This window comes from Tigriopus californicus, chromosome 5 (genome assembly GCF_007210705.1).
Source record: "Tigriopus californicus strain San Diego chromosome 5, Tcal_SD_v2.1, whole genome shotgun sequence".
In the NCBI taxonomy this organism is placed as follows: Eukaryota; Metazoa; Arthropoda; class Copepoda; order Harpacticoida; family Harpacticidae; genus Tigriopus; species Tigriopus californicus.
In genome coordinates, this window is record NC_081444.1 from 13518694 (window position 1) to 13589831 (window position 71138).

Here is a 71138-nt window from a genome sequence, read left to right on the forward strand (position 1 = left end):
GAAGAAGAAAGAAGACGAGAAGTAGGAGGACGAGGAGGAGGACAGAACAGCGAGAAGTCTGTTCTCCTCATTTGTAGTTCCACAGCCGCCTCTCCCAAGGACCAAAGAACCAAAGAACCAAAGGACTCAAAGAGCGAAGGAGCGAAGGAGCGAAGGCTAAGTGGACGCCAAGGCTCCAAGGGTAATTTTGTCCGGGCAAACAAGGGCAAACAAAAGGCTTTCAGGAGACGAAGATTGGACGCTCGAATTGTGACGACGTGAAGTAAGCAAGCAAGCAGGCAAGCAAGCAGAGAGAAAAAGGTGCTTCGATTCGAGCAGACGATCCCTACCCTCATCATCCATGATCATCTCAGTTCGCTTGGCTCATTCAGGCAAAGTTAGATCCGTGCTTCCGAGGACGAGCCTTTTTTCGGGAGGTTCCTCCACCTCCAGCCATTGGAGTCTTTTTCTTGTTCATTTTCTTGGTCCAAAAGGAGTGAGCTGTTTTGAGGCTGGCAAACGAGTCTTGCGAGACTCATATCTCTGAATAGGTCTTCACAGATAGGATAACTGAGATAATCGTGAGGAAGACACACTGGGAAAGGCACCTCTCTCTTTGGTCTGTGTAGGAACGTGAGAGAGAGAGAAAAAAGAAGAAAGACATCAGGGAGGAAAAATTGATCGAGTGAAAGGCACACACCCAAACATCACATACGACACGAAACTCTACTCGAAAAGAAGATCAACGAGAAGCACCTAAAGCGAGACTGACGACGACGTGAGTTGATAAGGAAGCCAAGTGATCACCAAACTTGGGTGCCGAGGACGATTGCGAAAGACCATGATGTTGCTCTGTCTTGGATGAGCTTGGTCCATTTTGAAGTGTCTCGAAGAGCGTGCCGAGAAATGTAAGCCCGACATTCTATTAGGATGGCCCGGACAAGTGTGGCAGCAAGAAATACGAACTGGAGACCGGCACAATGAGTCTGGTTCCAGTTGGCAGCGGCGGAGGAGGCGGGAAGGGAGGAGGGGGCGGAGGAGGAGGAGGAGGAGGAGGCGGATCTGCCAGGGGCGGAGGCACCGGTCCTGGCGGCCTCAACGAATTCGAGACCTACCAAGGTCAAGGTCAGAGAAGTGCCTTTCGTATGGCCTCCAACCGGGGTCTGCCCCAGGAAGTGGAGACTAGCTTGGAGAGTGGCGCGGCCGAGATGAGCATATCCTCCACAGCCATGACCGTTCTGGGCAACGAGACCCTCGATTTAGGCACGATTCCATCCACGAGAGAGAGCGGGGTCTGGGTCCATGGAGATCATCACCATTACACCATGCCACCCACCTTCCCCAATGGCTCTCTAGACCTGAATTGGACCTTTCAGCATGAGGGAGGCACGGGGGCCCCGTACGACCCCACCATGGACATCATGCACGGCGTCAAGTCCACCATTCTCATTCTCATCATTGTGTTGGCCATTTTCAGTAACCTGTTGGTGGTGATCAGCGTGTTCCGCTACCACAAGCTTCGGCATATCAACAATTACTTCCTCGTGTCCTTAGCAGTGGCCGATCTGTTTGTGGCTTGTTTCGCCATGACCTTCAATGCCTCGGTGGAAATTACGGGTCGTTGGAACTTTGGCTACCGGATATGTGATCTCTGGAACTCGCTGGATGTGCACTTCTCCACGGTGTCCACCTTGCATCTTTGTTGTATCAGTGTGGATCGATACTACGCCATTGTCAAGCCTCTCAAGTATACCTCGCACATGACGGTGAAGGTCGCCTCCATCATGATCGGCATCGCCTGGATCGCCCCCACGCTCATCTCATTTCTGCCCATCTTCTTGGGGTGGTACACGACCAGTCAGCACCAGGAGTGGCGAAAGACCAACCCCCACGAGTGCATATTCCGGGTGAACAAGCCCTACGCTCTTCTCTCGTCGGCCCTGACGTTCTGGGTCCCGGTGGTGGTGATGTTGTTCATGTATCACCGTATCTACAAGGAGGCCTTGCGACAAAAAGAGGCCATTCGACGCTCCTCCGTACCTAGTCAGCAACATCTTATTGTGGATTCCGACCAGATTCGCAACAGATTCCAAGAGCTTCAGGCCAATGGCTTCAAGGCAAGGAATGGCATCGCGAGTATGCTTTCAGCCACGGCCAATAAACTCGCCGTGCCTCATAGTGCTTCGAGATTGTCAGTCAGTAGTCAGGCCGGCGGCGGGGGCGGCGGGGGAGGAGCAGGAGGTGGTGGAGGCGGAGGCGGAGGCGGGGGAGCTGGCGACGGAACAGGGAACGGGGCCAGTGCCGGGGGCCACGGGGCCAATGGCAGTAACACTCCCGCCTCACCCCTCATGGGGGAGACTCGAACAACTTTGGCACCGCCCAAGATCGTGCCCCCCACCACAGTGATAACCAGTGAGGACGAAGAGAGTGCTCAACCTCTGCGTTCCAACGAATGTGAAACACAATTTGGCAGTGATACCGTGACACGCGGCAGTCCCCATCCGGTCAGAGGCATGGGTGCGCCACGGGCAGCCTCCTCCGGGTCAAATTCGTTGACCCCTCCATCCCTGGCTGCACCTCTGAATCCCAATGGCCGCCGGAGGGTGTCCATGGCCAATAGCACCGCTTCGGAAGGTAAGACCCCATCAGTATCCCTATGTTTGTTTCCATTTGTACCTAGGCCTCAAGTCCATAATGAAATCATTCAATTTCTTTTCCAATTCTCCATTCGAGAAGATGAAGCCTTTTGATGAACCAACACTTTTGTTGTTCCTGTTTATGTTGTTTCCCTCCTTCCCAGTTTGTTTGAAATCACCATATCGATTTTTCTACTCAACACAAACACACAATGCGTCTCTTTTTGGTTTTCATCACAGATCAGCTTTCATGAACACAGAGACAAATCCGTTTTGGTTTCCTAATATTTAAAAAAGACTCGTCGATTTTTATCCGTCTTCTACACTCTCCGTATGCTTGTTTTGTGGCTTTGACCTCACCTTGGGATTCTTTTCCATTAGATGGAGAACTTCCAGACAGTTTTGAATTTGCTACTTCGACCACCGAATCCAGGGTCACGAACCACGCTCCCGCATTCCACATCTTGCATCACCTGCCTCCCTCCCAACCTTCCAGCTCGCATTTGACCCTCCTTTATACCACTTTCCAGCATCTCAAATCGACTCCAACAATGTTCCACTATCTCTCCATCCACCTTAGAAGCTCAAGTTTCTTTCCATAAAACCATCTGGATAGAAATCTTGATGGTTGGAGAAAGAAGTAGTCAAACTCCCATTAGTTGTTCTTCTTCCCACTTCTCTCTTCTTCTATGGTGTTCATCTTTCCTTCTTTGTACTTGAGATCCCACCGTTATTACCACTCGACCACAACCAGTTCAACCGAGATCCTTGCCCAGCCGGCCCGACGGCCCTGGGATCTAACCTCATTAGAACAACAAGACCCCTCGATCCACCACGACGATTACTGACTTGGCCTCTTTCAATCCTCAATCCGACGGCAGCGCCAGAGTTCATGAGGATGCGCACCATGTTCATGTGTTCCTTCTCAAACTGATCCCCCCCCTCTCCACGAATCCCTAACTCTCACACTCGCCCGTGAATGAATCCAGAAGGAGTGCCCTTGTTGATAAAAGCATTTTGGTTCCCTGCCACGGCTCGCCCGCCTCACTTCACCTTTTCTCCATTCCTTGTGAATAATGATCCAGGAAAGACATCATCGACTGCTTGTTATGAATTATGATACTGAAGCTGGCGCTGTTGCTCGCTCCCCAAAGGCTGCTCTATGGCCACCCTCGTTAATGAACCCCACACCGTTAAGCACATGCTCAGGGCGACGACCATTTTGAGTGTGAATTGTGAATTGTGATTGTGAAATCAATGAGGGTTTGAAGTTAAACACAGTCAGTGTAATTCTTCCAAAACAAAGTCCAGTGGATTCTGCCACACTTGTTGTACTGGGCATCTTTGAATGTAGATGTTTTGTTCAAGATTGCCGTTCTTCTATGTCATGGGAAAAACATTTTCTTTTCTTCGCCAAGCCTACATTCATGAAGCATCGGCCTCCACTTGATCTTGCAATCATATTTCACCTTCTAAATGCATCCCCAACTAGTAAACAAATGGCCATTATTTTCCCGCCTCTTTGGAACACGTACCTAATGAATCGACCCCTGACTTAGTAAAGACACTAGAACCTGCAAGCATACCATCCTCCCGTCTGACTCGTTTCAAAATGCTACTCCCCTTCTTGAAATGTCAAATTTCGGCCTCGTCTAATCTCCTAGTTTGGCTCTGCATCGAATTCTCGAATGACCCTCCCAAGCCTGCTTGATTCGATTTCGTCTAAACACTCCGACACATGACAACGGACCTTCTCTACCCCGTCGCACATCAGCTTAGTAATTATAGGATTGTGACATTGAGGCACCTCAATCAAAATGTTTGGCCTTTGTAAAGGCCGTGTGCCATGTTCCCTTTGGTTTGAATGAGATCAACCTTTGTTGATTGAAACAAAGAGCTACGAGCCTCGACGACAATCCCACACATCATTCATGTCAGTCAGTCCTGAAGTGTATTTTCTTTATGACATTCATTGTGTTTGGCAAATCTAATATGTTTGGAGGCGTACTGAAGATTGGGATTAATCTTGAAAATTTGAATGGAATCTTCCATCTTGCTCTTTCTCTCTCATATCCAAGAAGAAGAAGAAGAAGAAGAAGCAGAAGAAGAAGAAGAAGAAGAAGAAGAAGAGGAAGTAGAAGTCGAGTCAAATATTCATAAGTGGATGGAACCTCGAGGTTAAAGAATTGAATCCGTGCCTTCCAGATCGCTTTCAATATGAAGGGGAGCTCGGGAAAAAAATGGAGCGGAAAATTTCACACGAAGAGGGCTCGAGGAAACTTTTCTCAAGTCACACTCACTCGTCTTTGAAGGAACACCTAAAAAATTCATTCCGAATGAATCCCAAAAAGGATCAACGCAAGGCATCCTCATTTGCATCCTGGCAGTTCTTTTTAGTGGAAACCACGCGAACCTGGCGGAATTGGGGCTAGAATCGTCCTTTGATCCATCCTTGGCAAACGGAGCCGCAGACTCTGTTGTTTGTCTCCAACTACTTTCTCGAGACGGCGCAGAAACACATGATTTATCCTCTCGAGTTGGAAAACGAGAACGAGGCAAATACCCTCGGGGTAGAAGAGGACGAGGAACTGGCTCCTGAATTGAGATTCGAAATCGAGCTACGGCAACACTACTATTGACACTACTGCTACTCTCTTTCCTTGACCCGAAATCTCTTCCATTCACTCGACAGCGTACACTACCCATCGATACTCGTTTTGGCGCTTTGTGCTCTAAAATTTACCCGTCATGTCTGACTTTTAAAGCTCTTGACGCATCATAGTACGATTTCCATGAAAAAATGCATAATCAATCAATATTTACTAAAAATAAGCTTATCACTTATGAAGCAAGAGAGCTGATGAGAGTGAGATGTCTCAATTCAAGCAAGCATGCTCAGTCATAATTTCCGTGCACCCTTTTATGATACAAAACAAAGACACCATAGATTGAGCATACCATGTATGACGGACTGCATTAAATGGATTTGCCTCTCAAGCATTTCTCGCACTAAAAGAGCCACAGCTTAGCCAAACATAAAGATCTTTTCCTTGGACAGCTCATGAGCACATGCTCATTGCCACCGCATTCACTGCATGACTCGCTCACTAATGGACGGACAGACTCACAGACTAGCTCTTTCCCGCAATATCAACAGATCAAGAGCTCTTGAGGACACCAACATGTGTGCCTGGAGCGATGTGTGTTGATTGGAATGTGCAAGAAAGCTCCTTAAATGCACTCAAGCGCAGACCTGCTTACCGGTGCCTCAAATATGGGTGTTATTGAAACCTGACCTCAGAAGTTGCCTCTTTGGACATTTCAATTGATGAATGGAACAACACAAGAGTTCTTTTAAACTGGTTTTGGATTTTCTTTGGGACTTCTCACTGTGCCCGTTTGCTAGCCATATTTCTGTTATCAAGCCACTAATACTTTCCCATGCCACCCTGTTCCATTGAACAGCACAAGGTGCTAACTTGGTCAGATTCAAAAAGCATCTTGAAACACCACAGATTCATCTTGTCAGGTATCTCACTCACTCTCTTGCTCTTTCACACTTAAGCACCAACACACCTTTGATCTAGCCGTGTCTCTGTCACTCAAAAGCAAATATCAGTGCAATCTCATCAAACAAGGGCTTCGTCTGTTCATTGGGGTTTCGGTTTCTCATCCCAAGTCAGTCCATGATCCGGGCTCCTTTAGAGCATACTAGTCCAGTTCCAAATGCGCTTACCCCTCTTGAAAGACAATATTTACAATCTTCATATGATTTAGCATTCATTTATCTCACTCTCATGCACTCAATCACTCCCTCCGTCTCATTTTTTTTCTCTTTCTCTCGCTCTCCTTCGCCAATTTGGGTCTCATTTTGTTACAGAAACAGATATTGGGATCGACCGAGGCAGCCCTTATGGCCTCTTGAACCCAGCCTACCCTCCCGGCGCCATGTCGGTCGTGGGGGTATGGACCTTGGGCCTTGGCCTTCTAGGAGACAGTGAGTTCCCCAATCAAACCACACAATTCTCACCTTCACTTTCTGCTAGCAGCAGCCTTTTGCTCTTGATTTATTTTCCAACGCTTGGCTTGGGAAATAGAAAAAGATAGAAGGGTTTTCACATCAGCAAATATCGCATTATCAGACACTCCAGAAAAAAAACAAATGATAACAGACATTGTTGTTGATGTCACTGTTGCTGTTCTCGTTCTTGTTATTTTGAGTCTTTCATTAATTTTTGATGTCATGCCATTCATCTCTGGCCGTTTTGTCATTCCTCCGTGCCAACTTCATCATCACGCAAGCTGTAAAGTGAGATTGGATTGTGTCTTTGTATATGGGAATTGTATTATTCTGAATGGGAACAAGAAGAACCAACTTCAACTTGTATACCAAAGTTGTCTTCCCATTTTCTTTGGAAGAAGAGGAATCTTGTACAGTTGTATATATTGTCAAGTCTCTAGCTCTGGAAAACATATTTCTCACATGTTATTGCAATCATTGATATATGTATATATATCTAGAGGCAACCACGCCAAACCAGCCCTGTGCACTTGTTTGACGGCTAGGCAAAGAGGCATTCACTCCAATTACAGGGTGAGCTGTTTTGGAATTGTCAAAGTTAGGGCGAACATCAACACCAAAATGGTGATATTCTACTACACACAATTGTTTTCTGTTCACTTTCACTAAGTGTTTCAAACGACCAGTCTCCAGGCCCTCATGGGAACATGGCATTCCAACGAGAGGCTGTTTGGAGGAGTGCATCAACAACAATTCCTCATTGTTTTCATTACACTAGTTTGTTTCTCTTTTATGATCATCAAGTTGATGATGATCAGCTTCATCATGGTCAGATCTGCTCATGGGTGAGTGAGCTACTTGCCCACCAACTGCTCTAATTGATATTTCCAAAACGAGTCTCTCCTCCGTTTCTGTTGTTCCGCCTGTGCGCCCATGCAGCTTCTGTGCATTCATTGGTGCATTGGTGCATTGAGGCTCCTATTATACATATATTTCTTTACACACCACAAACAAAGAAGCAGCATTTGTGTATTGTATTCTCCTGTCTCTCGTCTTTCGAACTTGTTGGGTCTTGTTATTTATTTATCATTCACTCGTTCATTCGTCATTTAAACATCTAATAAGGCGAGAAATGATCTCTATGTGAACCCAGACCCATGAAACTCTCTCGCGCTCTCTCTCTCTCTCTATATATATATATACATATAAAAAGTCCACATGAATATATGAATATATACGTATACCGTAAGCCGTCTAATATTGTCACATGCCAAACTTTGCCACGGGAACACCATCCACAACCACCACACTGAGGCTCCTTGACTCAAACAAACGAACCTAGCTTATCCCCTCAAGTTCCCCACTGAGCCATCCACCAAAACAATTAAATACCATTCAAAGAAATGAGGACACCAAAGAGAAAGCGTGCTTTGGCTCTTGGGTTAGTAACCTTGAAAGCCGTTTCTGGTCCCGAGGGTTGAATCCCAAGGGGAGGAGCAACAACAGCAACAACTACGTACTACCACTACTACTACTATTACTACATTCATACCTGTTTGTGTTCGCGTTGCTTGGACAGATACCCTTGACATCATCGTTGCTAAAATATCTGTCCCAATATTCCGTGGCATGCTCATGTTTCCGCATGAATATCTACGATCTTATCCTCATCTCTAATCTGATTACTCTCGAGTTCTGTGTATGTGTGTGTACGTTCGAGTTCGAATTGCTGTGTACGTGCATATGTTGGTCCGATGATGAGTTCTTAGTGTCGTTTTAAATTTTCAGGTCCATTTCAGCTACTCTCTCTTGTTGTCTCTTTCTCTCTCCAAACTACATCTCCTAATGGGACATGGGGTCCCGGAATTAGCTTAGGCAAAAGGAAACTTCGTTCAACATACCGTATAGGTACTATCTACATACATCCTGTGTATCAGGGTTTCAAAATCTTGGATCGAGAGCCATCGTTTCTCAACGACATGAATGAATACTTGAACAAGAGGAGGCAATGATGTGCTTGCCCTCAAACATGTCCCCCGGTTGAAGGTCATTCGTTTCAGGACAGTTATTCGATCTTGGGTGTGTCCTCGTGAAGGCTTTCACCTGGAAAATTCGATTCATTTCAGGCGACTAGGATTGTGTTTATCGAAGAAGCTCATTCAAAAAGTGAATGACGCGTTTCAATTTCCCATTTTATTTCAAAATGACTTTGAGAGTCACACCGTGAAGTTTGAACGCCTGAATGCTTCACGGAGTGTCTAAGTGATAACTTTTACAAAATACTTAAGTGAATGTGGAAACTTTCAGCATGGGCTTCACATTCTGACAAGTGTTAGACTTGTACAGTATCCTTCTTTTTGTATTTCTGAAAGAGAGTAGATATGTGTTCAACAGTCTCTCTGGGCTATGCCACAACTTCTAAGTCTTCTCCATCAATGTTGACATTGTGTCACACCGACGGCGGTTCTGTTGTGGTTAAGAGGCTTTCAAAAATTGGCAGCCATTCAGCCGCAACCTGTCAGTGGATCATTGATGCAAACGAGCCTCAAATTTCCTTGGCAACCCATGCATTATTCCACACCCACAACATAGGATCTCTGGCGTCTCCGTCAGCAGATTTGGCCACCGACCATTAGATATTTGGCCCACACCGGATACACAAAACAAAACAAAGAGGAGGGAGGAAGCAAGAGAGGGAGGGAGGGAAGGATGCGGCCAAGAATTTGATGGCCTTTTGTTCTGGGTGTCAAAACGTGTCAATTCCCCCGTGAATTTCTCGAGACATTTGAGACACGGGAAAGTCATCAACCCATCCCGACTTTTTCGGACTCTTCCAACCTGCTGTGATCGGGATTGATGAAGCGATACTTTGCCTTTAATTTCGTTCATCGATAGCCTTATTGGGAGCTCAAGGAGGGATACACACTCACACGTTCAGTACATATTTGTACCGGAGATATGGACTACTAGCATCTCCATAGCAGTCAGCCAGTCATTGCCTTATTCAGAGACCGCTCTTTGGCATTATTTGGCAATTCTTACTCGCGTCTTGTATACACAGACAAACACAGGATTTGTCAACATGTGCACCACGTATGTACGTTCAGTATGTATGTACAATACCCTCCACCATTCAGTTTTTCTGGCTGACTTTGGTTTCTGCCTCAGCGGAGAACCAAACGCATGCTGATTACGTAACCGAATCGACGCTATTCGCGGATGGGTTTGAGCTCATCCATCTCGTCACTAGCCAGGATCTTGGAGAAGTTCTCGGATGATTCCAGCACCTGATCTTTAATTACGAAAAAAACGGGTTTGTTCACGGACAGAGTTTCATATTTCATAGACTAAGTACTACTATACCCGTTTATGTAGTTAGGACAGTCTGCCCATGAATGGCCTGGAAGCCTATAGGAGTAGTAGTGGGTACAGGGGGTTTGGCCGGATTATGCAGTGGACATTGGGTAATTTGTCATGTCTCTGGGCATAATTGCTCGTCTGACTTCTGACAACACCCAACGAGAGCGAGGAGGAGGGGGAGGTATTCCTCGTGTGCGCGTGTTCTGGTTGTGCATGAAGTAGTAGTGATGTATGGAGATTGTTCGTAGTGGCTCACTTGGGCCTGGTTTGGGCAGGGGCCAGACTCGATAATTTCTCCCAGTGCCGCGAGATCTGATGACAAATAGATTAGCTCAGAGGGACGGGAGGATATTGGCCTTTCATCTCATCACAAATGCACCATGTGTACGTTCGGTGAGCATCCCAACGACCTTCTCACCCTCGTCATCTCGTCGTCTTTGGGTCTTCATTGGCCCATGTGTTGCCATCCTGTATCTGATGTTCTTATGCACTGTACTGTACATAGTACGTAGAGTAAGCGAGGCTATTGATCGAGGCCATGAAGCAACATTGGGAGGAGGTTCGGATTGGTAGTCGCAATAGTTCCTGGGCGTGGAAAGGCCGCGAGTGAAGGAAGGGTGACCAGCAGGTCTTGTGAGCAAGCATACTAATCAATCCATGAATAGGATAACAATCATGGACAAAAGCTATCCTGGAATGGAAATCGTCCATTCTTTGTCGGGGACCCAGGGAAGGTGAGTTGATAGAAGCCAAGTTCATATCAGTCATTTCCTGCCGGATAATGATGTTTTCGGCGAAACCAATCGATATCGTCAGTCGGCTACTGTTTTGTCTGGTAGATCCGGTGACCTGAATCATTTCTCGTACGTCGGAAAGTTGCACAAAATCCAATAGACTAGGAGGCTCTCGGGATCTCATGTGGTACCTTGTGTTTGAAACAAGCTCATTTCTGTCTCATCCAAGCTTGATTCTCATCCAGGGAGGATGGGAAGAGAAGGTCAAAGCGAATAGGAAGTGGAGGCAAAGTGATCATTCGATTTCGAGAGTCAATTCAAATAAGGGGACTTGAGGCATCCTCTGAACATGCCGAAGCTTCGAGCAAGCACTCCATCTCTTGATCTGTCGCCTGGCCTTCGGTCTAACTGGGTTCTCTAACCCGTCGGTCTCCATTAGAAAACCTTGTCAAGCCTCTCCTAAATTTAATATACGATAGGCAGATGTCCGCGACAACATTCTTGACATTCTCCAAAGTGCTGTTTGTACATCGTGGTCCACTGGAACTTGACAACAAACAACATTGTCATATGCTTCTCAGGCTTTTGAGCTAGTTTTTCCTTCAGTGTTCAGCTCGTCTTTTGACGAGCTCTAAAATGCCATATGGGGCAGACCAATTGCTGGTTTTCTAACGTGACGGCATTTAGTCACCCTGTTGTTCAATTTGGAGCTCGTTCGTGTCAAACACAATTTGGAATGGACATTAATGAAAGGTACTTTTGAAGTCTCTCGATGTTTGGAGATGGCTTTAATTTATGCGTGTTGGAAAGCAGATCGATTGATCGATCGATGTCGTCTATCGATGGTCTCACGCAATTCAACAGAGGCAGATGTTTTGTGTTCGATCCTAATGGTGGTGCCTTCGAATGCCAATTGGCTTCTTGGAAGGGCCCTTAATCTTGTTCGCCCAGATCTTGGTTCGGCAGCTAAATTCAATGTCGAGTCCTCAAAAGCCGCCCGGCCCATTTGTCAACGGCAACCCCTGTCTGCATAACGTAAATATCGGCTCAGAAGCCAGTCCAGCTCAATGGATGGGCGAAAGAGCCCCGATTGTTGTGAGTGGATGGGAAAAGCCTGTGGTGACAGAACTAATTAATGTCAGATCACCTCATTGACGGCGGGCTGCTGCTCTTGCCCGTGTTCTTGTTCTTGCTCTACGTATTGCTGCTGCTCCTGCTGCTGCTGCTGCTGCTGCATTTGTTGTCTTCCATAATAATGCTCAATTCTCGAGAGGTAACGAAGAGCCTAATGCATTTATTTCTTGACAGACAGTGCTCCCTTGGAAGTGAGTAAGAAACAACTCGGAGAAAACTGAGTTTAAGGAGGAGAAAGTAGGCCTTCTTTTTGTTCGTTCCAGATTGTGCCCGGCTCCTCGGTGTTATTGAATTAAGTGGCGGGAGGCATCTCGTCCGAAGGGTCCTTGTTCGGCACTAACAAAAACAAGGCTCAAGGAGCTGGCAGATCATGTACTTTGAGACAAGAAGTCTACTTACTGGCACAGGGAGGGGCTCTCCTCCACTTTCCCCCGAGAGCCTCCACGCCCCTGTCTATCCGTTGGTAGATCTCTGTTGAGAGGGCACTGAAATGAAGGCAATGGATAAGAGACCACAAAGCAAAACATAGTACTCCACAGTCTCGGTACCGTATGAACCCATACTAAATGGAGACCGGTCGCTGCTCGACTCAATTGGCTGACTTGACAGTCAACGAGATCTTTGCTGACTCGACACCTTCAGTCCTTTGAGGTTCCAAGACTCTCTGTTCTCCTTTTACTTATGGAAAAGAAGAAGAAAGGGAACGGAACGGAAGAAAACGAAAACGAAAACGAAAACGAAGCAGACGAAAAAGTGACTTTAGTACAAGGGTATGTCTTCTTGGACCAGAGTTGTGTACTGTCCTATTACACGTTGTGTGACTCTTGGACTGGAGAGTGTTTCTCGAGACGTGTGTTTACTTCTCTCGAGTTGACCAGAAATGAGAGAGTACTACGTTACGAACGAGTATATATATATAGTACTTACGGCACAATACTGCACTAGAGGAGCTAGAGTAGTAGTATTGGGTATGGAAGAAGTAGGAAACGAATGTCATTCCGATACGCCCGATAGCCTTGAAGGTCGGTGGAATTTCGAGCGAAGGTTCGAGAAAGATGACGAAGAGGGGAACGAGAGCAAGGAAGAGGAGAAAAGAAGAGAGGAGAGGAGAGCAAGACAAACTTGACGGCCAACAGAAATTGGCCAGATAATCAAGCACTCGTTACCTCGCCACATTAAAGGACAATATTGACCACGCTCCTTGGGTGGAGCCCTGTTCTCTTTGGATCGTCGTTTCCTTCGTCGAAATGACATGCCATAGTAATCCCCAGTTGGATCATCTCATATCGTTTCATTTGTCAGCTCTTGATGAGCAAATACAACCTTGTCTCCCCTGTGGTCCAAGGACTTGTTCCAAGTATTGAGTGAAGGCACCTTCTTTTTGGATCTTGGGTCCCTCATAAATGAAGATGAGTTCCAACTTTTGTGGTCGTTGTTCATTTCTGAATGGAGCCCTTGAGCCCTCTCCGAGAGTCCGCCCCTTTAACTGTGTCCATGTGAGGGATAATCGTGGGACGTTCCTCAAACCCGAATGTCTTCCATCAATCGACGAATTCATGCCTGCTTCCGATTGACAATGATCGATCCTCCGCTTTCTTGTTGTATTAATGTCAGGGCAGCAAAATAGCCGGAAATAATCTGTAGAGGTTTCTCTAAAATACTTGCTTTCATGCCTTCTTGCCTCAGTCTCAGTTTTGTTGTACTCGTTGCCGTGGCGCAACGAGCTTCATCGGGTGCGGGCTCTGAGAGGGAAAGAACAGCTCCACTTTGAACATGGAAACAAGCTGCCGTCGTTGCTGTTGTTGTTGCTGTTGCTGTTGCAATCCAGTCGGTCGAGCTGAAGGAACGAAGAGGTGTAGCAGTTGTAGTAGTAGGAGTGGTAGTAGGAGAAGCAAACTTAAGCAGGGCCTTGGATCCTGGGACAGAAATATGGCAAGTCACTGGGGAGCTTTGTACGAAAATACGATGCGACAAATGGAGAAAAAGGGTTTGCGACGGCCTCAAGATGAGATGGCACAGGCATCCATTTCTCCATGTTCCATTTGGATCCACAGCCTTCATCATCCCTGCTTGCTTGCTTGCTTGCTTGCTTGCTTGCTTGCTTGCTTGCTTGCTTGCTTGCCTGCCAGCCTGCCTGGCTGTCTGTGGTCCATCCAGATGGAGCATGTACATCAGAATTAACCCAAATTGATCCGAACAAATACGTTCGTGCAATTGGATCAATGGAATCGAATCTATCCTTGTAAGTGCTTGTTTGGAATGCGGTGATGGGCAGGGGAAACTTGGAATTAAGTGAGGAGACATCAGTAAATTGGGCACAAAAAGCGCTGATCTGTTTGGGTTTAGAACAAGGTCAAGAGTTCCATTGATCTTGGAAAAGGGGAAATGAGCTTGAATCTAACCCCCCAAAAGCAACAACATACATGGGCACACCATTTCAGGGCTCAGAGTAGTAGTAATTAGACGACCGCGCCCAGGTCAAAGATATGGCAGCTTTAAAAACACTTGTACTTGTACTTGTACCTTAAAGGCGTGTCCTTACTGGCCCGGGAATGTTGGGTAATGCTCTTGTCGAAGTACAAGTACGAGGAAAGCTCGTTCCGTGTCCTCATCTCATCTGCGGTACTTAACTCCACCGATTGTCCAACGCTCTGTCCAAATGATGGAGAATGTTGGACCACAAAGAAGGAACCCCAAGAAAGCTCACCACACTTGATTGAACAAATTCAATCCCACCTTTCTTCATTTCTTCATCACTGCTCTGGACAGATCTCCGAGGATCGTTCCCAAATGATGACGCTTTTCGTGGAACTTCAATCCAGCGATTCCTTTAGCTTGAGGTGATTTGTTTGTGGGTGTTTTTCCCCACTTTTCTTGGCACAAATCAAGGTGGACCGTGTCCCAAAACGAACAACAAACATCACATTTTGCAGTACAGAGAATCGCGGCCTAGACTTGTCTAGACAATTTACATATGAAAGAAAACAGAAGCGTCGTTTCGGGTATGTTTTTTCTCAAGGAAGCTTTTTTTTTTCTCTATTTTCTTTATCAATCGCTCTTCCATGGCAATGCCGAATGATTGCTAAACTCAAAACGTTCCATTATCGAGAAAGACCATTGGACCTTTCATGTGAGATTGAGCCGTTATTGATTCTGATGTACGAAAGGCTGCAAGCAGGTTCTCTCGAGAGCAAAGATCATTTTGTTCCCGGAACAATGACGGATATCCCTTTTGATTCCCTAGATCCAGAAACCAGAAACAGCCCTCTGACGAAACTGTTGATCCCCCTAAACAGTTCAAACCGATGTCGTCAATACAATAGCTATAAAGCTCTGAGACCTAACCGATTACTTAGTCATTGTACTTTCACTACTTGGAGCAGACTTTGTTCCAACTCGAAATGAAACCCTATTATTTCTTCGACCCAAGTAGTTTCCAACTAGACGAAGACGATATTTCTCAGTTGGTTAAGCATGGCAAGATGTTAGTGTCGTTTCGACTTATGCTCCATTGCAATCCCGTCCTCGGGCGGGTCGAATTTGGAGTTCGAGGTCCAATGTGCGGTCTCCACCACAAAATATCCCAAAATGTGCCAACTTTGAAAACATTTGATTTAAGAGCATGGATATAGCGTTGCCAACACAATAGGGTTTCTGGGCCTCCTGGATGCTTAATTTATAGTCATAAAGGAAGTAGGCCTGACTGAGAATTGAGCTTGGCAAGCTTGGCCAAATTCAAATCAGACTATGTAGAGTGGATTTCGTGGCCGATTAACGAAATGGCAAGTGCGGGTATTGTCATTCCCTTTCAGTGCAAAGTAAGCGCTAAAAAGAACGGATGACATCACGGGCCAGATTTTGATTTAGTACAAACACTGGATGAAACGCGGTACTCTCGAGGGAAGTCTGATCTTGATTTCAAATGACCAAGGTAGCCACTAATCTTGACATCGTGCTTTTAACTTGTGCGGAATGCAGATCAATTTCTAAAGGGCAAATCAAGTAGGGTTTCGCCCATACTCTTAAGTGCGGTTGCTCAAGTACACTAAAACCGGCTTACGTACATGCTACGAGTCCTTTTTTTTCTCTGCAGTTTTCAAGAACTTGTCTCAAAACCCTGGGCAAAACGTTCTGCATGTTGTGTGGAATGTTGGCAATGTCGTTGAGATTGCCTGAGAATTGCTCACCAGATCCGACAACAATCTAATCCAGTTTATTCGCTATCAATCCTCGCGCCGGCCGTTCTGTGCGTACGCACGGGCGTACTTCCAGTTATATTCACTCCATATAGGAACTTGTAACAAATTTCCAGAGACCTGTATCGATAACTGAAGGAAAAGCAACTCATTGATCTAGACATCCAGATTAGCAGCAGACTCAGAAACAAACAACCTTAGTCGACGACGGTTCAATTGCAATTGTCAGAGATCGGTGCTCAATGAAGAAACATGTGTTTTTTGCGTTATCCCCCCCCCTAGAAGTGATTGATCCGAAGGATTAAAGCTATTTTCGTGTGGTGGATTTTCCTCTCAGAACTCCAAGGAAACAAGCCGAGACCCAAGGACATCACACCTGTGTCAGTTGAGGTTTCTTTGAGTTTCCCTTGAGCATTTTTCGCGTCTTGGAAGTTTTGGAACCCGCTTATGAAGGCGTAAAAAAAGTAATGTGACTAGAATAACTCGAATAAGCGGGAACTACGTCATACTTGATTATGACGATCAATGCGGGATTCGCTCCTCAGGCACTTACGCATCTGCATTCTGAATGTACCTAAAAGGTGAATAGTAATGGTAATATTTACTCTTCACGACCTTCTGTTTGTTCGACTCTAAGGTCGAGTGAGGCTTTGAAGGTCGAGGCCACGGCGAATTGGAATGCCCGGCTCGTTTTTCCCCTTCTTGAAAGTTTACCGGATGTTTCTTCTCCTGTTTTTTTGCCTTCCAATCATTTGCGAAATGCTCGCTAGTTCAGAATGGCAGGAATTTCCTTAGAGTAGTGGTAGGGGAAAAAGCTTCAACGCGTCCGTTTCTCTCGTTTCTTGACATTTTGTGCCCCACCCTGTATGGACTAATTAAAACGAGCTCCTTTCAAAAGACGGTTTCGAGCTGTTTGCTTTTAGGCACCATGGAATCCGGATTGTCCTCCCGAGTTCGGAACTTTTCCCTCGGAGTACATAATACAGGGTGCTCCAAGTCAGTCCGCGCTCGGCATTGTGAGCCATGAAGGCCTCTCCTTGGTGATGTAAGATTGTATTGTCATTGGACGTCGAGGATATAAAGGCTGAGTCTGCTTTCTTGTAGCCAGCCATGGCTTATTGGATACCACTGTTGTTCGTTGGTCTTTTAGTCTCCGTTTACGGCCTTTCCGAATGAATCTCTTATCGTGACACGAAAGGCCATAAAAGCAGACTTTTTATGCTCGCCCACCCAAGTCTGCCAGTGAGTGAGTAAGTAAGTAAGCCAGCCAGTTGGTTGGGTGGTTGGTATGTAGTTGGTGCCCACCACTCACCAGTATGGGCCTTCTTTCTTTCGTTCGTTCGTTCGTTCCTTCTTTCTTTGGCTTGTTCGTTCGTTCATTCGTTCGTTCCTTCGAATGCCACTAGAGGAGGAAAAGACCATCAAAGAAGTTTTTTTTTCGTCTTCTTCCCTCCAACACTAGAGAGAAAGACTTCAAACACAACAATCTCGTCTTCTTTGGGCTTTTCTGCGTGTCTATCCGACTATGCATACTCGCATACTCGCATACCACCTACCACGGGCTCTCACTCACTCACCCACTCACTCATTCTTTCCTCACTCACTCACTCACAGACACCACCTACCAAGGAAAGCATTTGCAAAGATTGGATGAAAAAATCCAATCTCAGGGGGGAAGGTTGTCAGCCCTCATCAAAGTAAGGGGAAAAGGTCCCCCAAATTAAAGGGTGTCACTCGAACACCAAAGGGGACTGGTATTGAAAATCCATGAATGATGACAGATCCCTCGTGTGTTTCTCTATTTATGAACCTCCTTTACCAGAGTTAATCCTCGCTCACATTCCCAATAACTTGGTCGATTGCAGGCACCATGACCAAGTTCGGTTCGAGACCAAACTTTTCCCACTCAGACCACTCTGCAACAAAGAGCTCTTGCCTTACTTTGAGTGGGTCAATGTACCAACGAGGCATAAACCGAGATGTATTCTACGATTATAACCTTTGAACCTCATGTTTGGAACGGGGGGCGAGATGTCGCCATCTCTTACATTCATTCTTGGGCTGGTCTCAAGGGATCTGCTTTGTGTAAAGAAGCGAGGGAAACGAGAGAAACTTTGGAACACCCAAAATCGTTGGGGTGGGCTCGTATCCGGCCGGACCCCTTTTCAAGTCTCCCGGAACCCTGCCACTCCAAAGCGATGGCCTACGAAACGAGCAAGGCCTTTGAAGATTTATTTGCCCATTGGTCCCTCCAGTCTTGCAAGTGCCTGGAGTTTCCACTTAATTTACTCTGTCCTTCTCTATATCTCTCAATCGAACCAAGCCCAAGGGAGGTTTCCTCTTCGTTTTCCTGAGCCATATCCAAATGAGCAATATCTATCTCTGTGCTGTCGATTGACCGGGGATCCAGGGATTGGGTCCATAAATTCGAAGCTATTCCACGAAGCTTTTTCCTGTTACATTTACGGCCATTCAATTGCTCGAAGCTAAAAGCTAGCCAGCAATGAATAACTATCCGGTTCATGCTCCAATGTGAGAACCGTGCATGAGAGACTTCCAACCAATCATATTCCAATCAATGATTCTCTAGAAGAGTACCAAGCACCAATATCAATGCCAATGCCAATGCTTCGGGCTGAAGGACGAAAGGTTTCGGGAGTTGGGACCACTGAAGGTCTCCTCCCTGCCTCTCTCTCCCGTCGAATAATCCTCGGGTGCCAGAGGAGGGAGGTGGAGAACAAATGTTGTCAACAAAGCATTCCAGACGGGTTCATTCCCCTGGGAGAAGAACCTAGAGGAGGCCTTCCGTGGAGAAAAAATCAACATATGCCTCACGTTAAAGTGCTGTGATCCCTTTCTAAGAACCTGGCCGTGCGCTGAAGTGGAACAACAGGAAATTGTTTTCCAATCCACCTCTCGATACTTCTACTGTCGGTAGACAGAAAGTGAGCCAGAGAGAACAGACTCCTCTTTCTCGTCGCATTTTCTTAGAAACTCTTTGACTTAGATCGAGTTCGTGGCGTGACCGGACCCCGCCACGGAAGAAACAAGAACCATGAAAGAGCCTCCAAGGCCTAGCTGGCAATGGAACCGACCAGAACTTCATGGCGAACTTAACCCTTGCCGTGTCTCACGAGATACTTCTCTCTAATATCTACTGATGAATCCATAAATTGCCAATCAACCGATAGTCAGTGGAACACGCCATCGCGTTCCAATCACGGAATTGGCGATATTCATTACAAACCTCTATGCACGATTTTCTCCTTGTTGAGAAGAAATTGACTCTAATTGGACCTAGTCATTGTGTGGCTTCCGCTTTCCGTCACTCCACTGTCTTCTCAAAGGCTATTCAAAAACCTTTCCAGATTTTGTTCCACGTCAGATTCAGAGCTCTTCTTTGCATAAGTGCATTTATCGCTCACTAGCGGGTAAACATGGTTGAGAAATACAGTACAAGTTGCGGGTCATTTGTGGAAAAAGGCCACCGATCGATTTTTTTTCCGCCTGATATTATTACCCAACAGAAGTACAACTCAGAAAGGTTCATCAAGGCCAATTTTGACATAATGTCATGTGCATTTAGGGCTTAGTTTTTCATGAGTTTGTGAGTGTATTTAGCTCTGACTGCATGCATTTACGAACAATCGATTGGCCGAGATTTCTAAAAATAATTGCACCGAACTTCTCAGAACAAGTGAAGGCCAATCGTCGTGAGTTGTGTGTTTCCGTGATCTTTTGGCAAATGTCAGTTTTCGTCGATATTATCACAAAAGGACAAAGGGTGTCCTCAAGTTACCTGGCCATGCAAATATTCGTCTCGAGAAAGAGTGCCGTGCTTTCCTGTCTTGGATTTTGATCTTGGCCTTCAGGGAAGTGTAGGCGGATCGGGCTCACAAATCGGATCCACAAGCAGGTCAGAAAGTCGAACTCAAAACAAAGGACAAGGGTACAAAGTGGGGAGATTAACAATCGATCCTGTTAGGGACAGGAACATCTTGCTTTGTTGTCGGGCATAAACTATGCATTTTAGACGAGATGAGGGGCGTTGAAGACATTCCTGGTGAAGAAACTTTCAGAAGACGTGTCATGGTGGCAACTCTCCCCTCCTCCTCTGTGCATTTGAAATGGCATTAGGGAGCCATTAAATGTCATAACCAGAGGCAGGCGAAGAAACGGCCACGGGAATGGTAAACATCGTTATGACGTGGTCCATTACGTCACACCTGATCTTCAAGTGGTTCCGGTCCCACATCCATGGTCTAAAATCCCGTGGCTGAAAATGTTTAGCAAGTTTCATTTTTTTCCAGTGACAAGGCCGGACAAATACTTGTCAAGGTGAAGTTCATTGTATAAAGCCAGGGGGGGGGGGGGGTGAGATGGATTTGAAGCCATGTCACTGTCACTGCAAGCCAATGCATTTTGGATTGCTTCTCAGTGGGCTGTGGTATCATTTTCTTCCAGGATGCTTGTTAATGATGTGCTGCGCTGGAAAAGAGCCAAATTGGGAAGAAGACGAGGGTAATTCGTGTTCTGACCAGATCGTAATGCCTTGTCGACATACGTGTCAAGAGTTGTTGCTTTTTCGTTCGTGTGGCAAATCGAGTGAACTCTCTGCGAATTCTACTACTGTATCTTTCAGCCTTTACTTCGTCACTACTACGTACTATTGCTACTACTACTTCCACTTCTACTTCTACCACCATTATCACCACCACCACCACCACCCTCCCGAGTGTCTAAGGCTAGGTTTGACTTGCTGTTCCACCACCCACAAAAGCTTTCATATACTTGGCCCTCCTCTATCGTTCTTTCCCTACTCTCTCTTTCTACTCTCTATTGAGTGGTGTGTGCCCGTTTAACTAAGCCTTCTCCTCGCGAATCTGGCCTTCCTCCTTCCCTCGAATTTCGAATCTGAAGTCTCTCAAGGCGTCTCAAGCACATTCTAGATCTCTTCAAGGTAGAGTGATCCAAAAGATAGAATAAGGTGGACGTTTCTTGTTTCTGGCCTTCACGAGGTGAAGAGGAGCATGCCGCTGAAGGTCGGCTTTGACGGCAATCCAAGCGTTCCAAAACCCCACAAGGAGTGGCTTGATTTGTGTGCACTATGTCATACTAAGCTGATAGCTAGTACGTGTTGATATCATTAGCCCTGGCCGGGCTCTTTGGTACTTTATGCTCTAAGTATGGCAGTACAATCCCAAAAGGAAGGCCAACTAGAGGTCTTCAAGTATTCATGGGAACAAAATATTAAGATTTTAAAAGGGCTGTAATGTTGGATGCATTAATAGGGTTGTGGGAGCACTGGCTCTTGGATATGGCTGAGATGATCTTGCTCAGCTGTAAATCTACCCCGAGCTTGGATAAGTCCAGAAGCCGGTATTAGGCTTCCTTTCGTTTGATAACACTTTGGTTCCCAAGCGAGATTTGGATGACCAAGTGTCGCTGGCGATCCAATTTCAGACATTTGAGGGGAAAAAATCGGAAAATTTATACTCATTATTAATGAAGACATGACTTTTCGTACCACAAGGTGTGAATTGAAAATTTGTCTAATGTTCCTGGACAATTGGACCTTCAGATGAAATTTGAAAGAGGTTAAAATTCAGCTTCATTCTACTGTATTCCAGTTGGCAATTAATACAAAGGCGTTTCGTTTAGACCAATTCTCTTTGCGTATTCTCTCTTTCTGTGTGTATGTATAAACGTCGGTTTCGGTCTGAGAGAGTCAAATGTAATTAGGGTTTTGTGGTGAGTGGGATCCATTTCTAAAACGGGGCCAGCAATTACATTATCGGCCTTATTCATAGCCAAGACCAATTCGAAACGGAGTTTCTCCGAGCAGGAAGTGGGAGTGAGCAAACCCACCAACGACCAACGGCCAACGGCGGCGAGCAACTCACGTGGGTTGGTGGGCAATTATCAACCAACCATTATGGGACCGAGAGATGAAACGAAACTTAACGACGGTCCCACGGTTCCTCCTTCCACCAAAGTCAACATTGAACCAGAGCCAGAACAAAGAAAGAACTTAATTCCAAGATATCTCGCCCCAGCCAACAATCCATGCTCATAGAATGAGATGACAAAGAAATCTTTCCTTTTAGTTACAAACTGGCGAGAAAACTTTCTGAAGACCAGAGGAGGAGAAGGTTCTTTTTTTAATTTGTTTTTTCCTCACTGTGACTCAGACAATTCGGTCCGTGCTGCTTGAAAACTAATTAGAGAGACACCAACAGGAACATCACCCACCGCGTTTTTGACTTCTGAAGCTACAAGAAAAAGTAGCTTTTTGACCTGTTCCAACCCGAATCAAATCTGCCAGTTATCACGTTAAGCCTCTTTCAATGAATGGTCGATATCAAACGAAGCCCCTTCGTTAAACTCCTCGTCTTGCCGCTTCCAAAAAGTGACTTCTTGAGTCAATATTTGTCCAATAGAATCTTCGTGTTGTTGGGTCCTTTCCGTTTTTCTTCTTATTTCGATAGGCCACGCCGGATGATCCTGTTCCATGTGGGTCCTCATCCTGTCTCAGGTACCATTCGGGTTCCTATTTCCTATTCGAACATGTGAGCCACATTCAGAGCATCTGAAGCTTGAAATTGATATTTCACTCTTTACCCTCCCTCACCCACTTAGCAAGGAACCCGAAAGCGAGACAGAATATCCAGGATCATGGGAGCACACCACGAAACAGAAGAGCTTAAAAACGTTGGCAGTCTTCGGGAACAGCTCGTTATATCGAACAGTTTGGGTGGAAGCCAATTTGTAGGTTCATAAAAAAAATAGTCGCCGTGAACTCTGTTGCCACATCAGCCCCAATGTTGACATAAACGCGCTTTTGTCTCAGAAGAGGAACGAGGATGGCCATTATCGCCAATGTACTCTAGAGTTGGACCACTTGGTTCTTCAGGCTGATCCCATGGACGACGGACGGAAGATGAGGGCTTGTTTTTTTGTCATCTTCCGTATGGCTCTGCTGATTTTCCGGCTTTCAAATCTCCTTCGGTATATAAGATCAAGCCAGCGGAGATAGATAGATGCTTTGCCAAGCAGCCATGCCGCTCCTTGGAACACACTGATATGTAATTGGAACTTTTTTCCCCTCTCTTTCTTCTCATGTCTCGAGTTGCCCCTTGCTCAACAACAGGAGATGAATTTTAAATGAAAGACAAATAGAAACATGAAGTCGGCCAAGCTGTTCGTTGACAAAATGTATTTTTACAGTATGTTGTATACAGCTAAGGGCCACTGTAAGCCGCGGAGTACATCTGATGATTGGTTAGAAGAAGGCTCTTTCTTCTCAGTGATCGATGAAAACCGGCCACGAAATGGAAGGCTCTTTCCCCTTTCTCGCTCTTTCTCCAGTGTACTTTGTTCGTGTGTCTGAATCATGGTTCAATAGTTTTGCCCTTGGGACGAAAGCTTTGCCAAAGAACTCTGGCTTCAAGGCCACCGCCAACAACCTTCACCTTCCTTCCTTCATCCACAACTATCCCTGACTGGCTGACTGTCTCCAGGATATGTATAAAGGGTGCCAACCGGAGACAAACAGGAGCAGTCTCCAACGTTGGCAAATAATCCCAAAAATACGATCTCAACGATCAAGATCCGAAAGACGGCTTAAAGACAACCGGGACTGTGGTGAGGATAGGAGAAAGAAGCGAAACGAACCAAGGGGTTATTTGACCCAACTTCTTCGTCTGTGATCAAAGCTTGAGCTCTCAAAAAGCAAGAAATCAAACAGGAACTTGGGGAACGAATGATTCGGTGCCTATTGAAGTACATTGTGTGTCCGTTGAGGCCAAAAGGCTCTTCCATACTCGTTACTTCATTTGGAGCTCGAAGCCTATGCTGCATAAATGGAAGAGAGAGAGAGAGAGAGCCTAAGTTTATCTATGTAATTGATTCATTATGAAGGATAATCAATTTGCGTTCTAGGGTTTCGTCCTCATTGAAGGAACCACCTTGCCATCACTCATATGACCGAGAGCCACTCCCATGACGAATTGATGCTACCCCTCTTGTGAGGATTTTTTTGGTCTGTGTTCCAGTACAGTGAAACAATACGCTGTATTTTCCACGCCTGGCCTGTCTGCTCTTGGTCTCAGGTTCATCAATTCATTCATTCATTCATTCTTGTTGTTTGCCCGATGAGGTGGTACTTTCTCTCTCTTCGTCGTTTCGATTCCCTTCTAATGATCCACCCTATGTAGAATGCAGGCTGTCGGATGGCCTCTAATGACACCAGACTCAATGGTGATGGCCAACTCTCACCAACTCGTCGTTGGCTCAAGGTCTCTTTCTCTTCCTTACAATTATCGTTTGGTCCCTGTCATTTCCATAAGTCTCTTAATCTGTTCCTTAATTGTTCCTTCCTTCAGTGAGTGTTCCAATGAGCTCAGATGAGACCCGAAATTTCGAGCGAACCAAAGAAGAGCAGCCAGCCAGTCAGTCAGTCAGTCAGTCAGTCAGTGAAGGCGTACGATATTGGAGAGGAGGCAGTGGCAGCCCTCTTAAAAGACCACCCTCTTGGAAGAACAAATGGAACATCGTGATCTTCCAATAGCATTGATTTCTTCCCTTGTCTTGCTCCTCGTTTCCCCACTTATTGGATGATTTTGTCTGTCAAGTGAGTCAATTGGAGGCGAACACGCTCTATCTATCCACGTAGTACGTGGTCCATACATGGTTTCCCCCTATTGCTATGTCTCGTTCGTTGGTTGGCCTGGCCGCCTACTCACCGCTTTTATCGTGATCGCTCTTCAGCATATATTCTATTGCCATGAAGCACTCACTCGACCCCCTTGGAGAGTCATTGGCTCGTTTCCACGATTGTGACAACCGTAAACATGTAGAGGTCTGGGAGCCATTGTCCGTGAATAAATTTATCATGTTCCCTCCTTGTGGGCTAATTTGATCGTTCCATTGTCGGTGGTGGTCGTACTTGTGGTGGTGATGGTGGTGGTGGTGGAGGAGTCGACGGTGAAGTTGAACTTGACCCCAAGAGAGTTGTTGAAAGCTGAGCCTCGATCTCTCTTGAGCAGGTCCACAAGTTGAAAAGTCATTGATGGCCAGAGACTGGCCTTGTTCCCAAAAGGGAAATTGGGCTCACTTCAATCTTCGCATGATTGGTTGAGCCTTTACTGAGGCTCACGAACTCACTCAAGCGCATTCTCACTCCATCCACTACAGGAGGATTTCTACCCACCACTACATTCTACGAGCACACACACACTTGCACACATATACATTTAGATGGTATGTCCGTAGGTCTTTTGCCTCAATTTTTTGAAGAGGCAGGGATAAATGGATTACACTGCGATTCGTATGAGACCCGGATATAATGTAAAAGCAGAGCCGGGATCAAGAGGGACCTCCTTCGAGTTACAAATGGTTTATGCAGACTGGATCCTGGATCAGAAAAGCAATCTCCCACGTACTCTCACTGCTCTTCCCCAGTTTGAAAATAGACGCGGTTAACCTGTGGGCCAATGAGCTGACAGAAGCAAATTCTTGTGAAGTCATCAACTTTGGAGTTCACGCAAAAGAACGACAGACGAGATCTCTCAAGCACACCTCTCTCTCCTGGCTGTCTCTTCATGCTGGTTGATACCTATTACCTATATAGTGAGGTTCGCAAGTAACAATGACCGAAGTCTAACAGTGGGCGATTTGTATTCTAAATAAAAAGCACTAGTACGGAACTCAATGCTTAAGAAGACCTTGGGTGGATCATGGTTGTTGATTCCTTAGATCCTTAATTAATTAATTGAGAGAATGAGAATAATCAAGGTTCACTACTTACCCTCGCATTTGGGAGTTGCTCCCCACACATGTCTACGTACACCAGATCAATACATCATGATGTCTCGGTGAAGCTCACAATGGTGCCTTATCCTTGAGTATGATCACTAGGGAACAGTTTGCCCATTCCTGATGGCAACGGATCTCAACCAAGTTTTTTCCCCTCCTCTCTTCATGATTGAGCCCGTGCTTCCTCATCTTGAACTTCCCGCTTCTGGTTGTCTTGGCCATGAAATCAAACTTTCCCATCTTCCTACACAAGTTTTGAGAATGGCTTGAACTTTTGTTCCAATTTGCATTTGGAACATATCAACCAGCAGTCTGCAAGAGTTTCTGAAAGACAAAAGCTAAAAAAAAAAATGGCACTAAAAATAGAAGATCGCAGCCCTCCATGTACTTAAAACATCCAAAAAATGTTCAATCAGCCCAGACACTGAAGAGGTGTGTTTGTGACAACCTTGCAAAATAACGTAGTTGCTATGAACCTTATGTTCGTGAACAGGCCTTCCAAGGCTGTCCTCACTGGTTCCAATTCTTCCTGACTGAAGAGAAGGGGGGATGGCAATCGTTCGCCTTATATGGTCGACCACGTTTCTTGGCTTCTTCATCATGACAAAAGCCTCTGGAGTCATAATCCTTTATGGGACGCTTGATCATGACATCGCCCAAGGGTTCATTCCCGGCCTTGGATGATGTGTAAAGTATGGTATTTCCTTTCAAAGACGAGTTGCATTCCTGGCAAAGAAAATACGTTTTGTGGTCTTGACGATTCGAGTTAGTGCACAACCAACGTTTTTAGTACTTACACGACGTACGTACGTACATATTTCCAATCGAGCAGGAGTACAATAACCTTATGGCGGACGGATATATCGGTTCTTTGGAGCAATCAGATTGTTGTGGACGAACCCAGCTCGGCAGCCTTGATAAGGAAATATGGAAATTCGGAGCTCATGATAGGCTTATTCTCATAAATATGCCGTTTATTGGAAGATCCCCGGGCTCAGGGATATCTATCTCTTCCTTGTTGCTTGCACAATAATGCCAAGCTCTGACTCATCCAAAGTTACAGGCTTGTAAAATGTTACATTAAGTAACGCACACACATAACGTAACGAAGATGGCACTCGTTGTGAAGGGTTGGATGTGAGGCTTTTGATTGGGACCAAAATGAACGATGGCAGATGGCAACAGAGTGTTTTGAATCACTTGTAACCTAAGCACTAACGGAAGGCTCCATCAATAGCACAGTCCTTACAAATCAATATGTACTACAAAGCACATAGTTCAAATAAAATAAAAAAGATTCAAAGTCTTCCGGAGAATGAAAACTTTTTTTAATTCCACTCAAGGCCCTCGAGATTGGAGACGCTGGCTCGCTTGGCCCCTAAAATTTGGACTTGTGAGCCTGTTCGCAGTGATAAAGTCAAACTGTCAAGGACTTTGATTCAATGCCACGTGAAAGCTTCCTTCACTACGCACAGCCGTCGCCTGAACTTTTGGAGCCAAAAAGTCACTTAAATTGACATGCTTACACTGTAACCCTGCTCACACAGTCAGCTGGACCGGTTGTCGAGGAAAACGCTTGTTTTCGGTTCATCGAGTTTGCCTTTCGAACACATTTAGGAGTCGAGTTTAACCCGGTTTCGAAGGATTAACAAACAGATATTAGGGACAGAGCGAACAAGTGCCATCCATCATTGGTTTGCTACAGTATTTACGATCCACGGTCCACGATCCACCCGAGCTAAGTGGACCAACAGTTTCAAGACTTGCGTGAAAAATGGATCCCATTGCGCTCGAGAAATTGCAGGCGCAAAATTGGCAACCAAATTTTGTGAAGTGAAGGCCAATATATTCGCTTTTGCACTCACTCGTGATGCACTTTCGTGGATGGATATGAAATGCCTTGGTTGGTAAGCCCACACCTCCAGGGAGTTGTTAGGCTCTCAAAACACCCAAATTGCCCGCGTGGCTTCTGGCCAAGGAATGTGCTTATTGCAAGGCCATTAATTTGAACAGACATTTATCAAAACCCACGAACTACGTACCAAACCGATGCCTCCCAAATTGAACATGCAATCCTTCAAACATGTCCCCCAAAGTACAAACAAATCTTACTGCCCTCGTGGTTTGGATTACCTTATACGTATCATCAACATGTCAGAGAAGCGCTCTCTCCATTTCACTCACTCCACAATGGGGCTTCAGGACGAGATAGAAGGCCGAAGGTCGAAATAGAAAGTCAAGGACAAACTGAAACTTTGTTGATGACCCTTTCCTCAAGTCGCAACTTGGAACTGGCACAAACTGCCAAGTTGAAATTTGAAATGACTCCAAGCTTGAAATGGTTCCTTTCTCAGTTGTTAAGGTCCTCCTTTTGCCCTCAGAGTATCTACCTATCGCGTACTAGGTATCTATATCATAGGAAAGGAATAGTGTTTCCCATTGTACACCACACACAATTGTGACACCCCATAATTGGCTATGGTGACACGCTGATGTGTTTTCTCAGAGTAAAGAGAGATCCAGCAAGAAGGCAAATACTGTGACCTGTTTGTGTGCGGTGATGGAGCTTGTTCCCCTCTGACTTGCTCATGGGAGTGCATAATCTAATAATGGATAGATGGTTTCTTAGCCATACAAAAACGGAGGACGAGCTAGCTAGCTAGCTAGCTAGTCCCCGAGATTCTTGGGTCCGTGGGGTCCGAGTTCCTTCCTTCGGAGGAGTTCAGAAACCTTTGCCTGTCGGATGGACAAGGCCTCTGGAAATGGCATCATTCAACATTTAGATCCTCACTCCGTCAAACAGACATGAAGGTCAAATCCATCACGAACCAAAATATTTCATCAAAGAGGTTTCTGTCACGTGTCTCCTCGATCAAGCTGAGCTCGCTCTTCGACCCTTGGACCTGGGCAGAGAGAATTTATTCCATAAGAAAGGCTACGTATTCATTGAGCTCGTCCTCCGGCTTTCTTCAGTTTCATTTTCAAATCTGGTGATTGTTTATCCTCACTCCTAAAACCAAAACAATAGATCATGGCCTTGGTTAAGGCTGAGCCTTCAGACTCCAAGGCAGTGTGGTAGCAGGCTAGTTATCATAAATCTCCAGCCACCTCCGTGAAAAGCCAGCCTTTGAGCTTCTTCGCTTCCGTGCGCTTTAAGCCTTGAGACTGGTTTTCCCGCGAGCTGCAAAGAAGGCCATTCTCTGTGAGAGATCTGCATAATTAACTGCGCTAACTGCCTGCCATAGTTAACTGATCCGTGAGTTGCCAAACTGAGAAAACTCGTGGAAATATGGCCAAACTTGGTGATTGCCAAATCCTTATTCCATTGAAAATTTATTGATCCCCAGGCTTCTAAAATGTATGAACTTTCGAACCAGGATCAATGGTGGCGGGGATGAAAAGGCTGGGAAGAAAACACTCTAATATTCAATCAAGACCCGCCAAAAATGAATGTGTTTTCAACTGTTTTGCATATTTCATTCCAAGGCTTTGGATGGTGGGAAGATGAAAAGCCAAGCAGGCGTGGCTTTGTTCGTACCTAGTTTCGCCAATTATTAACCAGACGTCAAATGCATGCATCAAAGCCATAGAAAATGGATTGGAGCTTTCCCACCCAAATCAGGGTTTGCAATTATTAATGGAATGGATGAGGAAAGACCACTGGATTTGTAAACTATAGTTTCCTACATGGGTTAGCTATTGATCGGTGGGGCGCCTGTTTAATTGGTTCCCATGGGTCGTTTACGTGTCTTAATTGGATTGCCAGCAATGCCAGGCAATCTATTGATAAATCAAAAGCTGCTCTGCAAAAGCCAATCATTGTCACTCAGTGTAAATTCATGAGAAAAGACACCGTGTCATATTCCTTGAATGCGACCAATAAAACTAATTTCTTGAATCTTTGATTCGTACGTCTTGACTCTATGGTCAGTCAGTGATCCACTATGGAATTCCAGGCACAAAACATGAATAATATCTGGCTTGGATATTTCTCTCGAAGTTATTGAATTATTGACGTGGTGGTTTGGTTGAACTGGAACCAGAAGTGATATTGATTTTCTCAATCCTGTTCCTCCGATCCGATTGCCAACTCGTCGAGATGACCCCATTGAAACTTGAATGGGAACACGGCTCATTTTGGGAAGCCATCTGGTGGTTGAGCAACTGTTCCAAATGGATACCACAAAGGCCAACACCAAAGGGTTGCAGGAAACCAATTGAAAAGTTTAACTTCAACTCGTCCATTAATCAAGCTCACTTCATCTCTCGGCTTCCATTTGTTCAGGTCAAATCCACGCAAACAGTAGTGGAGCACTTGCATCGAACCGGTTTGCATTGATTGTGTGGAACATTCTTCTTCTTTTCTCTCCAAACCCAATCAGCTGGGCCTTATTCAAGCTATTGACTAGAGAAGCCAGTCAGGATGACCTGCAAAGTCAACGTTCTGCCATCTTGTGTATTTCCAGTTAGATGGTTTTTATGTGCAGTGACATTAAAGGTCTGTCCGACTTGGAAACGCTCGAAGCGAAAGGAACCGGAACAATAAAACTTCTGAGCGATCCGTCTCAATTTTGTGGCAGGATCAGAGGGATGCTCAGGGTTTGCCAACAAAACGACGTCTTTTTCGTCTTCTTCTTGGTCTTGGTTCTCGGGAACGGAGATGGTCCACAAAACCTTGATGCTCCTTGGAGTGCATCATCTTGTGTTTTTGCGCCCAATCTCGGTGGTGCGAGTGAATGGATGTATGGATTGAGGCGAACGAAGAAACGACGACGACTGCAAACTTTGAGTCTTCTTTCGCCGAGTGGGACAAGATGCAAAAAGCAACTCGTTGATGCATTTTGAAAGAGGCATAATTTCCAAGGGCTTTCCTCGTCCGTTTCTATTTAGTTCGCTCGTTCCTTCGGACTCCAAGCCTCCACTGACTGTCGATCTCGTTGAATCGCGAACTGAGCTGAACGTGGGTGCTGCAAGGCCGACTAATTGTTTGGGAAGCGAGGCAATCAAGTCAATAATGGCATTTCCACTACCAATATGTATGCCGATCCTGTGCTGAAATTTTTCAACTTNCGAAGAAACGACGACGAACTCGCCACGAGCGGTGGCGAGTTTTATTGGAAACTGAACTGTCTTGGTTGAGTTTATCAAAACAAAATATTGGCCAGACACTTCAGCCGACCTTAATCACTGACATGCAACCCTTCCTCAATTGGTCAGCATTTTTCCTCACAGATCTCTTTGTTCAGATCCCAAGATCCTCTCTCTCAAAAGAAGCTTTGAAGCTTTGAAGCATTTTCCGCTTGTAGCTGTTCCTCTCCTTTATTTCTCTCCATCTTCTTGGACCTTTTTCCTCGTCCCGTCGCTTTCTCCTTCTTTTGGACTATTTCAGCTTTGGTACGGTTCTCCTTCCCCCTTTTTCTTCAATTCAAGGCTATTTCTGCAACGTCGCGGTGGCCTTCAAATGGCATTGAGCTCGTCCACTCGTAATGGCCTTCATCTCGGTGGCTGCTAGCTCTACTCTATCTGCCTTGCCCTCTCCCAAGGCTAAATGAGAAAAAGAGACCGAGACCGACCGACGATACCACGGTGAAGGCCAAGGGCGGAAAGCCAAGGCTGCAAGGACAGACAGCTTGGGACAACAGCTGACGGCGACGACGCTCGCCTGTGCATCAGACCTGATCGACAGCTGTTCTCGTTAGCTAGGTGTTCACGGGACGTTTACTGCGGAAGCAGAAACTACTTGACTCGAGGCAAGGAGCGACGAGATCCAGTTGGCAAAAAAGTACAAGTCTCTTGGTTCATTGAAAGAGAAACTAATGATTCGACATGAGTCTAGGAGTTCGCTTTTGTCAACGGTCTTCAAGAGGAAGGGAGATGTTTGATGAAAATGGCAATGTATCATTCATCTCCGACAAGGATTTGCCAGGGAGTCTGCTTTGACTTGGGGAAGAGGGGGGGGAGGCGGGTGCATCCATATGGTAATAGGATTTTTGTTGGTTCCCTGCCAATATTAGGGGCTGTCTGCTGGCGTTTCGTGCTTGTTGGTAGAGCAAGGACCAGCTAAACTGTGAGGGCTGTGAAGGTCAAGGTGAATGGGAAAGCAATGCACTCGTGCACCTTTGGTTGCAATTCATTCTGTCAATTATAGAAATGGTTCCATGGGGAGGTCCAAATGCACAGATAGACAAAAAGGGCTACGAAGAGGCGTTTACCACTTTCATCATTGGCCTTGATTTGAAGTCTTGAGGTGTAGTTAGTCGCTAACATTAGAGGCCTTCATTGTGAGTATGATATAAGAACCCGCCTACCGAGAGCTGATTCGTCACACTGAAGCATTGCCTCGGATCAAAAGCCTTTTTTATCCCTGGCTTTTCTCTCTGTTCAACTTAACACACGAGCCAAACTTCCAAGACGTTCAAAATTTCAAATGAGCCGATATTGGTTCCCACAAATACGTTTTGGCGTCACCCAAAGGGGCCTTTGTCTCAATGGTTTGGGAATCAAAGTCGATTCCGCTCGCGATTTGAGAGGTGGCCTTTTTTGAAAAGCCAAAATCTGGATGATTGATAGCCTCCCGGTCGCATCCGGATCAGCTACGTAACGTAGGTAGCCGGAGTCTTTCTTTCCTCCTTCTCCCTCTCCTTCACCTCGTCCTCCACGCCTTCCTCTCTGTTCGATGGCTTTTGTCAATCTTGAAGATCAAAAGCGGCCTTGAAAGGCCTTCTTTTAAGCGAGGCATGAAGCTTGGATGTGATTGAGAAAAAAAACTCGCGAAGGCTTCCAATACCCTCCTTGACATGTTGGTGTCCAAGTCTATCAGCAGGGGCTGGTTTCGTTCTGAATTCATTTTACCCAACAGATTGCCTTCAAGGCCAAACAGAGTGACACATTTTTGCTCTTTTTGGATCCTTCAAGTTCAAAAATTCTTGGAGATAGTTTCTCCGATATCGTCTCAGGGATTCAAAACACGAATAAATGTCTCTTTGTGCATGTGAATGTGGGAATATGTCTCTCTTGTGTGAGAGAATTCGGACAAATCTCCCTTTGGGATTCAGTCCAAGACCATGGACCTTGGACCCTGCTCCTTGCTCTTGGCCAATGGCGCGCATTCACACGACTCGACGAGAAAGGGAGCTCATCAAATTTGCATGGATCTCCCACATTTCATGGACGACTTCACTGGTTTAGTGTATGCTCCATACGCAACTATCCGCCACGAGTCTGACCGGGATCTTCAACTCTCGCCCTGACCGCACTCTCTGCGATGCTTCTTCGTCTCATGAAAATCAATATTTAATCCAATCCGTGTCGAAAAAAATCGAGGGGAGGGGCATTTAAGCTAATGTGGACTTTGGCTCTTGGGCTACTTTTCTAAGGCTGGTTGGACCAATAAGAGTGGTTCCCGAACGAATGCGTTCGAGCCAACGCCTCCCATTGGTGGCATTTGAGCGTCTAGAATGGTGTGATTGTTCGATTGGGGTCCTCCTGCTAATGACAAGGTTGATCTCAATGTGCAACATGATTGAACCATTCAGAGACTACTGATCTTGAACCCATTGAAGGTCACTTCCAATGTCCTCGATTTTTTGTTGAATTTTCTTCCAATGTTTCCTCAGGTTCATACAATTGCATCAAAGACCAATGGCAGCTTGCATACATATTGATCCGAAATTGAGAAGTCTAAGAAGCCATCTGTTGAATCCAAGGTGGTTTGAGCACTGGTGAAGTGGTTGGTCCTATAAGCACCAAATCGATTCTCTCCTGCCTTAATAGAGATGAGGGCATATTTTTAGCTTTCCCACTGTTAGAAGTTCCCAGAAACTTTCGTGTGAAGCCTAACCATTAATATTATCGGTCTTGGATTTCAACGAACTCGCACGATCAACTCGTGGTCTTTTTGTTGAACCATCGGAAATCAAGTTTCGAGGAGAACAAGAGATTCAAGCAGTGTTTCCACAAGGTTCTTCTAGCCTTTCGGCTGGCCACAATCACGGAGATCCCAGTAGTCTCAGCCCCACGTTTATGGCCTCTCAGCCAACCAGCCAACCAGCCAACCACACATCGAGAGCGACCAAGACATGCTTGACTTCAATTCCCAATAATATATGTTTCCAATATTTTTCGTTTAAGCCTCCACACGCAAAGCCAGTACCGTTGGAATTGGTGGTCTTTTGGTCTTAGGGAGAGAATCGGACCACTCTCTACTTCTTTCTCTTTCTCTCTCTCTCTCTCTCTTCACTCAAACCAGTCAGATGTGTGGATCTAACTCGGGCTCATCAGTTGTTAACTCGAGGTCGATGTTGGATGTTGGCGATTGATTGCCCCCGAGATGACCAACACCTACATGATGGGCCTATAGGCCAATGGGAATGCAAAGTTGTCGGATTTTTTCTCTCCCCTTGTGCCCATACAAACGAGGGAGAATCTTTTGTACCTCTCAACAGTTTAGGGCCCAACAAAGCAAAAGTGATTTACTATACAAAGTCTTTTGTTAGGCCTGAACCAGAAGCGCATTGGGGGGTCCTCAAAACACAATGGGACCAAACGGCATCCGCGTATTTTCTCTATATTTCATTCTCCTTGTGGTTTAGCTGTGCTATATTGAGCTCAACTTGTCTTGAGTCTGAAGTTTTTGAATTTTTGCTCGAGTTTGCCAGCCATCACGACCCTGACAAACTCGGTGTACCCACACACGCCAAATTTGCATTCGTTCCCAGTCATACGGAAGCATCAATGAGACAATTTACCACCCGGTGCTGCCTTTGTCAAAGGGCGTGTAAAGCCACGATAGAAGATGTGGAAGTATTTCATCCTGATTTATACGTAAAGGCGCAATCCATTCTGCACATGGGCCCCAACTCCTGACATACCAGGCCATTGTTCAGCATTTGGGAGACGCACCGCGTGTCCCTTGGTCAAAAATCTTGGGTAAACATTAAATATCTTCTTCCTCATGAGTGCTAGATGGTCAAGAAGGGCCAGCGAACGTCTTTATTGTCGAGGCGGCGAGGCCAATGACGGAGAACCTTCCGAGGTTGGCCTTCTTTATTATCCATTCAAGGGAGTGTCCATATGTTCATCCGGTTATCTGCGTGAAAGTACATATAGATGGCCCACACCCAGGGCTATTTGCTTCAGGGTAACTGGATAACTTCCTCACAGTGCAGACACGTTAAATGGGTGTTGAATGCGAATTAAGATCCCTGGGGACGTAGACAGAAGGCGAGAGATGGAAGGAGCTGCAAAATTGAACCCATTTTGCAATAGGAACCAAGAGACAACGACTTGCCAGAAGAAATGAGCGCCCATAAATCATGAGGGTCGTTTCCGCCATCAGGATTTGTCACCCAAGAGAGATTCTGCCTGACATTCCCTTTTTTTGCTGTCCATGGCCAATCTTGCGGCCATTTCCACGGAGGCATATTCAATTTCTTAGCAGCCCTGCTATTGCAAGATACACGCATAATGGCTTTGCTCCTCCTCTTTATGCGTTGAAACATAAGGGTAAATTGCTGAGACGAAAAAAGTTCACCTTGTAATCCGTTGATACTCTACCCACCCAAAGAACAAAGAAGCAAAAAGGACCTTTTCGTAGTGCTGCCAAACATGGTGGTTAGGAAAGGCTCGAAATTCCATTCACTGCCACCAAAAAGCACTTTGCACACCACCCCAAGACTGGCTTGGAATCTATCTTGATGTCGGGTGGAAACTTGACGACTCGGCATCCCTGATTGGATCCTAATCTGAGGCACCGTTCGTTTCATGCCTTTACCTTCTTAAGGAATCTCGCATCGTTGTTTGGTCGAAGTGTGGTCGTAATGTTAGATACCCTCTCAAAGTTTGATTCTAGACGTGCCATAATGTCTCGGTATGTGCTTGTGTGTTGGTGAGGGGGCAACCGTGGATAAGTTTTCCTTCGCAACACGCCTTCTTTCAAGGCATTCATGGAAACAAGGTCTTTCACATCATCCTTGTTGAGGATAACAAAAAACCCATGAAGGAGCATCTCTTTGGGCGAGCTTGAGCTCGAGAAAGGAGCTCAAACAAAACCATATGATATCTTGGGCGCCCACTACATCAACGGGAGAGCCTTTTACTTTCTTCGTTTCAATGGTACTCGAAGGGCAAACTTTTGGAGAGTGTTTTCTGCCACAATCTTGAGCTGGAAATACACGTTAACGATAAGTTTGTCACTATTGGTTAGGCTTCATTTCTCAACGTCAGCACCCGAGCAGAGGCTGGTAAATTGGGCGTGTCTTTGAGTCTAGCCCGCCCGATGGTAATGGAAACGTGGCAGGGACACAATTTGTTCAGGGATGCCAGTCGCCATGAGCTCGATTTCTGCTCCACAGACGGTGGTGACAAAGTTTTCATTGCTTAAAGTTTTGAACAAGCTCTAAGGCCTCTGAAAGCCAATCTAAATTTGTCAGGCTTAGAGAGTATAAAAGTTGAACCCTCCATTTCCTATTTGGAGCTACTGAATCACAATAACACCATCCATCAGTTTGTGTTTGTGTGTCTCCTTGGCTCCGGCTCTTTGTTGTGGTCATAAATAACTAGAGGGGCGGTGCTTCCTCTGGGAGGAAGTGGAGCTGGTGCCAATTTTCTTGGGTATCGGCTCCTGTTGTGACTTGAGCCTTGAAAGAACATTCCAGACGCGGAACCAAAGGGTCAAAGTAGGCTCTTTCAAGATCAAATACCAACGTTTCAAATGTTCTGACGTCCAAAATAATCAGCTTCAACGTAGACTTTGCTTAAGATAATGCCTGATGTTGTCTTAGATATGCTCTAGTCACCCTGCATGTCCGGCTGCCCGTTATGCTATCCAGAGGTAGAGAATCGATGCCCCCCCCCCACTGAACCATGCTATAAACGATTGCCAGAACTAGATCCCGATAGGGGACCAGTATCATGCCAGTATTGAGAAGCGTCACTGAATTGTTGGTTGACCACTAGAGACAACAGGTTCTCTTGTCAACAACTCAGGGTGACGATTCTCGCGTGTGACATCCATCCATCGCTCATTCAACCTTATCTTAACCGACCCTCTAGGCGTTTGGATGCATTGGAGAGCTTTTCTTGTTGGAGGAATGAGTCGTCCCTTCTATTTTTCAATGTTGTTTTGCTTTATGTGAGTTGAAATATGAACGAGCGTGCAGGTGCCATGATGATGTTCTTAGATTTCTGGCTGTGTTGGCGATTTGCAAGAAAATTGCCTCCTTTCTTTCCATTTAGCGTTTACTTTTCTTTGGGTTGCCTTCTTTCCCTGTCGATCTTTCCTGATCCTTGTTTTTTTCTGACTTGGTTTGCTTCCGACTTGATCTGAGCACACTAATGCTAACTAACGAACTAACTAACCAACTAACTCATTAAGTAACCAAATGATCTTGATGTCTTGGCTGTGTTTGGCGACTGCCCACTCACTCACCACTTCTCAATGGCGGCTTAACGAGTTCGCTGGTTCTTCCACTCAACCTCTCCCTGTCCACTTGGCGCTTTCTTGTTTCGCTTTTTAACTTCTCTCTTTCTCTGTCTCTCTCTCCTTCGCTCCTCTGTACTGCAACAAGATCCATCAGGAAGACGGCATCTCGGCTTCTCTCTCATCTTGCTTTCATTTATTTTCATTTGATTTCATTCTTATGATTTATGTTCATATTCTCCTTTTCCCGTTCTCTTATCTCTTGCAGAGAGTTTAAATGAATGGTCTGCCCATCCGGCCTCCTCCGCGTCGTCGTCGGGCGTGAGAGGAGGCGTTCCAGCCATCACTGTGACCAGCAGTTTGAGACCTTCGCAATCCTTCCATTCCGCTCTGAAACCCCCGGAGCAGAACATAAGTCCCAAAAAGCGGGTTCGACTCGCTTCGAGCTCGTTCAGGCGGGGAAGCAGCGGGGATTATCCCCGGCGAAGGCAGTCTTCGGACGAGTCCGATGAGTCCTCCAATAACAATGACAGTGATGGGAATTCGCTCCTTCCAACTTACCATGACCTCTTCAGCCAAAGAAGGACACTCCAGAATCAAAGATCCCCGTCCGTGATGGGGGTCCTGGGGGCTCAAACCACTCAGTGTATGTTCCAATCATGACTAACATTAACGCTTCTAGGGGTAGTGGGCAATTTTTGACTGACTCTTTTCTTAAGACTTCAATTGGTGATGTGTGAAGCTCTTTCATGGGTTTGGGTTAATCTCTTCCACCGATCACGCTGTCCCTCTTGACTAGGGTTAAGCTTCTACTGTAGCAGATCGAAATCCAACCCCTCACTTCATTCATTCCTCCACAAGTTTCCAGAGAATAGCCACGCAAATTTCTTTCAGTTAATGAATCGCCATTAGGTCCAATGTGGGTAAATCATTTTCCAAATATTTATCTGAGTTATCTGAAAGACGGCGCTTATCCTACTATGGGGTGGCATTTCTAAGTTTTCATCGGATTAAGGGAAATAGTTGGCTGCACAAAGCTGTGCAGTCCTAGTGAACACTGAAGATCAAGAGGCCTGTTCTCGTTAGAATAGTATTACTCCTACTGTAATTGTTATCGGAACCTTTGGAACGCGACCCGGGATTCATTAGAGCCAGGTCTTGAATTTCAAACTCAAGCCTCCTCTTGACGGTTCTTTTGTTTGAAAGTAATCGATCCAGAATGATCGTTCAATTGTGAAAATACTCGAGAAGAAACGTGAGATGTTCGGATCTTCTATTCTGCGATAAAATCGATCCTTGAAGAACTTCGGCCTACCTTCCATCCCAACTCATTTAGATCTTGAGCTTGCGGTGATGTTCCGATGCTCTGATGCTCGTTAGCTCAGACATTCTGAATTATAGAACCACTCGCTCTTTCGCATGCACTCTTCAACCCGGCCAATGTCTTTAGATTATTACACAATTAAGACGATCAAACTTGGCAAGAAACTAAGCGATAAAGTGAACCCACATTAAAGAAGGTTCTTTTTTCTATTAAGAACAGGCCAAAAGTAATACAAGGTTTAACTTCGCGTTGACGTTGGCCGGGAGACTCATAGTTCCAACGGGAACAAATGGTGGTTTTGCGTGTCAGAAAATTGTGGCTTTCATATTCGGCTCGTGGAAGGAGCCGTTTCAAATATGCTTTTTCTCCTATTCGTTGGAAATAGATCAAAACGTATGTAGTCTTGAAGGTATCCTCAATCCCCCGTAAAGGATAGACTTGGAACGAGTAACTACAGAGTTCACTATCTGGAACATGGGTAGTAGGTACACGTATAAATATCGTGCCGGATTTCCTGGTCCAGTATATCCTCGGTCCAGATGTGGACTCTGGTTCATTGGGACGAGGAAATTGCCAAGCTGTAAGAGCTTGTCTTTAATGGAGAAGGGGATTTCGTTCCTCTGACTGACTGTGTTCCAACGTTCGTTCCACCTGACATTCCTCTCTTCATCCTAAATGGCCACCATGGCACGTTACTCCTCGGCGAATGAAGCTGAACTCATTTCTCATTCTTAAGAGTGTGGGAACACAAATTGTATTTCCACAGTTTCGTTCCATTCACAAATTGTTCCACAAATAGCATTATGTTCCCTCCAGGTCTTTGTGGCGCTCGTTGTTGGACTGTTTGGTTAGATAAACAAGATGTTCATTGTCTAACTGAGTCACTCTCGACACACCTGAGGGGTTGATTCTCCATAGACTTGGGCCTGTGGAAATATGGACATCTTCCACAGTCAAATATGGAATGTGGCCTAATAGGAAATCCATTGGGCACCATTGGACGAGGTCAATGTCAGAGAGACGCAGAGAGCACATTTTGGAGGCCCCCATTGCTGTTGGTCCTCACGTTCTTTCTCCAAACAAATAATGTAACTTGGGCTGTTGTTTGGCGCCTCCCCACTTCTCCCTTGCTCTTCTCTCTGCGTAGGATACCATTCATAGCTTTCTAATGGACTCTGGTTCCCATTTTGGGTTTCCTTTTCCCGTTGTTTCAGTCGGACACTGGAATCTTTTGGCCAAATGGCATCGTGATCATTGGAGCGCCGTCTTTTCTCCAAATGACTTCCACTCCCTTGTTGTTACGAGAAGAAGTAAAACTAAATGTCCCCAATCTACGTACAGCATCACCTTACAAGAGTCAACCTTCAAGGCTTGTGAGAAGACGCTCAACGAGGGTTAAAAGGCTACTTGATCATCAAGTAAAATAAGTATTCGTTTTAGTACTTGAACACAGGAGATTTCAAAAGACCGCAGTGTTTAGCCTTGCTTTAGATCCATACATCTAATCTTGAGATGCTCTCTATGTTGTGCCACCTTTGACCGGCCATGAAAGTACATTTTATAGGCAAGCTCACAACGGGATCATCAATCAGATGATGGAGTGATAATCCAAGTCTGATTCTGCTTCATTTCTACATAGATCAATCCAAATAGAGGGTTATTTTACGAGAAGATTCCTTCTTGACTTCTTATAACTCGAAGTATGGACGAATTGTATCTTTTTTGAACATGGTTCATGCAGTTAGTCTCTTTCTAGACTTCCAAAATATTGATTCGTAATTTCTTTGACATCATCTTTCCCCTTGGGATAGAGAGTAATTAATGCAAGGGTAGTCATTATCCATAACTGCCTCATTAACTCTCTTGCCCATTCTCTTTTGAGCACTATCATCGAGCCAAGACAACATCTTAAAGCTCTTTGTTGTCAATCAACATGCTGTTGACTGCCATCTTCTATACCTTCATCTAAAGCCTTTCAACCTTAGCTCACAATCAATGATGTATCCGAGAAGATGTATATTGGTTGTGTGGGGCGTCATCTCTTGACTTTGTGTAAACATAGAATGGGCTGTAGATGTCACCCATTGTGGAAATTATATGCTTAAGGGCGGCAACAAGCAGCTGAAGATACAATGGATAATTTTGGTCTTTTTATGCATCTTTGTACTCATGAATTTTGGGTTTCAAAGTCTAGTACATTGCAACTTATGGCAACTTATAAAGAGATTTATGCTCCACGATGACACTAATAGTTTTGGGCTTAAACACATTGAGGGTTGACGGATTGAATCACAGATCCAAAATTCTTGGAAATTACTCCTCTACTGTTATTTTTTTCAATGCTTTTTATCTAATTTCAGGTAAAGACATTACTTTTAAGATCGAAAAACTCAGTTTGCGTCTTTTGCTTTATACTTAAAATTTGTTTGGTAGGACAATTGAGTTTTCTAAACCTTCCAAAACCTGTTAGGTCTATTTCTTTGTTCGTTTTTTAAGGTCTTCAAGGGACTGAAAATGAGTCAATGGCTTCCCGAAAAACCTTGACGACGAATTTATACGGTTCACTCTTGAATCGCCCAATTTTTTAAGCATGCGATTCGACATATTAATAGCTGATAGTTGAAACTTCCATTGACAATTCACAGTCACGGAAGATTCAAAATCAAACATCCCTATGGCTTCAACAACCCCTGCTAAGGGACTAAGCTTAGTCATGCTTGAGCTCTAATCATTGGCGACGACTCTGGTTTCTCCCAAGGTTTTCCAATGAATGTTTGCCTCTCAGTTCGAGAGGGCTGGCTGCTCGCCTCCTAAGTGGCTTGAGATTTCTGGCCAGTGATCATGCAACAATCTGGGCAAGCCTGAGTCAGGAGTCAGGAGCCAGAGCGAGAGAGGAGCAAGCTAATGAGGAATCTTCATGAGCACCAATCACCATGTCAAATGACATTTTGAGCATCTTGCCTCTTTGATCCGGAAGAAGAACCAAATCAATATTCAACGATGAAGCATCATCAGAGGCACTTCAAAGAACTCAAAAGCTCAAATCCTCAAGTAGAGGCAGTTCCACTTGGAGCCCTGAGGCCAAATTTTGGATTACCTTGTTGCCAGATGGAACTATTGCAATGGGAGCGGTTGTTTTCTTCAATTCGTATCTAAAGGGGCCTTTCTTTTCTCTGTTCACACTTTAGGAGCAAAGGCTTTCTTTTATGGGCCCATGGGCTAGAAATGCATTTCTATTTTATGCACGTCAAGGAACCTTCTAGACTGACCTGATTTTGCTCTGTTGACTCCTAAATCTTGTCAGCCAACGCTCCACAGTTAAGCCGAATATTGGGATGGGTTCCAGCGTTCAAATAAAAGTCCATAACTCGAGAGTTTAATGACGGTTCAATGACTTGTCAAAAGACAAGGTTGCAATGTAGTTCCACGAGTGCTGTGAAGCTCTCTGGCCCGTCACGTGAAGTATATAGCATCATTTTTGGCCCCATTCCACAATTGTAAAAGGGACCTCGAGACCGTTCCGGAAGAAGACCGCTCAAGGTTTGGGTGAACTGGATTCTTTTGGAACAGAAAACCACTAAAGTGTAACAGTTGGCAACCCTGTGTGTATGTGCGGAAGATCAAAATGAGAATTTATGTCGTCTTAAGCAGCCTTGAAGGGGTAGGAGCAGAATCCAGAATTCAGATTTATACCCCTCAGAAATGAGCCTTTGGGCGGAACTTTATTTCATTGATTTCTTTCCCCGGAGTGTGTTCCATTTGACATAGAGGTAATAAGTCCAGAGGGGTGCTTCTATACACTTTTTTGTAACAAAATGGGGGACCATATGAAATTTAGATTTTGTTCAGCATTACATAGCCGGAAACGTTTTGTAATCCAATCAGGTACTTAAATATATTCGTGATTATTATTCAGCTTCTTATCAAAAAAAAATTCATGAAACCTTCAAAATTGAGAGCAAAGTATTGGCTCAAGTTAAAGGGCCCTTTTTAGCTTTCCTCTAGACTGTCTACCTCTATGATGTGTATACACTCTCTTATTGAGAAAGTTGAGTAATCCTGTGAAAATGCGTCGGAGGATCATATTTGAAGTGTCGCTCCCAAAGAACAAGGATATTCCCATTCTCCATTGCTCTTTGGCGAAAAAAAGCTTGATCGAGGGAGCGAAAAAGCCCGTCTTCTCTTTTGCTTCGATGTTGACATTCTCTCTGAAGAAATGGAAATAAGCGAGCGAAGGCTTTGAATGGTCTTCAATTCCTTTTCAAGACGAGGCGTACTTGAATGAGAGTCAATGAACTGAGTCTCATCTGATTCTTGATTCAATCTCCAATTGAGTCTGCTCAAGAGCCTTTGTGCTAACCCTCATGACCCTGATTTCTCGTCTCAATCCGAGGCCGCCTTCTTGAGCAAAGATTTGGCCATAACTTCAAAAGTAGGGAAAAAAGGAAGAAAAGTGCGACCTCAGATGGGCAGAGATAAAATCTTATGAAGGATTAACAAACCAGCTTTGGGAACACCCACGGAAAAGCATCTTCTTCTGTCCAACTTCTGACAATATCTTTAGACATTTTGGGAGCCTAATCCGATCTGCCTGGAACTTGCAAGATATCATCTTCATCGAAGTATGAAAAAACTTTTCGTCATTTCCTCCTCTTCCTTCCCTCTTCCCAGTTGACAACTTCATTGTCAAATGACTCTTGTTCCATAAATAATGCCTCCTCAGGACCTGGATAATAAGTTTGGTCCGCCAAGAGTGAGTGTTCCACGTCGTTCCAACCAGTGAGGCAGGATTATAAGAGGATAATCTTTTTTGACTTGTCGGGATATCGAGCTCGATAATAACTTTGACAAACCCGAAAGGAAATCCAATTTGAGGTTGACCACTTCCGACTTGAGTTGACAACTGACCTTCGAATATGCCTTAAAAATCCCACTTCTTTCCGAATTAATGGAGGATCCACCAGGATCCTTCGTTTGAGCTCCAAGAGAGCTAGTCATTCATTGCTTGCACCGGCCTCCCTTGTTTATCTTTCGGTTCAAAGCCCAAGATCAGGCCCACGAGTCCAACTTGAAGGGTTCCAGATCCAAAACCAACATTATCTACATATATCAATAAAATGAATACACTCTCCTCTCTCCAGGACTTCCTACACTACTTGGAGTGCGTAGGTACCTTAACTTGGGCATTCATTCAGATTAGCGAGAGGCTTCGCCGTCTGTTTTCATTTCATGAGGCATCATCCCCGACGAGACACTCCACACTACAGTACATAAGCACGGCCAAAAAGCCCTCGAATCCCTCTGGGAACATACCACTAAAGGTGCTACTGGCCCTCAGCCTTCAGACGTCATTCTTGGGCCAAAGCCCGCATCCTCCTGTCTTCCAGAGAGGGCGACTCGTCGGCGTTGACGTGGTTTGGGGCTCTCACTGCATGTCGATAATGTTTTCCCTTAATCAAATTAAGAGCCCTCTGCTGATTTTAAGGGGGAGGGTCGTCCATTAATTATATCTCAGTGATCAGTGGTCTGCGGAGCACTGCACGTAGATGGAACCAGGCCAACCAACCGACGGTTTACCTCACTGTTTACCTTGCACAGTGTGTACAGTTCGGAGATCCAAGTGAAGGATCAAGAGAGTCAGATCAATTAGAATTGTGAGGGAGGGTGATATTGGTTCATGGATCGCAAGGAGTAATACCAATGCCAAACCAGCCAAGCCAGTCAGATCCAAGATAAATGGACACGCCTCGGAAATGTAGGTAATCACCATCACGCTCTACTCCGGCCGTAAACTGAAAGAATGTATTTATTTATTCATTCAAGCGAATGCACGATTGCTTCTGTATATTGGTCTTGGCAGTTGGCACCAATCTGGCTGAGCTGGCCATTGTTGGCCATTGTTCTTGAGGTCAACGAAGCTTAGATCCATGTTCTACTCGGCCTGTTTGTATAGATGGATGTCTGGGGAGGAGCAAACTCTGTCAGCCGAAAGTGTCACTGAGCACCGAAAATGGTCCTTTCTTGAAGGAGAGCAGGATCCACCATTGTATTGCACACAGAATCGTGGAGGAATGAGAGCATTGGTAAACCGAAAGCTTCGTGAATCCAGAGTCTGGTTTGAGCTGATTGAGTAGTAGTAAGCACTCATATTTAAATGCACTGGAGAGAGTACGAGAGACAACCATACAAGTGGCCGGCTCTTTTCCACAGAACTCAGGCATCTCATTTCAAACTGGGATTGGAAAACCTTGCGTGTTTGTCCGCCTCATTTCAAGATAAACCAAATGGAGAAGAAGGAAAAGCGCCTTTTGTGAGCTCGGATACTTCTGTACTTTAATAAATCCTCTGACTGCTTCTCGTACCTTATGCCTCGTGTTTGTTGGGAATTGAGAGAGTATCAAGGTGCCAACCTTATGCAATGATGTGTCTTTTTTGAAAAAAAAAGTTTTGCATTAGTTTGAAAGCATAATCTCTCTCCCGAGACATGAGCTCTGAGCAGCAGCCTCGAAGAAGAATGGGAAAAGGCTCTCTCAAAACTTGGCATTCCAAGTTGTCGTATCGCTCGCTAGTATTCGTGCAGTATACGCCTATACGTGGTATATACTACGTATATAGGCCAGCCCCCACCAGTAGCTCGAGAAGGAATGAAGATTCCCCCCCTCTCTTCATCTTCTTATATTTAAGTAAAAAGGCTCTTCATGTTTCTCCCGTTGAAACTTGACCCGCTTTAGCAAATGCGAGGAACTTGATCTGAACTTTAGAACTCGTAGCGCTCTTTGTACAGTGAACATATTAAGTGTACCTGTGATGACCAAAATCCATTTCATTGGTGGGTGGAGTGAGCCAGAGAGCCGCTGATTGATTACCTTCATTCCGAGAAGAAATTTACGGTGAAATCCCCCTTTGGAGGGAAAGCTATTTGTGAGAAGGGAGCAAAAAATCGCTTTCTGGCCCGCTCACCACTCGCTCACCCGCCCACCTTCATGCACAGTCACACATACAGTACTCTGTATTTTCTAGTACAAAGTCAAACACAATGCACTTCTTCCAACACATGTTCATGCCACCGAGAAATCTCGAGTTCCCTCGGCTAAAATCGCGTTTCTTTGCCAATTCCAGGGCTTCGTGAGCGACATCGGATCCACACATCATGGCGCAAGGAACACAAGGCCTTCGTAACGTTAGGCATTGTGATGGGGGCCTTTCTCATTTGCTGGCTGCCCTTCTTCACCTGGTACCTGACCGTGACGATCTGTGGCGAGGAGCACTGTCCTTGTCCAGATGTGGTGGTGTCCATCCTCTTCTGGATCGGTTACTTCAACTCCACCCTGAACCCCGTAATCTATGTGATGACCAACAGAGATTTCAAGGACGCCTTCACGGACATCCTCCGGAGGATCTTCTGCTTCTGTTGCTCCAGCAACGATGGCATGGGCCGATCGGAGTGGGGCATCCAGAATCATTCAAATGTAGACTTCGTGTGATCATCCTCGTGCTGCTGTCCGGCTTTCACAGCTGATTTCTCTTTACTCAGATGATCCTTCAGAGCACAACCAACCCTCCCTCTCTCTCCTCCCTCCTCCCTCAACACCCTCAACTCATATCAGGGATGATACTTTATACATCATGCCTCCCATGCCCTAATCAATTTCCAGATGAAGATCCATGATGCTGATGAACGGGCGATGGTAAGGGTGGCACATTGTCATTGTCGGTTCCATTGGCCAAGTCATGTGCTCCACATTTGGAAGAAGCTTGAAAGGGGTTCCTCACCGACCCCTCGTCTTTGATTCCTTTTGTCTTAGTTGATGACACACAACCAAAAGACCACCCACCTCCCGACCCCATTCAAATGCATGCCATGGTAATTTGTATGCGCTCCGACCCTTTTATTCCAAGCATCACCTCTCTCACTGACTGACATGAAGAAGCACAGGGCTAATCATAATAATCATCACCTGTGTGCGCTGCAATCATTTCCTTTGCACTTGGCAACTTTGATTTTTGGGCACACTTCCTACCACATACACGCAAACACCCTGCTTTACTTTATCCTCCCTGCTCCTAAAATCCCTTTGGACTAAGGTACGATTGGAATGCAATAATCAAACTCCGGAAATGCAAAATGATCCAGATTCAGAACATAGCGTTCACTTCAAACTTGGCAATGAATGAACTTTCATTGTGAAACTCAAAAGACCCATTGAAGAGGCAAATCTAGTTTCTATGTATGCCCTTCTCCAGTCTGGATAAAACTAGATAGGGACAGAATTCTGGATCAACATTTATCTTTCATTAACTTGACCGTCCCAACCTCAATAGGACATTCTCGTTACTTTGGGTGCTTGAGACTTTTTGCTTGCCATGAGATTCGTTTGAGTTTAATCTTCATCTTCATCATCACCATCAGCATCACCACCACCACCATTTTCACATTTGGAGAGAAATGTCCACTCAAAGATGACAACAAACACTCCCAAATCTGGATTGATCATCTAAGGCTGTGCGGAAATTGAAAACTTCTACAACTACTTTTACAACAAGCAAACAAACAAACGAGCAAACAAACTACTTATATTATAATTTATTATTACTATTATTGCGATCATTATTATTGTCTATCAACGGTGATGATATTGATATTCCTTACTATTAATAACGCGAATTCATCATAATATTGCCAATAAGAGCATTGGAAAATTGATTACCACTCAAAGTGCTAGTGATATCCAGAACCACATTTGAGAGAAACCCAACCCTATTGCACCCTGAAATGATCACAATCATGGCAAAGAAGAAAAAGCAACCAACCCCATAATGGAACAATCCTCTCCTTACGTACAGTCCTATCTATAGTCAGCCCCTGTCATGTTCTGCAAACAATAATAATCTCCTTAAACTAGCACTTAGATCCAGCAATGTTGGAAAGATCCAATTGTTCATTTACAGTTTGTTCCGCCTTGTTCCAAGCAATGTTAATAAACAACCTCATGATAACGATGAAATTACAGGATATCCCAGTCTCAGTACTGCTAAGAATTGATCACCTGTCCTCGTCGATTTCACTCTGCACTCAATCACTAGAGGGTTCCAATCTTGAAACGCATGGAAATATGCCTTTGGAAAGGGCCCGGTCATAAGAATAGTTTTGATATCATAATCTAGACTCACTCTCACCTCTCGATTCCGCCTTAATTGCATGACCAACATCACCATCACAAGCAAAAACTAACCAATAAAGCCTTTTTGGTTTGTTTTATTCAACACAAATTTTTTCAGCACGTTTTTCATCCGCATTTGCTTCGCGTTCCAAATGAATTCAAAGCAAAGCTTGATTTTTTTTTTCGGCCACACTGCACGTGCTTTGTCTGCAAACATTCCTGCTTAGTCCTGAACCTCTTTACAAAAGTAACAATTTCATGAGCAGGACAGACAGCAGCACGACTAAATCAGTGATCTTCCAGACCTTCAACAACACTTTTTAATATCTCGTGAGCGGTGGTGACTCAATCGGTGGATGCAATTCTGGCCAATCGGAAGATGGTCGTATCGAACCCAACCACGACAAGTGCAACGGTGGCGATAACTTTGATGATGATAATGATAACAATACTTTTAACTACATGCATATGTTGAAGTGCTGTGATTGTGACGGCTAGATCAAAAAAATACAATAATGCCAATATTAATGCTACCAGGTGCGATGGATTATATACCCAATGTACTCAAGTGAAATGAGATACTATTTCCAACCCATTGAAGGACACAAGTTTCAGGAGTAAGCTTTTGACTTACAAGGAATTTTGAAGGAATTCGAATATAGTTCAAACATCTGTGCAATGTTTTAGAAGAAAAAAAAATACTTTATGATACTGATTAATGTGATTAAGAAACACCTGCTGAGAATCCTTGATCGTCATGGGAACTCACGAAGGGGTTGCAAAACGTGTTAGTAAATTGTCGTTACGTATGACATTTGGTTACATTCGTTATGCTTGAAAACAGAAACACAATTTGATACACCTCCTTGGGGAACATGTGAACAAATATTGGATTGATTCAAGTGATATGAAATCCTCATTCCAACCTTTGACGTACACAAAGCATTGAGATCTTTTTTTAGGATAAAAGATATATTTTTCGATGACAACTGGCATAAATTACGAATGCTTTACTCAAACTGCATCTTGGAAGAGCAAAATCCGTGTTAGTACTTTTGATTTTGGCAATTCCGAACGTAAAAGGATGTTACGATCCTAATCCGGAAAAATTACTGTTCTGGTCCGAATCGCTCGTTGAATAACCAAAAATGGGTATGTTCTAAAACTGAGGAACTGAGTCAATCCAGAGCAAGTTCGCTGGTATTACGACTGATATCAGACTATGATAAGATTTATTCATTTATTCAATCAGTCAAGCTGTGCCTTACTTTGAATTACCTTCGAGAGTGCATGAATTTTGACTCGTTCATTCGATCAGGCTAAAAAAACAAAAACATACAGTTGTTGCGACCTTTAGTCCGTCTCATTTGTGTAAGATTGCTACATTGCTTGGGAAAAGTCTGTGTGTATTCAATAATTTTAGATAAAAAAAACTCCAATTTGCAATCATACGATATTGATACTAGCAACGTTACAATTTTGTAACAATCATCAATCTTAAGCATTCGTTACTTGGCCAAAGATTATTATATCATTTTAATGGAACATCAACTTTGAGGCCAAACAATTGGTGCTTTCTTTGGAAAATCTGGAAATCTGGAAAATTGGCGTGTCATAGAATGATTTTTAGAATGTAATGTTAGTAATCAACAGTCATTGACGATTGTGATTGTAATCAATCAAAATAGATCGAGTGACTCCACCAATCATAGTCATATCTATGCCTGTACCTTAAGACAAAAAGTTCAATTTTCGTAAGGTTCGTGACGACATTTTGGAAGGCAACGAAAAAAGTCAATTCCAATACTTAATTAATATCGCTCGTAAAAAGGACCTAAGTATGTTTTTGTATCATATCTATGTTTTTGTATCATATCAAAGGCTATGCAGAACGACACTCAAACGTATCATTTCCTTAGTGAATCTAACTAGCGTTACCATTCAATTTTAAAAGCAGCCCCCAATATTGGCATATAAATAAGAGGTTGAGTGTAAATACAAATCTTTATTGCGTGAGATTCAAGAACAAATCACATTTTGGTTTGAAATGGTTATGCAGACCGACCGGTTGTTTAAAAAATAATATCACACAGAGTACGCCCTAGGGCAAAGGTGGGTCACAATATAACATTCATCAAAGATGGCCATCCCATCTTTAGTCATGTCTTCTGGGAGATTTGTTGGTCACAATCTCGATATTGTCCAATGCCGACACCGGTCGATTGTGCTTCTTAGCCTCCCTCATGTGAAGAACTTGCTTCTCTCGCTTCTCTTTCCAAGAAGATCCCACCCGAGTGACCTCCATATTTGCTATCTCATCCTTCAGATCCTCGGCTTCGGTTCCTTTGAGGCGTTGCTCTTGTACATCAAAAATACCTCGATCTTTTTGAGCGGTTTTAGCACAGACCTAAATTAAGAAAAAATGGCTTTTAAAACATGTGATTTTGCAGGATATAACTGAACCTTGAGGTTCATGAGAAGCAATGAACGTGAGTTGGGAATCAACAGAAGGGAATCATATAAAAAAAGCTATCTGAAATATTTGTCTTTTTTTCAATATAACCTGCTTTAACACTGTTTAAGCGTATATATCGTAAAATCTGTGAATGGCCATTACTCAACAAAACCGTCCCCGTTATCCTATTTTCTGGTTTACTTTTTCACAAGCTTTTCTAACCGCTACAGGTCGATTTCAATTTCTTTTTTCACATCTTTTTTTTTTTTGTTTGCGGACTTCCTTATCGCTACCGGGATTGGAACAGCAGCACTTCAAGACGAGAAACTTATTCATTCTAGTTTTTTACTATAACTCGAGAAGGAAGGGAGGATTTATAGTTAACCTCATTAACCAATCGGGTATCTTGTTCGACAACTTATTCTGAGTATGCAATTTTTTAAAGGCAGAGCTTTATGATAGCCTCCGTGGACAATATTTTTTTACGATAAGATATTCAAACAATGGTAAATCATGGTTGCAGATATTTGACAATTGGTCAAATAGAATTCATAGATATTAAGAACCTTCGTATTCAGATACAATATATCTCTCAAGTCATGAACTAGCAGTCGTGGTTTACGAGTCGTACTTGTTATTGCTGGTTAAAAGGTTAAATGGGCGAACCTATTCCCGAGGGCGAGGTAAACATTACTGTGATAACGGAGCAGGAATACTTTTTTTAATTTTTTTTTGCAAAGCAAATACACTTCTAAGAGTACTCGATAAATAATGATGCATGAAAATATTATATGTGTCATTTCTCAAAAAGAAGAAAATACTTCACAACTCTCATTATGGTTTAAAGAAAGGTGACGCTTTCGTAGTTTTTTCCTAAGTGTGATTACGAGACCTTAAAAAAACATCAGTTTCCACGGGACCTTTAGGGTTGCCAACCAAACATCCTTGAACGCCGTCTTTGCTGGACTCGCGAAAATAATTGGCCTTATTTTGCATTTCTGTTCTCAGGTGGTAAGCCATAACTTTCTTCTCGTTTCCCAACCTTTCTTCCTGAGAAAAACGCGCTTAAAAAGAAATGCACATCTATGATTCAGCATTTCAAGCCTAAATGAATTATACTTTAGACTTTCGTCCCATTTCCAATTACTCTTTCCATATGTTTCAAATCTGAAAGGGATCCTCTTTTAGGTCTGAAGAAATATGCTTATACTCTACTGTTAATTGCCATCTCCTGTTTTATCCAAAACCACGATCGAACCATATTCTTTTACCAACTCTACCTCGCTTCACGACGAAATACTAACTGGATGTGATGCTAAAATACACATCATAGAGAAAATATTTTCCGCTATTAGCCGATCTAACATAAGAGAGAAAGCCAGAAATAAAAACCTAAGAGAACCTCCAAAATACAAGTGACAGCAATAAGATTGTTAGTCTCATTTTGCATTGAATCAAAGCCAAATAATTTGGTGTAGCTTGATTTTCTTCTGTCTTGGGACAATTTTCTGTTCTATGTGATGATTCCCACAACAAGTCAATATAACGGCGGTGCAAGTGTGTACACTCAATGCATTTCTGCATCCGTCCCACTCAAGGAACCTCCCTATCCTAAGGTGGCCAAACTTACGACCATATCAAGTATAAGGACAACTGCATTCAATATTTACCTCCGCATGCCGACCAATGCGATCCGCGGCAAATTTCCTGAGGCAAGTTCCACATTCCACCAAGATATCACTTTTGGGTGGAGGATTGGTATCAATGTGGGAGGGTCGACGCTCTCGGGTGGCACCTTCAGCAGCCAAAGTGTCTTTTTTGCTGGCTCCTCCACCCATGTTCAGTGTTAGGAACCGCAAAGGTTGAGCAAAGCGAGTGACAATTCTGTCTGTTTTGGTTGGAGAATGGCTTTTGATTTACGTTTTGGATTCACAGCAGGCAGAACTGCCAACTTGGAGCACACTGACTCCTCGTTAAGGAAGATACAATCAAGAAGGAAAGTCAAGCCTTCCTATCGTGGTCCATACGGGCAAATGAAATGAGTGAAATGACGAATCCAGGACCAATTACAGAAAGCCAGTGAGGCAAGAAAGTATGGTGTGATCAGTTGGGTGCTCATCGTTTGTCACATGTACACGTGTCTAATATTTTTTGCAATAAAACCAGAGGTTTTGAGTACTTTTTGAGGGCTAACTAACATTGCCATCAAATACCGTAGACTGGTTTAATATGAGAACAATAACCGTCCGTTAAATATTTATATTTTTTCGGTTTATTCAGCTTAGAATAGAATGTTTAGAGATTAATAGGCTGCAAAGTGGTAAAAAATGCGATATTTTTTTTTTCTTGAAGCGGCTTTACTTCACGAGTTTCAACTTAATTTCGAAAGTCTACTGATAAGTCATGATCTAACCTTCTATTCCAATAGTTGATTTCTGGTACAAATATCTCTCACTAGCACCTCTCTCCATTACTACGGATTTCTTCTTCATCCTTCTGTTAATCTCCGAATACGACGCTTTTGTCTCTCTAAATAAAAGGTTTACAGCATCACCCAAATTCTAACGTTTACCATAACGGTTTATTTTTCTTTTTTCGACATTGCTCTATGAACATATCCAAGTGAACAATAAAATATTTGAGAAAATTGAACCTACACGCTTTTGGTAGCTTTTAAATTGTAGAACTTTCTTGAATATAACACGTTGTTAAGCAACTCTAGACGGTGGTTTCGTGGCAAGGGAGATTTATTGATTGTGATGAACTAGAAAGCTCTCTTGGTGCCTTGGCCAAAACACTCTCAAAGCGGGCGGCCTTTACGATTCCAATCGATGAAATACAGTTTTGCACCTGGGCTCGTGTGCGGTGCCACCAAATAACGGAAAAGGCGATTCCGCCAAACTTTGCCATTTCCATGACCCTCGTTGGTTTTCCTCTTTTAAACCCAGGTGTTTTTTTTCAAACATCTAATCCATCATCATACATTATGAATCGTGGCATTGGACAAGGAGCTGGGCGAGGCACTGGCTATAACAATCTTGAACTCTTCCCCTTGAGCTGTTTGTCCCGATTCAATGACTCCACTGGGGATCTCTTCACAACTGGAGAGAATACGTCGGAGTTTCTTGGACTGATATAGATTTCCTGTGGATCTGGGACTCAATCGTCCCACTTGCGGGGCGTACCCACTGTGTCATCGTCGAAGCGGCTGGCACTGGGGATTGGTCACCACTTGGGTGGAGTGGCCTTTGAAAGAGGCATCCGACAAGGCCCTTTTGTGTCCAAAGACCTCTTCAAGATCATCTGAAAGAATGAAGGCCAACAGTGAGAGCGATGTCACGGGTCTTGATCACACGAGAATAGGAATAGAAACGGGAGGCTTGAGTGTAAAGAGAAGTCGGTTTGGCTATATGGCCACAATACAATTTCTACCCTTGGAAATCATGCGCTGTTCATTTTGAACTTGGTGGCTGAGAAGCACGCACGAGCTCTCGTTAAAGGGGACCCATTCGTATTATTGAGTTCTGACAAGTCTCCTTTGAATGCCCAGGAGGTTGACTAGACACCAAGAGAGCAGCTTTTGGTACGAGTTGTATGACATAGATGATTAGATCCGGGAGTTCCAGGTCCTCTTGATTGTCTCTGTTGTTGCGAAAATCCGCCCTAATGATGGCTGAATGGTAGAATTGCTACTTCCACGTCTCTATTCTTGAGCAATACGTAAACTGTGACCGTAAAGTTCTCGCCTTTTGGTACAACATTTATAAGTCAGGAATGGGTAGAGTGGTTCATACCTTTTGGATTGGTTTTGCACACTTCCCTCTTTTACAACCACTGATTGGAATAAAGTCAAACATGGAAGTCACTATGAGCGGAAAGTTCAGGACCCTAACCATGACTTTCTTGAGGATTTTATTAGGTACTTAGTTTTTAAATCTCTGAAGAGTCCTCGTTGAAAGAAAAGTCAATCTTCTGTTTCAAGATAACCTTTAAAACGGGGTGTACATCTTTTTCTTGCTGCTTTTGGATGGAGTAATTGGTGCAAAACGCAACCTGAAAATTTACATTTAAGTTGCCGTTACTCTCTTTGTCTGGATCAACAAGAAGTAAGCCAAGGTTTGCCAACAGGTTTCAATAATCTTCGCAATCGATCTTTGGTTTTCATGACGGTTCACTCGCATTTAAACGAAGCTGCCAAACTTGACTTCATTGAGACGTTTCTGCCCAATACGAGAATAAAAATCCACGTGTTCCTTGGTGTTGCATGATCAAGGTGTGTTTTTTTTCTTCTAGATTACGACATTTTAGATTATCACTACGGGCATTAAAACAAATCAACGGGCTCCTTCAATAGGGCAAGAACTTTAGAGTCACAGTGTAGTGCAAAGGTGGAACTTCAAAGAAAGTTCGACTTGTTTTAACAAAGAGGAAAAGTTTTCTAACTTCGAACTTGCCTTCATTTTTTTCTACATGGCCAAAGATAGTGTTTTACAATTTTTGATTGCAATCGAAAATTCAAGAACAAGACGTTAAAATCTTTGTTATTTGTGGATAAGAAGCTTGATGATGTTGAAAACAACCACTGGCGCTCCTAACTGGAACATTCATCTTATTTTGGAGCAGTTTCTTGTTGATGAAGGGGGAAGCTTTGATGTGTTGTCTAGTGTCTAATGGTTTAAGATCGAAAACAAACCAATTTCAAACTACCAAGAGGAAATTGACGTCTCCGAACTTTGTTATCCAAAGCTGTCAAGTGCGATTAGGGATCAACTTTCCTTGTTCTCTACGAACTTCCAGCCTTTTTACAATGAATCCAAAACTATTTCTCAAGAAACCAAGTATCTGCCGTCAGACTTTAGAGCAGAAAAAAGTATCTTAATACTACAATAGACGTAGACGGTAAACTTCCCAATAAAACGTCAACTTCCTAAGCATAAATAACGCACAAGTTCAGACAATTATTTTTCGGTGCTTCATGCTCCACAGATCAAGATAGAATGAATGAATCCCCACATTCGAGATGTTTTCTACTCACGCTGGCCTTCCAATCTAGTCATTTTTGACCTTGAGACGGACGTTCGGGCTCCTCCAAATGATGAGACGGTTCGGGCGCGATTGTGCTGCAATGTTATCAATCATGTAACTATGGGACCACATCATTATCGCCATTTAAGAGCCTCATAACAAGTCCCATAAACATTGGCCCATCATTAACCCTCGGTCCAAAAAGATCCATGGCGACCTTTCACGATCGGATTTTTTCTCACCTTGAAAGTTGGGCGTATGGAGTGGGTTCTGGATAGAGAGCAAGCCACATCAAATAAACTGGCAGACTCGTGATTGGGGAAGGTGGCAATTAGTTCATTATTTCCCGAAGTGGACACTTGGGTCTTTAAAGTTGGAACTGCTCCGGGGGCTGGACCAGGGGGAATCTCCTCATCCTGAAAGCAAGATCCAAAACTACCTCTAGTTGGGTTATTTGTCATCTTAAAGTGTGCCTTCAATGTTCGCCATTACATTTGAGCTTCGGCATGGTCGGATCTAGAAACCCCAATCTACTTCAATGAACAGTATGCTGGATGTTTACTGTGTGGTTGAGAACAATATATTCCAGCTACAAGTATTGTTTTCAACTCCCTCCTACCCAAAAATCAAAGCACGTACAAATAGCTTAAATATGCAATAGCTTTAATTGTAGGTATGGTTCTGACGAGGCTCTAGGTAGTTTTGGCGATGCCTTCGGACTTTTTAAACACATGACGAGAAATTGTAAGCTATGTCTTTCTAGGCGAAAGTGGTGTTAAAAGCTCCAAAGGTTTAATAGCCTGCCATTGAAGGGAACGTGTCGTTCTCAAAAGCGATCATTCTGTCGTATTTGCATTGAAGCATGATCCGAGTTTTGGTGTCATGAAAGGTAAACTGATCATAGATGTTTGTTGCGACCAATGGTCGTGTCAATTGTGTAAAAAGTGTATGTGCGTAAGAAAAAATCTTTAGATTACGGTAAGCGAGTAAGGCCTTATGATCTTCAGATTCAAACACATCTAAAATGTGAGAGTAGATATGCTTCAAAGAACCACCATCATGTTTTGTGATTGTGACAACGTGTTCAAAATTCAAAATCATCCATGCTCTATTTAGTTTCTGATGTCAGGCTTTTTTGTCTCAATTGATGTACTCTAAAAATTCTATCAAATTGTTTAATACGAACCTCATAACACTGAGCATAATATGGGAGCTGGTTGATGTCCCAATAGTTCTTCTTCCAATGTTTGAAGAAAAGAGAAACTGAAACAAAAAAGAAGCTATCTTAATGATTCAAACTTATTCTGACGATCTCTCTCAACCATGAAGCTCACAAAAACCATTACAAATCCTCCACATTCCATGTTACAAAGTGCATAGTTGTTAAGGTGTACTACACCCGAGGGTGCGAGTCTTCAATCCTTTATCATAAATGCTTTGAGAAATTGTTCAAAGTAGTTTCAAGGCCCGGAGTTTGAGATTAATCCCCCGTTGGATTTGGTTCCAAATGGAACATCTGGTGAGCAAGTCCCTTGATTCATATGTGGATGTAGGGTATCGAGAAATCCAGATTCCAGGTTTCTCCCTGCCAGGTAATGAGTTGAAAGAAATGGCTCTTGAGGCAAGAATCTTCCTGATAAAACAGCTTTTATCCCACTCCAGACATGGCCTAATCCATGTACATAGAAGAAGATTATGGTACAAGCGATGAAATGTAGCCGAATCCGTCCACTTTGAACAAGGGATAATGGAACCAACCTCCAAATCAAAGGCAAAGGCAAAAACAGTATCAACAATGCTCTAAGAATAACGCTCTTCCACTTATTTGAGCCATCAGAATGAAAGGTTATCCCCATATCTGATATTTGGGCCTTTGATAGATCTCGTTCGTTTTCAACTACCGTTCAAATTTGTCCCTTGAGATGGAACTTGGAGGGATTACGATGGTTCAACTCGATAAGTCTGCAGTCGAAAGTGGGCACAGAATGAAAATGAAATATCGGATTTCGACTGCTTCGACTGAACCTTCGAACCTCTTAAAATATGATGGACACACGATAGGTGAGGAAACTATCCTTACAGGGAGGCATTCATGGCGTTTCAAATGTCTTGCAATCTCATCTTTTACAATCTTGATACGCAATAAAATATGAATTAATAAGAAAGAATTGAAGACACGTGTAGAAGACATTGCAAGTGCAGGAGGAAAGATGTAACTGACGAGATTCTTGATTCTAGGTTATTGCATGGGAGAGTGTGGTCCAGATTGAAAAAAGTCTTTTGTCAGCTCTCGTCGTTGATGGAATTTGGCTGAGAACCAGAAAAAGATGTGTGACCGTCAATATTGCAAAAGGATGTCCGGTGACCAGGAAGGACGATTTGTGTCCGGACATCACCCCAGGAAAGGGCTGGTTCCTAACACTGTGGAACACTGACCTGGCCTGTCTGAAGGCTAAGGCCTTGGTTTCACGTAAAAGATGCGTCCAAGCATCATTTAGGAATCTCTTGACTAATATAACAAAGTATATTTCATAACAGTCCAATGTTCCTTTTTTATGTCAGTTAAGCTTCTCGACCAAATTTCAAAAAAACTACATGTGTAGTTGAAATTTAAACAATGATATTGCCTACAATAAATGTCAGAAATGATATGGTCAATCTTGTTTGTTGAGCATCATGTTATGCGTGTTATATTATTCACACACATACTAAATTTGGAATTTTAGGGTAGGCCACTGATTTCTAGTTAAATTAAAAAGACCATTTGAATAGATGGGATAAACCAGTAACATTAAACTCAATTGAGCACTTTACAAGGGCAACCATATGTTCAAGGATTGTATAGTTTGCCTACCAAATCTTAGCATGCAATTTAGTTTCTACAAAATAGGTCCACTACCACATAACGGGTCTGTTGGCATTCGTTGACTATGGATCGTATGTATGTAAATTGCCTTTTACCGCATTCCTTTCGCAGTCACATCTCGGAGATGCACCATTTTAGTAGAAGAAAGATATCCCCCCCAAGGATATGTGAATACCAGTTACCAAAATTCGGATTACGTGAGGTGGAGAAGAATTTGCACCCAGAGTGTTCCTTTATAAACAAGGTGATGGCAAGCCAAGGAATAACTTTCCTTCAAAGCTTTACTTGAGTGTTCGAGAAGGTGGAAACCATTTGCAAGTAATGCATTATTTGCAAGGTGCTAATGCCAAGAACACAAGAACAGAGGTGCGGAATATCAACTCAAGAAGGAATGTTGCTTGATTCAAAATGCGTATCTATTGCAGCAGTGCTTCTTAATCTTACCTTATAGGCTAATTATTTTGCGGATAATGATGATATCCAACTCAAGACTAATGTTCTTAGAATGGCACTCATTTTAGCTTCAAATGAAATGAATAGTTCTAGGGCTAAAAGCACAATACAAGTCTCAATAGAAAACGAAAAGGACAAAATGTGGATGAATAAATGCGACACTTGTCTCCAAGAAAGACTATGATACAGGATTGTTTTATCTAGTGTATGCATTTTTCATGTTCATGTCATGTTTTGAGAACAAGAAAACAGTTTCACAGTCACGTAAAAAAACCTTTTTCCAAAGATTGTACATTTTCAAAGGGAGTCGGCTACATTCAGTTGGGGTGTGGAAAGATTCAAAACTTATGCAGATTAGACAAACGCTCCTTGACAAACAAAGGAATTTGATCCAACAGAAAGTACGGAGAAGAAATATGCAATAGAAGAAAACGAAGAAAATGAACGATTTCTATATTCGATGTTGGTCCATTTTCACCGACAAGTTAAGTCTGACTGGTTTAAAGAGATTAATGAAATAGCAAATTACTTTCCAAAAATTACATAGTGAATATAACGAGGCAGAGTAAAACGCGGAATTCCGCACCCAAGTTAAACACCATCAAGATTTTTAATGAATACTCAATGGATTCAATTCAAATTGTACTGAATAAATGGAGATAAATACATCAGTCATTTTTCAAATGAGTGTTCATTTGCAGCCAGCATGGCCTTGATCCTAGGCCTGATTGCCAAGCATGTCTCTTTGATGTGTTCCTCAGGAATTTTTCATTATTCCTCTTCCAGCGTTGCCTTGACGAACCCCACTTTGGGAGAGAAGAATTGGACAGGCCTTACATTTAATGTCGTTCAACATGGAGGTCAGAAGTTGGTTAACGTCTTTTGGGATCAGATTTGGATGACCGTGGATTTGTGGTTGGGGTTGAGCCCTGTCGCCACATGGAGTTCTTCCCAACGTAATTGGAATCAACTCAAAACCTGACCATTGTTGCATCAGTTCCAAGTATTCCTGGGCCCCCACCTTGAGGGCAAATGGGAATCAGTCAATCAAAAGGGGTAAAGGTGTGGGCCTGGCCTTAATTACGGCCCCTAGGTCCTTCAGGCACACTTTTGTGTCAATTTTGACTTTGCCATCATATACAGACTTCCTCTGGAGAAAAAGTCTGGAGAAACTCTTTTTGAAGGTTTTGATGGTATAGAGAACAGCCTTGGAGAACCTGACAACGCTCATGATGTTCTTGATGGGCATCTGGTCTTTAAGCAAATTGGCTAGTTTTAGCCATCTTTTTAGCCTGTATCTCAAAAGCCATTAGTCCTAGGGAGAAGCTTTTCTGACGTCAGAGTTTTTCTTTGACATAGCAACACTTGAATTAAGCAAAAATTAAAAAAAATCGCTGAATTCTTCTTGTAAATGTAAGTTCCCAAAGATGAATCCGCATTTTACTCAGCCACACTGTAAATATCTACTCTTTTTTACAAACAATTTGGGAACAACAAAAACCTTTTAGTTTCAATTCTTGAAATGCCAACAAGAAATTGCACGGTCAGTACAGTTGCAATTCATATTTCTATCCTAAATGCATCAATGGGTTGTATTCTGTATTCTTCTTTTACACCGAGGAGCTTAGCCTTTGAATACTTTAGTTTATGACCATATCATGTCTAATATGGCGGGATTTAGAGCGAAACTCTCCCCATTAAAGAAGGAAATTGTAGTTCATTGAGATGAGTCTTGCGTTGAGGTGAATGCATTTAGTTACCAATAGAATAAAGCTCTCAGTAGAAAAACAAAACAAAAGAATGTCCTTGTTAGTTGATACATCGCAAATCCTCTCGATTGTAAAGCTCTTAAATCTTCATTGAAGCGAAAGTAAGCAATCTCCGATCTCCTAAATCTCCCAGATCCAAGCCATCCGTTCGGAAAATGCTTTGCGGTCTAAGAATAGAACCTGAATTTCTCAGGAATGCGCACATTCATCCCCTGATTGAGTGTTCCAATGGCATTGTGGTCCTATTTGTTGGCACCCACCGGAGAGAACCAAATTACCAACTGGTGGTTCTAATCAAAGCCGAGATACCTCATTTCCGGGTCTCAGAAATCTCACGGGATAGTGGAATTCGTTTCGGTGCCAACACAGCTTTTGGTTCTCGTTATTACCCAATTGAGCTCCTTAGAGGGCACCATTGCGTATATTGTGCAACTAATCAACTTCCCTATGTGTGGTGTTGAGACTTGTACTTGTATGTACTACTTAATGTACTTACTCGAAAAGGCCAGAAGCATGAAAGCCAGAGAGACCAAGATCACCTCCTTGGCTCGAACCTCGGTTCCCGAAGTTCGAACCACAAAGTTGGTTCCACTTGGATTACCACTGACATCCGGTGGCTGAAGGTGACTTTGATCTACAGGTCCAGTGAGGGAAGAAGCCGGATTTTGAAGTGCAGAAACATCATGCCCTGTAAACAAGGTCAAAGAAAGCGGAAAATAAATCACGGCCAGCGCGTGTGGAGTGTCTCAAATTGTGCCCAGACTCCATCAAATGAAAGGGGGTCAACTGTGGCCAAGATTGTTAACAATGGACCTTGATGAACTCAGGTCCGATTGATTTGACCGACGTTGTTGCCAATGTTTCCCATTTTGTATTCTACTGTATTGAAATCCCCGATGGTGGTTTGTGACTGACATGAATTTCTGACTAGCATTCCTTTATGCGTTGCATTATTACATAATACGTTATATTGCTTCATGCTCTATACGTATATAGGGAAGTACACATTTATATCGAGACCCTGGATTGTATGAATCGTATCAGTTTGATTGGAAAAAGCTCAATGTACGAGTATGGTAGATTCAGACACACTAAGCGATTCTAGCTGAAGCTTTACACAACTGAAAGGATCAAGGTATGCAAATTGTATCACTTGTGGTTTAACAAGGTTCATTTTATTAGCTTTGGAAAGTTCTTGCAAAGTTGCTTTTGGTATATTATCAACGAGGCATAGATTTATAGATTTTCTTATCAATACAATTCAAACTGCACTAAAAGTTTGAAGGAGCCTGAGTGTCGCATCCGAAATTGTGAGCAGTATGTAAAAAGTACTTTAAAAAAGATTGTGATTATAAACTTAGAAGGCTAAATTTACCTTGGTAAAGTAAATGGGAAATTAAAATCTTCATTGAGTAAAACAACATAAAGATATGACTTGTTTATAAAGGGTCAAAAAAAACAAAAGTCGAGACTTTCTTTGAATTAATGGGTTCGCTAAGTACAATTGGGATCAAAACATGTCCTAAATAGCTCCTTGTTCTTTGTTTATTTATGGGTTACATATAACTTAAAGATTTGGTGTGAACTGTTCCAATGCCACCCTTAGATGATTAAAGGATCTATTTTGGTATCCATGAACAGTTAAGCGGAACCATTTTCTTTTTGATTGAAAACGTCTCGGAGACAAATAGCCGTTTAAAGTACTGTATACGCGGCAAGCAATATTAACATCAAAAACCCGCCAGATTTGTCTGCAATTGTTGCCCAAAAAACAAGATCAAAGTTTGTACAGTACAGTTTCTCCGAAATTTGGGAATTGGTACTGTTACTCATGAATAGAAGCTCCTAAAAAAGACCATTCCAAATATTCTATTGTCTTTCTAAATGAAGAGGGAGGTCGACTCGCAGAATCTATTTTCAACGGCACAAAACATGGAGACACTATCGATAGACGGCGCTCTAGGATAAATTGGTGAAGATTTGAATGAAATTTGGACAGTTAAATGAACAGATGTACATACATAAGGAAAGTCTATCGAGAATAGTGATTGGATCATCCGCGTTGTGTGCTGGATGAGAATGATTAATATCTCAAATTTCATGCCTGGACAAATATCTTAAATATCTTGCCATCCATGTTAAAACAATGAGCTAATGATCTTACCCCTAAATTGTATTCAAGGAAGGCTTACGACAACAATACTAAGAAAATAGGCAAGCAAAACAGAAAAGGGAAGGGAAAGTAGCATCCCAACCTTTCATCTTTCATGTTCATCTTTTGGCAAATTTATTCCCATTAACTATTGAAAAAGCCCGGAAATAACGAGCATCGTTATCTCGAACAATCTTTAAGAGAAAAAACAATATGACCAATCATTTAAACGAATAGTACCTTTTTGAAATATTGGAAGCCTAACCAGAGGGGGGATTATTCATAGCTATCAAAGGCCAAAAAATATCGACTAACTCCTGGAGTGTTTTTCCTGTTTCCAATTTAGCTTCATCATGCTTCATCAACCAACCCTTTACTGTAAGAGTCGATCAAGACTTACGAGTACAGTATGACCGTAAAGTTGTGCCCCTTGATGACACTTCGCTGATTTAGGAATGCCTGAAGTGATTTCTTTGATCTGATAAGCCATGTAATCGTCCTTCTGTTCCGCAAATTATGTAGATTAGGTAAGCAATCGCAACCTTTGAAAATTGGAAGTTATGCCATCTTCTAGACTTTTGTAACGGTGTTTGACAAGGGCAAGGGTGACTTGATTTATCACTCCGGCTTTAGATCTCGAAACTACCAAAACATCTCTTTGAATAAAGGCAGACTTGTTTACTACCAGATCAGTCTTTCTATTCTTAATATCGTTGAAATTTGGATTTCAGTTTTGCCTTGTGCTTTAGGTGGTGTCAATTTTTTATTTTGAAAATTCTAGTAAAGATAAAAATGTAGAATTGAATACGCCTATTTGCTTTGTGACAACCTGACTCGAACTTGGATATATTTCGGAAGTGAACGAGAGGTCTTGGTCCGACCAGTAACCAAAGTCGAATGAATATTAAGAGGAACTACGGGAAACAGATGAGTTGCCATGATGGACAAGGTAGTACGGGAAATATCATAAGAAACAGCACGAAACCTTTTACTTGAAATCACTCCAAAGCCCACCTCTCTTATTTCTCGGGCTCCTTCATTCTTCAATTTGTTCCCCTCAAATATTTGTAGGGAGCATGTAGTAGGCGTTGATCCTGCAGTAGGATTTAAGTCAGACTTGGACAAGTGTTTATCTAAAATCCTGATCAACCTTGCATTCAAGGGCAAGCCAGATTTGCCAACTCCACTTCGATGGTGGATCTGCTATTGTATGAACCTAAGGTTATATAAGATGAATATCCTGTTCGTCTTGAATTGTTGGAAATTCCACTACCAGTAGCGGTAAGAAAGTCCGAAAAAAATACGAATACCTGAAGAACAAACCGAAGTGCACATTCGATAGAGCAATGACTTTAGGGTCACAGTGCAAGTCCAGTTTTGTGCCAGGTCGTCGGAAGAATTGCTGAATTGCTACTCGCAAAACCATGCAGACCTCCTTGTTTTATGCTTTCTAGTCCACTATTATGGTATTGTAAATGCTTGCTTCATACAAAGGAAGGACAAAGTTGAGCCAATATTTGGACAAAATGTTGCCATAAAAGTTTGACCAGACCCCCATTTTTGGAAGTTGGAACACGATAGATAAGGCTCCCTTGTTTTTCCTCAAAACCTTCGTGACGGTCGAAAGAAAAATATTTTCTAAATTATGAGGACTTCATAAAACCCATCCACAAGGACCTCATGCATTGGGCTCTAAAGCTAAAAGCGAGTGCTGGACTTGGCTTGGTCCTTTGCGGAAACGATCAATTTAGGAATGCTTTGAGCAACATCATTATATCTGAGCAAGAAAAAACGCATAACGCTCCTCGTTCACCAATATCAAAGACGCTTGCATTTTTCATATATGCGCAAGGGTCATTTCAAAAAGGATCGAAACTTTTCATCGCTTGAATCAATAAGAGTGTTAGGCAATTACTCGAAAGCCAAACATTTTCTTTTGAATTTAGAATGAACACTGAAGAGACTTGTCAAAATCAAGATGAAACTATGCGTGAAGTTTATTGAACAATTCCGCAAATGTACTCATGAATAGTAGTGTGGCTTTCTGGGAAAAAGAAGAGATCATTTAAGCCCAAAAAATGGCAAGTAACTTAGCAAATCAGCGAAAACCTAAATATGAACTACTCGTAGATATTTGAAAAATGAAAGCATCGTGAAAAAAAATGTGCTTAAAGGAGTAGATGGATTGTCCATCAGATCAGTGCTTTATTGGTTAATAATCTTGAGTCAACATGACCTAAAGTATACTAAAATCAATTGTTGTGTGAAGGAAATGAATGTGAATCAAATGGCATGGCAGGAACAATGTTTCTTAGGAAGCTTGCTCACAAGATCTAATATACCCCTTTTGCAAAAAGTCACAGTTTGATAATCTATGATTCCTGGGAATACTTTTAAGTGCAGTAAAATCGATGAAGTTGAACATGGTATCTATATTGGGGCAGTTTTAACGGCAAATGAGTCCCTTTTTGAGCCAAAAATCAAATTTCCTACATTTCTACGCTCCTACTAATAAATGATGTTTATGATCGTTCGAATCGAGATCGTGCTCGATCGAAATGAGCCAAATGCGATCTCTTTTAAATGGGATCTGCCAAATTTTGCGTTGGAGTTGGAACGATCTATTGCCGATCCATTACTTACCTTCTCAAGAAAGTCTTAATCCGTGGAAGCCCAAACATTTTTTTTCTGTTATCACTTTGGAATGTCCGTTCATAATTTATTTGAGGCCGTTCTCGATTTATCATAAGGCGTAAGTGGCTGTCTCATCAAAAAATGGTGAGCGGAAGCTATTTTTTTACAGCTTTTAGAAAGGTGCTCGAGCTTTGGCGAATGAAGATTTTCACGCCGCTTTGTTCTTTTAGTTTTCCAAATTCACAATAGTGGGAGCCCTAAGTTGTGAGCAGAAAATTTGATTCATTGATAAGTTAGAGTTGACGGATCCTGATGGCAGCTCAATGCTTACATTCAAATGATCCAACCCATTTTAAACAATGTCATCATCTTATTTAACTCATAATAACAACAGCTCTTATCATTAAGTGTAGCAAAGCAGATAATATTTTCTTGCTTGGACATTGAATCCTCCAATTGCATAGATGTTTTGGCAATCGTATTGTGTTAGATCGAGACTAAGGAAAGTTTCCCCTTGTAAGTTGGTCTGAGCATTGTTTCAGTAATCTGACAAAAAAGTCAAAAGTTTCAGCAACAAGATGCTTTGAATGGACGCAGAGAAAGTAGAACATCTCTGATATGAAAGCCAAAGACTAAATGTTTGTATTTGTGCATATTTGGTAATAATCTATCAGGATTGGATCTTGATTGAAGATTATAGTTTCAAAACGAACGTATCAATGAGCATGAATCCTCGTCAGGAAGTGACCAGAGCCCCTCTACATATTTGCTTATAGGGGCCCATATTTCCGACGTCAGACAGCTCAAATAAAATGGGGAAGAGGCACAGTGTGTCGCTTGCTAAATAAACTACTCGTAACGTGATATGAAAGTAATTCCTTTTCCGGGCATTATGTGGCCTGGGTCACTAATTATACATAGATTTTGATAGGATTGGCCAAACACGACTCAAACGCATTATAACTCAATAATAAGGAACCGGCCCAATCCGCCCTACATTTGGTAGAGGCTAACTTACAAAGCGCCCTCTGAAGTGCGGAACGAAAATTATATTTTGTTAAGCGTAGCAAGCCTTTGAGCCCAGAGTAGTGTCTTATTGACTTGGGGCATGAAATTGGAACAGCCCTTTAACGTTCGTCACAAAATTGTCACCGAATGAAATCTTTGATAAGCCAAGGATCCTGGATAAGCATACGTACCAAACTGAGCCATATCATTTATTTTCTTATTTATTGATTTAAAAGCAAGGGCAATTTATCACACTTAAAAGGGACCGAAACTTTACCCTCAGTGACAACGTGAGCTGTTCATGTACTTGCAAAATAGATTGTTTCAAAGCATCGACGTTGGCCTTATCCAATCCAATTTGTTACTTTAAGCCATGGATTAGTTCCCTGGGACAAGCTTCTCATAGCACCCCCCCCCCCCCACCAGGACTTTTTCTTTTGTTTTATTTTTACACTAAATTACTCATAAAGTGTGACATTTGAATTAAACGAAATCAAAGCACTAGAAATCACAGGTTGTGCTATAGAAAATAGAACCGTCGATAAGAACAGAATACATTCTTACTACGGAGAGATTGATTGAAAATCACACAATTCTTCTACAATACCTTCCGTCTGAACTAGATCGATGCTTTGTGGCGTAAGATTGGCCATCTATCGCAAGCAAACTTTCTTTGTACTCACCAGTCAAGTGCCCACGATATTTACCTACTAGATGCCCATACCAAAGCACCAATTGGTTATCGGCTCAACGTAATATATCTTCAAGGCCAAGCTAAAGTGCAGCCTCTACGTGATCCCCTAAAAAAAGTCTGCTCAACTCGAAAAAAAAACTTAGATTCTTGGTCCATGTAAAGATGGTCTCTCCTTGCCCCGCTTAATTTCTCGATCACACCATAAAACCATCTACTAAATCACAATTACCGTGGTACAAATATGTTGCTTTCACTCGCAATAGAAAGAACTTCGGATTATTACTTACCATGTTCATCAGTGGTGGAAGAACACTCCACTTTGTGGCGTTGGTTTCATATCAAAGTTGTCGGCCTTGGAAGATATTGGTTTTGTCACTGATGTGGTTCGTAGGTAACCTCGCCAGAGCAAGAGTCACTCATGTAAGATTCTTCAAAGGCTGGATTTACCAATGACATGCATTACTCCTGGATCCAATCTGTTGGAGACAGAAGCGTCCAAATCAATGTCACACGCACCAAATAAGTGTGTATGCTTTGTGGATAGAGAAGTATATTTTGGCAGGGATTTCCAATAAACGTTATGTTAGGTTTGTGGTCTTTGCCATCGGTTAGCTTTGCCCATTACTTTCGAAAAGAGTTCTCATGGAAAAAAGTTTGAAGCAACGCCTTTCAGATGGGTGGGTTGCTCTGAAAGGTAGATAAATACCGGGTTCACTAATGGACAAACTTTTTCCCCCGTTCCTTTTCTCAATATGGCGCTTGTGCATAAGTTCGAAATTGCTGTTTTTATATTCTGCTCATGTTTCCATCAATTTAGTGTAACTTTTTTTGCTCTCTAATTTTGTAGGGAAAATGAGGATCACGATCCCCAACCGCAACAAATTCCATACAGGTAATTTGTTTTTCAACAAAAGGTCGGAAAAGTGAAATTTAGATTCTCGTCGAAATATCTCGTCTTCCATTTAATTCATGTATACAATAAATTGCAAGAACGTGAAGTAAGTAAACATACGCATAGCCAAATTTGTGGGTTCATTTGGTACAGCAAGAATTACTGATGCCCCTAATTCTAGTTTACACATATTCGTTTCAATCGATCTGGATGTTAAAATAGTCTTTATTGCTAAATATCGGTCTTCCTTGATATTTCACGATTTTTTTTCACTAACTTAAGATTATGCTTTCCATCGGGTTGTTGATTTGATGGCTGGTTCTGGGTTCCAGTGTTGCCATTCGAAGTGTTTGTCCATGGAACAAGATGTCCAGAAGTTGCAATTACTTCAGCACCTTTCACGATAGAAACCTTATAACAAGACTTGATTGTGGCGTTCAGAGGGATGAGGAAGACACCGTTCTTTTTTCGTAGGGCAGTTTTCCTTCTTCGAGAAGGGCCTCGTAAACATCCGTTTCTAATGGAAAGGATGAATGAGAGAGCATTTACTGCTACTTCATATGTGGTAAAATGAGTATTGCAATAATGCAGAGAAAATGCTTTTTTATAACCTCAGGGCACGAACCTGAGGTTAATGCCATACATCAATATGAAAGAGTTGTGAATTTGCTATCTGATGTTGATCTTTCTAGCCAAATGGTTTCTTTGTGGTGTTTTTAAACAGCAGATCAGCCATGTTTGATTAAATTTTAAGGGCGGGCGATTTCTTGTTTGCAACTCTAGTTTACAGACAACTTTTCGTTGGAATTCGAGCAAAAAATGCGAACAGAATATACTTGTATTTCACTCATAGAAGGTGAAAGCGATAAAGCTTGGACACGGCTCAATGCCTTGCATATTTCTATTTTCAACACTGCTAGATTGTTTACGGGTCAATTAAGTCCACTCATAGTTTCTTTTCATTAGGGTTGATTGGCAGGATCTAGCACATGTTTTGTTTTATTTCATTTCTGGTCAAATTGTTTGCAAACAACTCGGTCTTTGGCCTTCTCTCAGATGTACTTGGATCTTTTATTTAATGACCATCTTATGGTTGATGGCAACGGGTTTTGCAATATTTGAACTAGATAAGGAGAAATATACGCAAAACATGAAATCCTTTCAAAAGTTGGCCCTTGAATTTTTGGGAGTCATTTTGATCCGCAAAAGTATCAAGAACCGTGAAAGTCTTGTGATTCTGGCACTTTCCACCAAAGCTTTTGAAGTCATATTAAGCTAACTGAGCTCTTGCCATTTCCATTCGCAAACCTAACTTTCAACACAAAGCCTATCTTACTGTCGAAAGAAAGATGAAGATTGGATGAAAAGCATGAAGTTCAAAATTAAAGCATGTGCAGAGTTTACAATCAATTCTTAAGAAATTTCCACGGTAGCATTTTTCGGTTTTAGGTGCTTAGGGTCTGAAGTATTTTAGGGTTTTCAAACCTGGATTTCCAATTTCCATAACGCAGATAATTTTTTATGTATCATAAGAGTAATAACAGGCAATGTATTAAAAATAAACAAGGTAGTAAAACATCTTAAGGTATGTTTTTCTCATGAAATTTATCATTGATGTACGAATTAGCGGTTTGTATACATCTACACGCTTACGTTTCAAATGTCTTGCATTGATCTATTTTTACGGATTGGTGTGATACCTCCTGAGGAGAATTGCAAAATGCGAAAGAAATGAGGAGGGAAAGAGAAAATTCGTTTTAACTCAGAATTCAGCATTTGTTGAGTGGTGAATAGCGAAGGCAAGGAAATCGAATTTCGATAGTCTTCTGTCTTAATCTGAGGAGTTAGACTCTGATGGCTTTGACGTTTTCTTCCAACGTGTCAAGATGACGGTTTGAATATGAGATGGGAGGTCTAGAAAAGGTCCCCGGGGCATTACATTCCCATTCGAAAATTACCTTGCATGAAAGACTCGGTACTTGATACCTCTAGATTTTGTTCTTACTTAGATTGTATGAGATTCCAACTTTGCTACGTGAGAATCGCTCTCTTAAGTACGTCTTCTGCGCAGTCTTTGCCTTCACTTTGATGAGACGCTCAAGTGTTCAGAGTGCTCAATTTAGACAGTTTGAGAAGTTTCCACCTTTGACAATATGGTCTCATTCGGAAATTGCATTTCTTCCATCTAACGTCTTTCTCGTTATGTGAAACAAATTCATATAAAACCCGTTTCTAGCCACATGAAATGAATGAACGTGAATTGACTTCACTCCATTCCCTTCCTTCCAAGTGGAATTCGAACATAATTCTGAGGATTGTCAGACGACGGTGCGAAATGTTTTTTATAGTGAACCTCGCAGAAAATACGACGTATTTTGGAACTGCCAAAATATGCGTTTTTCTTAATATCCCACCAATAAGGGAACAGATCCGTCATTTTCAAAGAAATGAAGCTGTATCATTTGCTATGCTTTGTAAACTACTATAATGTAGAATAGTTACTCATCTATATATATCTAAAATGTGTTATACCTGTCAAAAATTTGATAAAGAGATATGGCATTTGTTTAAATTTTCCAAGTTTGTGGTAAGAATTCCACCACTTTTTCTAAGCTGTATCTTAGCTGCTTTGGGAAATGTTTCGTAAAATAATTTGAACAGAGGTCTCAGTCTCAATAGAAATACGTGTATTCTTTGCAATTCTAATAAAAGTGAAAAATCATGTCACCTTCCTAGGCGTCAACTTTTACGTGATTCATTTATTCCTCTTCTTTTATTTGAAAGCAGGTTCTTCTTTTACTGTTTTCTTTTAGATCTCTATTCTAAAAGAATATACGAATATAAGAAAGATACAACCTTACATTTGCTATCTATGAAGGCTATTTTTTTGTTGTTCAAGTAAAAATATTTCTTAATGGACCATATCGAGAGCAGGATTAAGAACGTGAGACCCACTGAAATTTAGAATTACTTACGAACAAGAACTGAAAATAGTCAAGAAATGCAGCAAACCTGGACGCTGTTTATTACACCTTTCACCCCTTGAACGCTTTTGAGTAACTGACCCTATTTATGGGTGGATTCTACATCTACTCGCTTTCAATTTCTCTATTCCTCCCTTTACTCTTCCAAAGGATCCGCCGTGTTCCATTTACGAACGGAGATGAAGAAGGCAAGGCGCCCATCGCTTTTCATGGAGTTTTCACACGCTTTTTATTGTCGTCATGTACTCATGTGAAAGATAAATATCAAGTATCCTAAGCCTCGATGTTGTCATCAATCCATGAATTGAACTTAGCCACACTGGAATATCCGTCTGGGAAAGCCCAGCTCGCAACCACTGAAGCACCGAACGAGGTGACGCCAGCCAATATACCACTTGCATCCACCAATGGACCCCGGAATCTCCC

The 71138-nt window shown here is 43.0% G+C and overlaps 4 protein-coding genes and 1 long non-coding RNA gene across 8 annotated transcripts in view; 1 reads left to right on the forward strand and 4 right to left on the reverse strand.

Annotated features, from left to right (window-relative positions):
• Positions 1-1007: 1007 nt before the first annotated feature.
• On the forward strand, positions 1008-48445 carry LOC131880782 (uncharacterized). The gene is made up of 5 exons (XM_059227480.1): positions 1008-2613; positions 6496-6612; positions 37564-37941; positions 45739-46088; positions 48084-48445. The coding sequence occupies exons 1-5, from the start codon at positions 1125-1127 to the stop codon at positions 48102-48104; spliced, it is 2355 nt and encodes a 784-aa protein (XP_059083463.1). The 5' UTR covers positions 1008-1124; the 3' UTR covers positions 48105-48445.
• LOC131880790 (uncharacterized) lies at positions 11047-15074 on the reverse strand. Of its 2 annotated transcripts, XR_009373294.1 has the most exons (4): positions 14388-15074; positions 12413-13701; positions 12264-12349; positions 11047-12200 (listed from the first exon to the last, which is right to left on the reverse strand). It is a non-coding gene; the product is annotated as an uncharacterized LOC131880790 (long non-coding RNA). The 2 variants fall into 2 exon arrangements; XR_009373293.1 differs by having other exon boundaries at positions 12264-13701.
• A 1320-nt stretch (positions 48446-49765) lies between the features above and the next one.
• LOC131880789 (zinc finger C2HC domain-containing protein 1B-like) lies at positions 49766-52255 on the reverse strand. Its single transcript, XM_059227490.1, has 2 exons — positions 51906-52255; positions 49766-50187 (listed from the first exon to the last, which is right to left on the reverse strand). The coding sequence occupies exons 1-2, from the start codon at positions 52071-52073 to the stop codon at positions 49936-49938; spliced, it is 420 nt and encodes a 139-aa protein (XP_059083473.1). The 5' UTR covers positions 52074-52255; the 3' UTR covers positions 49766-49935.
• A 539-nt stretch (positions 52256-52794) lies between these two features.
• Positions 52795-61263, reverse strand: LOC131880788 (uncharacterized). 3 transcript variants are annotated; one of them, XM_059227488.1, is made up of 6 exons: positions 61162-61263; positions 60845-61036; positions 56447-56523; positions 55503-55676; positions 55271-55355; positions 52795-53538 (listed from the first exon to the last, which is right to left on the reverse strand). In XM_059227488.1, exons 2-6 carry the CDS (start codon positions 60861-60863, stop codon positions 53429-53431), a joined length of 465 nt encoding a protein of 154 aa, XP_059083471.1. In that variant the 5' UTR covers positions 60864-61036; positions 61162-61263; the 3' UTR covers positions 52795-53428. The 3 variants fall into 3 exon arrangements, with proteins under 3 accessions (XP_059083471.1, XP_059083472.1, XP_059083470.1); XM_059227489.1 differs by having other exon boundaries at positions 61112-61228; XM_059227487.1 differs by lacking the exon at positions 61162-61263 and having other exon boundaries at positions 60845-61151.
• A 9649-nt stretch (positions 61264-70912) lies between these two features.
• LOC131880783 (brachyurin-like) overlaps positions 70913-71138 on the reverse strand; it is a 1264-nt gene continuing 1038 nt past the window's right edge. The window contains exon 5 of the mRNA XM_059227481.1: positions 70913-71137. Coding sequence (XP_059083464.1) covers positions 70931-71137 — 207 coding nt within the window. The 3' untranslated portion in view covers positions 70913-70930. The remainder of the gene's footprint in view (position 71138) is intronic.

What these genes read in the sequence shown, in the direction of transcription:
- LOC131880782 (XM_059227480.1), top strand. Translation starts at nt 1,125, where the DNA reads ATGGCCTCCAACCGGGGTCTGCCCCAGGAAGTGGAGACTAGCTTGGAG. An exon ending in CAATAGCACCGCTTCGGAAG is followed by an intron (nt 2,614 to 6,495) that starts GTAAGACCCCAT and finishes ATTTTGTTACAG; the next exon opens with AAACAGATATTGGGATCGAC. An exon ending in GCATCCAGAATCATTCAAAT is followed by an intron (nt 46,089 to 48,083) that starts GTAGACTTCGTG and finishes GTGATCTTCCAG; the next exon opens with ACCTTCAACAACACTTTTTA.
- LOC131880789 (XM_059227490.1), bottom strand. Translation starts at nt 52,073, where the DNA reads ATGGGTGGAGGAGCCAGCAAAAAAGACACTTTGGCTGCTGAAGGTGCC. An exon ending in GCATTGGTCGGCATGCGGAG is followed by an intron (nt 50,188 to 51,905) that starts GTAAATATTGAA and finishes TTCTTAATTTAG; the next exon opens with GTCTGTGCTAAAACCGCTCA.
- LOC131880788 (XM_059227488.1), bottom strand. An exon ending in ATTATGCTCAGTGTTATGAG is followed by an intron (nt 55,677 to 56,446) that starts GTTCGTATTAAA and finishes TCTTGCTTTCAG; the next exon opens with GATGAGGAGATTCCCCCTGG. An exon ending in CCATACGCCCAACTTTCAAG is followed by an intron (nt 55,356 to 55,502) that starts GTGAGAAAAAAT and finishes ATAACATTGCAG; the next exon opens with CACAATCGCGCCCGAACCGT.